Below are 72,089 nucleotides of genomic sequence, written 5' to 3' on the forward strand. Positions count from 1 at the left end.
TGGCAAATATGCTGAAATGTGGGTTTATGAGAAGGCGACATGTATCCTATGATGTAAAGTTGTCCAGATGTGGGTTTCTTCTCTAGTCTATCCATTCTATCAGGATTAAGTATCTAGTGTGCTAGTCTATTACCTAAGCTGTATAAAGGAGATTTACTGAGGAATGCACATGTTGTCGTAAAAGCTAAGCAACAGAAATGCGTTTAGAAGTAGTTTCTACAAATACAGAGGGCTTGCAGGCAGTCAAAAGCTGTAATATTTAAACAAGGACACTATCTCATAGAACATCTCATTTCTTAGCTGGATGGAAAACAGATCCCATCGTACTATTTCAAAAAAAAGCAAGATAAGTTCTGTCCAGTGACAAAGGCAATATTTCATGTAAACTTTTTCAAACTCAACACTTATTAAAAAGTGTCCATTGCATGTTTTGGGAACCTTGCTGTGTGTAAATTAGATGATGCAATTCCCCTAGTATTGCTGTGACAGCACTTCTAAAGTATATCACTTAGATATGAGGTGTTTTTGAGATAGTTATTATCACAATTTCATGCAATGTAAATGGAATGTCATGAAATTAAAATTATTGGACAATGCATTTTCTTTGCAATCAATTTACATTTTTCCCTCAATTCTAATTCATAATACTAAATGTTTGAATTATTACATATTCATAAATGCAAGTTAGTTCTTTAATATAATTTGGTAGTTTCATTAAATTGTCCTACTTGGAAATTGAGCAAAAGCCACTGAACTGAGGAAACACTGAAAATTGCAACTGGCAACCAAAACAGGTATAAAACCTTGGTGAGATTCAACATGAGCAAGCCAGATCAAACACAGCAAGTTGATTTTATTTTCCAGAAGCTAAACCATATTGCACTCCACATCTAAAAGTAGTTTTGATCGTGTCTGGTATCTTGAATTTCAAACAGGTTTCGGCACAGCACAGAAATACAACAAAGTCTTGAGTTAGCGTGGATAGATTTTATTTCTTTTTAAAAATATGTATCATTACATGGATAAATCAGCACCTTTTCTCAGACAAACCCGTTTAGTTTTATGTTGAAGTAGGGAAAACAAATTCTCAAACACTAAAATACAATTTAATCGGGTACATGGCTGTACTTATCTGTTGTGAAAAATGTAAGTATGAGATACAAAATTTGTACTAACTTCTCTTTCTAACAAAAAACTGAGAATTTACAGCATGCAGTATACAAGATCAGGCATTGAAAAAGATGACATTTTGAGGACTGCGTTATGAAGTTTCAGTGCTGTAATTAGGACTGGGGTGTCAATTTGTAACTAACACTGAAGGAGAGGCAAAGCCCTATCAGGTGATTTACATGGACTCCACTTAGATCAGAGAACACAAAAAATGCCTTCAATATATGTGACAATGGACCATTTTCGTTTATCATAAAAGAGGCTTTTATGTTAACTACCCATTTAAGGTAAACATGTTTGCATAATTCATTTTTTTCTGTCTACTTTCTGAAAATTCTATTTGATAAAAGATGTTACTATAAATGTGGGATCAATGTCCACTAAACAGACAGTTTAATTGCTTGACTAAATTTTCTTAAAAAATAAATGAATTCTCCAAATTATCATTATATTTTGTTTCAAGCATTCAAGTCCACAAATATTAGAGTACTAGATGTAGCTTTGCTCAAAAGCCAAGTTACACAGTACACAGCTGCAGACTAATCTCTACAGGAACTCACACTCAGCAATGCTGCACCAGAACACTTCTTCATAAATAAATGTTTTACTTCAGACATAAACTCACAACTTTTTAAGTTAAAAAAAGGCCCTTTTTATACAGGAAGATCATTTGTCTTTTGTTAGAGAATATAATTTTCTACAAAATATCCAATGATCAACCCTCCTAAATGAGGGTCAATGTATAAATAAAGCAAAAATACACAGACACAATTGGAAAGAAGTTAAAATCTCACTCAAATGTTTGTTAATTTATTTTTTTTTACAAGCTTGCTATATATTACAGACCGGAATGATAAAGTTGACATTCTTTTAATTCAGTTGCCATAAATATTTAAAATCTAATTATCTTACATTCCATGGAAATTTCCTATAACAGCATCTGCTGTCTGTGAATCGAAGTGGGGTCTTGCCTTCCAAGGTCATGCAGCATCAATGAGGACGCTGCACTGGCCATTGGCAGAGTGAACAGCACGAGATACTTGCTGTGTCCAGCATTGTACAGTTACTGCATGTGCCAACGCTCACCTGAATGTCTGTGACACACCCAAAGCCATAAACGGGTGGCGAGCTTGATGGTTAATCTAAGAAGAAGATGTTGCTAAACTGCGTTGCACAAAGTTTCTTAACTTCCTCTGGAGGGAGAGACATGGGCAGAAAAAGAGCAGGGTAAATATTCAAATAAAACAAAGGACTGTGGATGTGAGACTGAAACAAACAAAAACAGAAATCGCTGGAGAACTGAGCAGGCCCTGGCAGCATGTGGAGAGAGAACGAGAGTTAACGTTTTGAGCCCAGTGAGCCTTCTTCTGAACAGACAGCAGTTAGAAACATGTGGTATTTATACTGGGGGGGAGGAAAGTTGGTGGTAGCGTGTGGTGAGCAGGTAGGTGGTTTACTATCAAAATCCCTGCACCTACCTTGTTTCCCCCTTTCTCTTGGCTCTGTGTCCACCTATCTGTTCATCTCATCCCCATTACCAACATAAATACCACCTTTTCTCAAGGGAAATATTAGGTTTGTTTGGCCTGATCATCAATATCCCTTCACTCATAATTAGAACCACCCAGCACCCCACTTAGAAGGGTGCAGGAATAAGCTATTTAGCTCTTTGATTATCCAACTGTTCTCACTTTCTCCCCAACTCTTGGATCCCCTTAGCCCTAATAACTATACTCCCTGGAAACATACAATGTTTTGGCCTCAACCAGTCTCTCTTCATATATCAGTCCTGCGTCCCAAAAATCAGTCTTGTAAACCTTTGTTGCACTCCCTCCATAGTCAGAACATCCCTCCTCAGATAAGATGTCCAAAACTATACACAAAACTCCAGGAATGGTCTCAGCAAGGCCCTGTATAATCCCTGCCCCTCTACTCAAATCCTCTCACTATGAAGGAAACATATAATTTGCTTTATTCATACCTGCTGTCCTGCATGCTCAATTTCAGCAACTGGTGTACAAGGACACTCAGGCTTTGCTACATCTTCCCCATTGCTAATCTACTGCCAAATAATAATCCGCCTTCTTGTTTTTGCTACCAAAGTGAATAACCTCACATTTATCCACATTGTACTTCATCTGCCATACATTTGTCCACTCAGTCAACTTGTCCAAATCACACTAAAGCATTCCTACATCCTCCTCATAGTTCACCCTCCCATTCAGCTTCATGTCATCTGCAAACTTGGGAGATTTCAAATTTAGGTCCTTCATCAAAATCATTTTTATATATTGAGAATAGATCAAAAAACTGAGTACCCCTACTAGTCACTGCCTTCCACTCAGAAACAGATCTGTTTATTCCCAGGCTCTGCTGACAGCATGTAAATACACTACCCTCAATCCTATACACTAATTTTACATGTTAGTCTCTGATCAAAAGCCTTCTGAAAGCTGCTTCCACTTGCTACCCCATAACAACTCTACCAGTTACATCTTCAAAGAATTCCAGAAGATGTCAAACATGTTTCCCTTTTGCAAATTCACACTTTGTCTGATTCAGCCACTGTTTTCCAATTGCTCTGCTATTAAATCTTTTACAATGGACTTTAGCATTTTTCCCCACTACTGATGTTCGACTGACTGGTATATAATTCTATGTTTTATTTCTACCTCCTTTTTTAAAGAGTTGGATTACATTAGCTACATTCCAATCATAGAAACTGTTCCAGGGTCTATAAAATTTTGAAAAATGACCACCAATGCATCCACCATTTCTCGAGCAATTTCTTAGGTATTCTAGGATGTCGGTCACCAGGTTTGTTAATCCCATTAATTTTCCCAACACCACTTTTTAAAAATACTGATTTTCTGCAGTTCCTCCCTCTGACTAGACCTTGCATTCCCCAACCTTTTTAAGAAAGTATTTGTGTCCTCCTCTGTGAAGACAAAACCAAAGGATGTATTTATTGGTCTGCCATCTCTTTGTTCCCCTTTATAACTTCCTCGGTTTTTGACTGTAAGGACCTTTATTTGTCTGCACTATATTTTTGTCCCTTCACATACCTACAGAATCTTTAGCAATCAGTTTGTATGTTCCTCACAAGCTTACTCTGACACAATTTTGCCCCTCTTAAATCAATCCTTTTGTCATCATTAGCTGAAATCTGAACTGCTTTTAACTCTCAGGTCTGCTGCTTTTTTGGTTAATTTGTATGTCTCTTCACTTGATGTAATACTATCCCTATTTTCCTTGGTTAGTCATGATCAGCCGACTTTCCCATTTTGTTTTATTGTTAGGAAGGAATGAACAACTGTTGCAGTTCCTCCAAGTGCCCTTTAAATGTTTGCCATTGCCTATTAACTATTATCCCTTTAAGTAACATTCCCCAATTTATCACAGCCAGCTTGTGCCTCATACTATTGTGGTTCCCTTCATTTAGATTCAATGATGGCATTCTCCATCTGAATGAAGGATTCTGTGTCTCCCTCCTATTAGAAGGATGTCGTGAAACTTGAAAGGGTTCAGAAAAGATTTATAAAGATGTTGCCAGGGTCGGAGGGTTTGAGCTTTAGGGAGAGGCTGAATAGGCTGAAGCTGTTTTCCCTCAGTGGCTGAGGGACAACCTGATAGAGGATGATAAAATCATGAGGGGCATGGATTGGAATAAACAGACAACGTCTTTTCCCTGGAGAGTGGCGGGGGTCATAGGTTTAGGGCAAAAGGGGAAAAATTTTAAAGGGACTGAAGGGGCAACTTTTTCATGCAGAGGGTGTTATGTGTATGGAATGAGCTGCCAGAGGAAGTGGCGGAGGCTGGTACAATTATAACATAACAGGCATATGAATGGGTATATGAATAGGAAGGGTTTAGAGGGATTGGACTAGATTAATTTAGGATATCTGGTCGGCATGGACGAGTTGGACCAAAGGGTCTGTTTCTGTGCTGTACCTCTCTATGTCTCTATGATTGAATCATAATATGGTCCCTCTTTCTCAAGGGGTCTTGCACAAGTATTATCTTCTCATTACACAAAACCCAGTTTAGGATAGTCTATTCTCCAGTTAGTTTCTCAGTGTATTGATCCAGAAATCTATCCTGTACACACTCCAGGAAATCCTCCACCAGGGTATAATTACTGATATGATTTGCCCAATCTGTGCACAGATTAAAATCATCCAGAGTTACATCTGTACCTTCACCACTTGTCTCTCCAATTTCCTGTTTAAAACCTTCCCCAACATTACATTATAGCTTGAGGGGGTTTATGTACAATCCCCACTATCATTTTCTGCCCCTTGGTGTTTCTAAGCTCTTCCTACACAGATTCTTGTTCACCAAAGCCAATATCCTTCCTCACTATTGTATTAATTTTACTCTTTAACCAGCAATACTACACTATCTCCTTTTTTTTTGTTAGCCCTTCCTTAAAGGTGAATTCCCATGATTCAGTTCCCATTCCTGGTCACTCCGCAACCGTGTCTCCATAATCCTCACTATATCATATCTGGTTATGTTTATTTGCACGACTATTTAATCTGCTTTATTGCAAACACTCTGTGCATTAAAGTCTTAAGGCTTATCTTTTTGAGATTCTTGGTCTTGTTCATAATATTTTGCACCATGGCCCTGTTTGATTCTTTATATGACACTATCACCGTGCTAAATGGAACTGAACAGATATAGCAAATCAAGATTGAGCATCTATGAGATGCTGTGGTTCATCAACAGCAATAGAATCATACTCCAACACAATCTGCAATCTCATGGCTCAGCATATCCCCCACTCTACCATTACCACCAAGCTAAGGGTTCAAAGCTGTCTCAATGAAAGGTGCAGGATGGCATGCTAGGAGCAGTACCAGGCATACCTAAAATAAAGAGGTATCAACATGATGAAACTACAAAACTTTTATGCTGAACAGCATAAGCAACAAATGAGAGATAAACAATCCTACAATAATCTATCAGATTTAAGCTCTGCAGTCTTTCCACATTCAGTTGTGAATGGTGGTGGACAATCAAACAACTCGCTGAAGGTGACTGCACAAAAATCCCCATATTCAATAAAGCAAGAGCCCAGCACCTAAGTATAAAATTTACAGCCGAGAAAATGACTAACCAAAGCCTGTCCACCATCTATAAGTACAAGTCAGGAGTGTCATGGAATCCACCTGCCTGGACGAGAGTGAATCCAACAATACTCAAGAAGCTTGATAACATCCAGGACAAATCAGCCAGCTTGCTTGGCATCCCATCCTCAAACTTGCAGTAACTTTATCACCAATGCTCAGTAGCAGCAATGTGGACCATCTACAAGATGCACTGCAGAAATTCTCCAAATTCCTCTGACAGCATCTTGCAAATCCAGCACTTCCATCTCAAAGGATAAAGCCAACAGATACTGGGAACATCATGAGCTGCAAATTCTCCTCCAGGCCGCATATCACCTTCATTAGGCAATATACTGTCCTTTCTTCACTGCCAATAGGTCAAAGTTCTGGAATTCACTTCCTAAGAGCATTGTGTGTCCACCTACGGTACATGCACTACAGCAGCTCACCACCACCTTCTCAAGGGTAATTAGGAACAGGCAATAAATGCTGGCCCAGTCAGCAATGTTCACTTCCCATGAATCATTTTTAAATAAATCTGCATTCCCACCCATATCCCCAGAAACGTCTACTTCCCTAACCATCGAATCTCCTGTCACTGCTGCCCTTCCAGTCAGTGTATCCTCTACATAGCTGAGTCACCCGTGGTGCCATGGACCTGGCTCTGGCTGCACTTACTCTCCAGATGACCCACTGGAACACTGGTTAGAGAGTGAAGTGCATTTAGGGGATTCTGCCTGTATCTTCTTGACTGCCGGTGGCCCTCTCTCTCTCCCCCTTTCTGCACATCCCAACCCCGGGGGCCCCACATTTGTAAATACACTCTCTTCTATTATTTAGCTAAACCACAGCTGATCTAATCTAGATTTCTTGATTTGAACTTTGCTGGACTTTGTAACCACTGCCACACCCACAACTGAACATTTCATGAAACAGAAGCAAAGAACAAAAAAAGACGACAGCACAGTGAAGGACCTTCAGACCTCCAAGCCTGCGCTGATACATTTTGCCCTTTCACACTTAAAACTGTCATCGCTTAAAAAATCCCTTGCTATTCATGTATTTGCCCAGGTGCTTCTTGAATGTTGCCATTGTGTCTGCTTCCACCATCTCCTCTGGCAGCACATTTCAGGCATTCACCACCCTTTGTGTTAAAACCTTGCCTCACACATCTCTTTTAAACTTCCCCCCCACGCACCTTGAACCTATGTCCCCCTAGTAATTGACTCCTCCAACCTGTGAAAAGCTTCATACTTTCCATTCTATCAGGTCACCTCTCAACCTCCTGAGTTCCAGTGAAAACAAACCCAATCTATCCAACCTTTCCTCATAGCTAAGATCCTCCATACCAGGCAACATCCTGATGAACCTTTTCTGTACCTTCTCCAAAGCATCCACATCCTTCTGGTAACTTGGGATGTACAGAAATTAATGGGAACTGGGGTGAGAATGTTAACCTGTGGCCTTTCAGTTTCTCCAGTCTGTTCCATGCTTTAATTAGGTCATGGCTGTTCCCACCTATCCTCAGTACTGTTATCCTGAATACCCACGTCAAACATTAACTGATCAACCTCAGTTTTCAAATTCTCATCTGAAACATAGCCTCAACAGCAGTTTTTTTAGGGGGGTGGTGGGGGTAAGAGGAGGAGGAAGAGGAACAGTTCCACACTTCCACTGTTGTTTGTGTGATGAAGTGCTTCGTGACTTTGTCCCGGAGTGTTGTAGGTCCAATTTGAAGGTTATAAGAGAAAGTGAGGACTGCAGACGCTGGAGATCAGAGCTGAAAATGTGTTGCTGGAAAGCACAGCAGGTCAGGCAGCATCCAAGGAGCAGGAGAATCGACGTTTTGGGCATGAGCCCCTCTTCAGGAATGAGGAGAGTGTGCCAAGCAGGCTAAGATAAAAGGTAGGGAGGAGGGACTTGGGGGAGGGGCGGTGGAAATGCGATAGGTGGAAGGAGGTTAAGGTGAGGGTGATAGGCCGGAGTGGGGGTGGGGGCGGAGAGGTCAGGAAGAAGATTGCAGGTTAGGAAGGCGGTGCTGAGTTCGAGGGATTTGACTGAGACAAGGTGGGGGGAGGGGAAATGAGGAAACTGGAGAAATCTGAGTTCATCCCTTGTGGTTGGTGGGTTCCTAGGCGGAAGATGAGGCGCTCTTCCTCCAGCCGTCGTGTTGCTATGGTCTGGCGATGGAGGAGTCCAAGGACCTACGTGTCCTTGGTGGAGTGGGAGGGGGAGTTGAAGTGTTGAGCCTCGGGGTGGTTGGGTTGGTTGGTCCGGGTGTCCCAGAGGTGTTCACTGAAACGTTCCGCAAGTAGACGGCCTGTCTCCCCAATATAGAGGAGGCCACAGCGGGTGCAGTAAATGATGTGTGTGGCGGTGCAGGTGAATTTGTGGCGGATATGGAAGGATCCCTTGGGGCCTTGGAGGGAAGTAAGGGGGGAGGTGTGGACGCAAGTTTTGCATTTCTTGCAGTTGCAGGGGAAGGTGCCGGGGGTGGAGGTTGGGTTGGTGGGGGGTGTGGATCTGACAAGGGAGTCACGGAGGGAGTGGTCTTTTCAGAACGCTGATGGGGAGGGGAGGGAAATATATCCCTGGTGGTGGGGTCTATTTGGAGGTGGCGGAAATGACGGCGGATGATACAATGTGTATGGAGGTTGGTGCGGTGGTAGGTGAGGACCAGTGGGGTTCTATCCTGGTGGCGATTGGAGGGGCGGAGCTAAAGGGCGGAGGAGCGGGAAGTGGAGGAGATGAGGTGGAGAGCATCGGCGATCACGTCTGGGGGGAAATTGCAGTCTTTGAAGAAGGAGGCCATCTGGGTTGTTCAGTGTTCGTCCTCCTAGGAGCAGATGCGGCCGAGACAAAGGAATTGGGAATATGGGATGGCGTTTTTACAGGGGGCAGGGTGGGAGGAGGTGTTCTAGGTAGCTGTGGGAGTCGGTCGGTTTATAGTAAGTGCCTGTGTGGATTCGGTCGTCCGAGATAGAAATGGAGAAGTCTAGGAAGGGGAGGGAGGAGTCTGAGACGGTCCAGGTAAATTTGAGGTCGGGGTGGAAGGTGTTGGTAAAGTGGATGAACTGTTCAATCTCCTTGTGGGAGCATGAGGCAGCGCCGATACAGTCATCGATGTAGCAGAGGAAAAGGTGGGGGGTGGTGCCAGTGTAGCTGCGGAAGATGAACTGTTCCACATATCCTACGAAGAGGCAGGCATAGCTGGGGCCCATGCGGGTGCCGATGGCTACTCCTTTGGTTTGGAGGAAGTGGGAGGATTGGAAAGAGAAATTGTTCAGAGTGAGGACCAGTTCAGTCATCGAAGGAGGGTGCCAGTGGAAGGTTACTGGTTGGTACGGCGGGAAAGGAAGAAGCGGAGGGCTTTGAGTCCTTCGTGATGGGGGATGGAGGTGTACAGGGACAGGATGTCCATGGTGAAGATAAGGCGTTGGGGGCCGGGGAAGCGAAAATCATGGAGGTGGAGGGCGTGGGTGGTGTCCCGAACGTAGGTGGGGAGTTCCTGGACTAAGAGGGACAGGACCGTGTCGAGGTATGCAGAGATGAGTTTGGTAAGGCTGGAGCAGGCTGAGACAATGAGTCAGCCGGGGCAGTCAGGTTTGTGGATTTTGGGCAGGAGGTAGAAACGGGCGGTGCGGGGTTGTGGGACTATGAGGTTGGAGGTGAATGGGAGATCCCCTGAGGTGATGAGGTTATGGATGGTCTGGGAGATGATGGTTTGGTGGTGGGAGGTGGGGTCATGGTCAAGGAGGCAGTAGGAGGAGGTGTCTGCAAGCTGGCGTTTAGCCTCAGCAGTATAAAGGTCGGTGCGCCAAACTACTACCATGCCTCCCTTGTCTGCCGGTTTGATAGTGAGGTTGGGGTTGGAACGGAGGGAGTGGAGGGCTGCACGTTCCGAGGGTGAGAGGTTGGAGTGGGTGAGAGGGGTGGAGAGGTTGAGGCGGTTAATATCATGGCGGCAGTTGGCTATGAAGAGATCGAGGGCAGGTAAGAGGCCAGCACGGGGTGTCCAGGTGGATGGGGTGTGTTGGAGGCGGGAGAAGGGGTCGTCAGAGGGTGGACGACCTGGTGAAGAAGTAGGCGTGGAGGCGAAGGCGGCGGAAGAATTGTTCGATGTCTCGCCGCATTGAACTCGTGTTGAACTCGTTAATCCGAGAGTGTAGGGGAATGAAGGTGAGGCCTCTGCCAAGGACTGATCTTTCATCCTCAGAGAGGGGTAGTTCTGGAGGGATGGTGAAAACACGGCAGGGCTGGGAACTAGGACCTGGTGTGGGGCTGGAGCTGGGAGTGGGGGCAGGGTTAGGCATGGGGGCAGGAATGGGGTTCGGCGTGGGGGCGGGGTTAGGCATGCGAACAGAGATCAGCGTGGGGACGGGGATCGGCATGGCGGCGGGGTTAGGCGTGGTGACGGAGATCGGCATGGCGGCGGGGTTAGGCGTGGTGACAGAGATCGGCGTAGGAGCAGGGTTAGGCGTGGTGACAGAGATCGGCGTAGGAGCAGGGTTAGGCGTGGTGACGGAGTTCTGCGTCGGGGCGGAGACGCATGTGGCGTGGTCGTTGTGCAGGTGAGTGACGTCACTGGGGGCGGTAGTGGCTGCGGCGATGGCAGAAATGGTTTGAAGGTTATGCCTCATGTTGTTCTGAACCTGCCTCACCAGAGAAAATAGTTCATCTCTATCTAATCTTCTAATCATCTCAAACACCACAATTGGATCATCCTTTAATCTGTGCCTCAACAATCCAACTTTTCATCATAAAATCAAGTGTTGGCCTGGGTACTGATCCTGCTTATAAATGGAATATACGGAATCTTCTGCTCCTGCTGCACCTGCAGCACACTGATTGCAGAAGATGGAGGAGAATGAAGTGGAGAGACCTGCCCACCTTCCCTATTATAAGTGTAATAGTTATGAGGTTGTCCCTGTCTGAATTTCCACTATCCCCCATACAAATGACAACCAGCTGTATTTATACAAGACTTTTAACACACTTTTTAAAAATCCTAAAGCATTTCATAGGAGCCTCCTGAAATAAAATTGGATACTGAGCTCTGTGAGATGTCTGAACAGGTGACGTAAAGCATGATCAAAAAGCAAGGTATCGAAGAACATCTTAAAAGGGGAAAAGAGTAAGAAAATGAGTCAGAGGGCATTGCAGGGGTTAAATCCAACTTCATTATGGGATATCTCAGAATAAAAATGGCAACATTTTGTTTTAAAAAAACACATCATGAGGCATGAATGTCAGGCTGTGAGGAGATGTGGTGTTTAAGACAGAAACCAAAACCAGGAAGTAATATGATCTTAGAATGCATGCATAGTTAATGCATGAGTCTGCCACTTCACTTAGTCCTTGTTACATGAAACCTACCTTGCATGTAAATAACAAACACAATCCGCACATACCAAAAGAGAGTTGATTTCCTCTTAAGTGATTGACTTGGGCCAAATGCCACTCACTCATCACCCCGTGCACCTTGATTTCCAGCCCAAGGAAAGTCTCAAATTTTAAATTTTCACCCTTATTTTCAAACCCTTCTATGGCCCTTATTCCCAATCTCTGTAATCTCCTCCAAAGCATTTGGTTTCTTCTGCATCCCTCATTTAAATCACTCCACCGTTGGCAGATGACCCTACTGTTTTCTGGACCCTTACCTCTGGAATTCCTTCTATCTCTTGACCTCTCTTCTACCTCTTCCTGTCCAAATATTTTCTTAGGTGGCTTGATGCCAAATTTTGCTCAGGGATGTTTTGGCATGTTAACAGAACTTATACGGAATCTCATTTCCATTTAAATGTAATTTCACCTCAGGCAAAGTAAAGTTAATCCTTTACGATAAATCCAGGATTAGAAGTTCAGCCTGTGTTTAAACATAATTTTAATATTGTTCTTATATGGGTTGAAATGTTTTTATATACAGGACAACCATAAGTACCATTGACTATGATGAGATCAGATGGAATGATAGAAATGTACAAAAACAGATACTCACTCATGCCAACCAGATATCTTAATCTAGACACATTTGCCAGCATTTGACCCATATCCCTCTAAACCCTTCCTATTCAAATACCCATTTTGTATGCCTTTTGTATGTTGTAATTGTACCAGCCTCCATCACTTCCTCTGGCAGCTCATTCCTCACATGCACCCCCATTTTGTGTGAAAAATTGCCCCTCAGGTCCTTTTTAAAATCTTTCCCCTCTCATCTTAAATCTATGTCCTCTATTTGTGGACTCCCCTATTCCTGTTCATCCTATAAATGTCCCTCATGATTTTATATACCCCTTTAAGGTCATCACTCAGCCTCCGATGCTCCAAGGAAAACAGTCACAGCCTATTTAGCCTCTCTCTATAGCTCAAACCCTCCAAACATTGCAATATCCCTGTAAATTTTATTTTAACCCTTTCAAGCTTAATAACATCTTTTCTATAACAGTGAGACCAGAATTAAATGTGGTATTCCAAAAGTAGCCTATACAGCCACAACATGACCTCTTAACCCCGAAAGGAAAGCATACCGAATGCCTTTTTCACTATTCTATCTAGCTGCAACTGCAGTTTCAAAAGAAGCATGAACCTACACTCTGAAGTCCCTGTATTCAGCAACACTTCCCAGGATGGTACCATTACATTTGTAAGACTTGCCCTACCAAAATGTAGCACCTCACGTTTATCTAAATAGACTCCACCCATCAGTCCACACACCATCTGATCAAGGTCCTGTTGTACATTGAAGCAACCTTCTTCACTGTCCACTAAACAACCAATTTTGCTGTTATCTACGAACCTACTAACCATACCTCCTATATTCACATCCAAATCATTCATATGGATTTATGGGCAGAGCAACCGAACACTGAATGGAATAAGACCTAACATCTGGTTCTCCTCAAAGTCTCTGTAACTATGTCGATCACATCAATGTAACCTATAATCAGTTACTTTCACACATAGCTCATTAACTACTCAAATGAGAGCACAATACCGTGAATGCTGGAAAGCTGAAATAAAAATAGAAAATGCTGGAGAAACTCAGCAAGTCTGGCAGCATCTTTGGAGAGAAAAACCGAGTCAATGCTTTGTGTCTGATATCGCGCTTCTTCAGAAGACATCAGTGAAATCAAATCATTAACTCGCTGCTTCACTCTCCACAGATGTTGCCAGACTTTGAGTTGCTCCAGCATTTTCTGTTTTTATTTCTTATTAGCTACAAATAGACTCTTCTAGTTCAGAAGAGGTTTTGGTATCCCACACGAGACAAAGTGAGCCCTAAGTCTCCGTCACTTAAAGAGGATGGTGAATCAACATTCATCCTGAGTCCCAGTTCATACAGTGCACTGAGTTGATATGCCCTACAACAAAAATCTCTGTTGTTGGTGTGTAGAAAATAAAATCTAAAGCAGGCTATACTTGAACCACTCAGCCTTTTGTGCTTCTAAATCTAATCTATAAACATCAAAACGTGCACTTTAGTCAACAGCTCTTTGATTCTACTACCTGCTTGGCTATGCCCCATTGCAGTTGGTTTATAACCACTGCCTATAATGTCATCTTTTACAATATGTCACATAAAAGTGACAGCACTTAAACAGGTCATTCAGTTATGTAATCTTTCACCCACCCCCCCCTTCATCTGACTGTGAACATATCCCTCTATTAATTTCCCCTTCATTCAGCTTCCCCTTAAAGACACCTCAACCAGTCTTTGTGATAGAAAATGCAAAGTTCCTATTTTAAGCATTTATTCATAAGATGTGATCATCATTGGGAAGCTTGTACACATTGCGAATTGCCTTTCAGAAGGTGGTGATGTTCTCCACTGCATTCCATGTGGATTAGGTACATCTACAGTGGTGCTAAGGGAGTCTGAGGACATTTTCCCCCGTTGACAGGGAAAGAATGATGACATGTAATATGCTGTTTGATGGTATTTCCATGCCTCGACTACCCTTCTCCTTCCTGTGGGGTTTGTGGTGTCCTTGAATGAGACTGGATAAGTTACAGCAAGTGCATCTTGTCGACATTACACACTGCTCTGAAGGAGTGATTGTTTAAGGTTCTGGATATTCTGATCAATGGGCTGCTTTTTCCCAAATGGTGCTGAGCTTCTTCAGAGTTGCTGGGGTTGTATCCATTCAGGGAAGTGGAAATTATTCCATCACATTCCTGACTTGTGGATACATATCGGGGAGTTAAGAACTGAATTGCTCACTGCAGAATTTCCACCCATTTAACTTAACTCTTGTAGTCATAGTATTTCCCTATTTTTCCATGTATGTCCTGCATTCCCTATTGAATTCTTAATGATGATATTCTGCTTTTGCCCTAATCATCAGCTCACCCACAAGATGAAATATCCTCTCTACAATCTTGAAGACCTCAATCAAGCCAGCATTCTCCTTTCTACATCAATGTTCCCAGCCCGAGAATCTTTCTGAAACATTATAAAATCTTGTTTCTGGTATTATTTTTGTAAATCTAGGGAAGATTAGAAGATTCAATTGAAGGAACTCCAAAACACTCACCATTAACTTCAATCAGATTTGCATTCTTCTGGCTCAAGATTACGTAAAGTTCCCGCTGGTCAGACTTTTTGCCAACCACCCAGTAATCGGTCATTGCCTTTACGATGATTTCTTCATCCTCATCAGCTCTGTGCAAATCACAACAAGCAAATCAAGCAAAACGAAATAAAGCTCACTAACTAATCACTCATCATGAAAAAATCTAACTCTTTCAACATCAAGACAGTACCTTGAGAAATCACTATTAATGTCCCCCAGGATCTTCATTAGGTCAGCGTGGACTGAGGTTAGGGACATGCTGGCTGTTTTCCGCATATGGATGGTTGTTTTCTCAGCCAGATTCATGTGATTGAAGTAAATAAACTTGAATTGAGGTTCCTTTTCAGGTCTGAAAGAGAGGGAAACATACCAAAGTTGAATTAATGCGAATTTAAGTGTAGCTCTCATGTTTCCCTAACATTATTCGACAGCAATTCCAAAAATACCATACATTTTTAACAACATGAATATGTAGTTTTATGTTTTCATTTCCAAGATGGAGGAGGAACTAGGAGGTGGTCTTCAAAAATGTTTCACAGAGCTACCTAATGAAAAGAGGTGACAAACTTATCGTGATAATTGACAAAGGAAAATTGAATAGGGAACGGTGACAAAAAATTTACATCGGTGAGAGAAAAATGCCAGCACAAATTGTGACATTGTAAGTACAACTTACAGCAAAGCTCTGAAGTAAGTTGATTAAATATTAATTTCATATCCTGTTGTTCAAGTCTATGCTCTCTATTCCCCAATTCATAACTTCCTTTAATTATATTGTGCAACATCTGTACCCGCTTCTGAAATGGCTACCAATTGCTGATCTCTTTGGTGGAAGGAACGCTTTTCTGTACATCCCTGGCATTTTGCAGCCTATGGGGTACTAACACAGAACAACAATGGGAACTGATTATCAGTTTGCTAACTCACTTAGAGGTCAGTGGAAATAAATGAGATGCAGCAACACCAACAACATGCAGTCATGTTATATCACTTATGGGACATCCCTTATATTGCACTGTAATGTAGGGGTGGTGAGAATATGATGAGATGAGAATCCCCTACTCAAGGGAATGTTTAGCAGATATGTGTGCGTGTCAAGGCAACACTATTATTCTTTAATGGTGTTACAGAAGGATAGTGTGTTACTTTTTTAAAAAAAACTTAGTGAGGGATCAGCGAGCCATATCAATGCATTAAAGGCAACTACATCAAATAAGTAGAAGCAAGTTACTGCAGGTACTGGAATCTGTACTGAAAAAAGTCATCTAGACTTGAAACACTAGTTTGCTTTCCGTCTATTGATGCTACCTGACTAACTGCAATCTCCAGCATTTTTTTGTTTTCAGTACATCAGGTAAGTGCTCTAACCTACTGAAGGACACATTAAAATTGTGCATTGCATTGAAGTATTAGACTCAGCAGATATAGCTTGATGTAATCATCAAAAGTAAATTGGCATCCGTTTCATACTCAGTTGCACCACAGTTAAAAATTAATTAACAATATGGCTGATCTTGGATATCGAGTAACAAGAAGCGCATCTTATTAAATTAATTGTTTTGACGATCAACTGTTCACAGACTGAACCGGAAGGTCCGTGTCCTGTGATATGTTGCTGGTTTGTACTGTCAATTCTTACTCGCACTAATACAAGTATTTTATCGTATTGAGCTTCACCAGGAGCCATTAAACTTTAATCAGTAAGAAGGACCTCTGGGTTTCCTAACATGACTTCTTGAAAATCTGATGAAACAGGATTTAATGGTGACAGACTATGCAAAAAGCCTTAAACTGATACATCACACAATGAACCTCAAAGCCCCATCTACAAATCTCTATTCTGATGAGCAAACTGCATGCATTTAATATTCATTAATTTTAAAAAGAAATTCTGGCCACATGTAATCCAGCTATCTACACACAACACCCATGTTTAGGGATAACAAATGGTATTGATTCATCTATAATACTTAAAATTTCTTACAGCTTACAGAAGTCTTTAAAAAAAAATACTGTTTTCCATGATGGGTCACTGGGTGCAAACGGCCGATCTCAACTCAGTGTCACAATTATATAGAACTACATATCACAACAGGGAAACGAATCAAAGCAGCCACATTGGCCTTTACATTAGCAGTAACTCCTAATCGCGTGGAGAAGGCAAAAGAGAATTTAGCTAACAAATTAGATGAAAAGGATGGGAGGTGCTCGTGTGCAGTATAAACATCACCATGGACTGACTGAACTGGATGTCCTGTTTCTGTGCTGTAAATGCTATGGAGATCTACAGCTAAAGTACTGCATGTCATTTTCAGGTCTGCACAGTAGCAGGATGTTGATGCAGTAGAGAAGGCTATGTGCAGATTCATGAGGAAGCTGGTTGGTGTGAGGAAATACAAATTTGATGAACAAGTAGATTAAGGATGGGCTTGGGGCTTTGAAAGCAACGTTTAACATTATGATAGGATAGAAAGTTTTTTTAAAAAAACTTGCGTTCAAAATGTGTTCTCCATCACCAGGAGATTTCATAGCAATTTACAGCCAATATCTTGAAACACAGCTGCTGTTCTAATGTAGATATTGATATTTCAAAACAGTATTGGATGGGTTTAGAAGGTAATCAAAATGTTTACATCAATATGTAAATGTCAGGAGATTTAAGCCAGAGAGGAGGAGAAAGTTCTTTGATACTGAGGGCTAGAAGGCTGGAAAATACTTTCCTAAAATGAGTGACTAAAACAGAAATCAAGTCAACTTCTAAAAATAGTTTAGGGAGGCAACTGAAGCAAAAGAATGAATAAAGGAATATGGGAACAAGGCAGAAAGAGCTCATATTTATATAGCACTTTTCATGACCTTGGAACATCCCAAAGTGCTCCACAGCTGGTTAAGTATTTTTTATGAAATGTGGTCGAAATTAGAAAGTAGGAAATGCTGCAACCAATTTGTGCATAGCAAGCTCCCACAAGCAGTAATGTGATAATGACCAGATAGTGTTTTACTGATATTGGTTAAGGAATAAATATTGGCCAGGACATCCAGTGCTCTGTTTTACCAACAGAGGTCTGTTTATACTCACGCTGACAGCCTCTTGTTTGTATTAAACTGTTCACAGATGTCCGACGCCAAGAGAGTGAGCTGAGGTCCTACAAGGTTATCTAGTCTCTGGCAAAATTCTCGAGTCAGCTCCACTGAGGCTAAGGAGAAACATAAACTGTTAATATTAACATCTCCGTTGCACTTGCTAAAGAGTCAGGAACCAAAGGAAGTGAGTGTTGCACAATTGGTGGGAGATAAATATCTCAGAGGATCGTACAGCTAGGATGAAGCTACAGAGATGGGAGGGGAGGGAAGCCATAACAGGATTTAAACAAGAATAAGAATGTTTACTTATGAGACATAAATGGACTAGAAGCCAGAAGAAGTCTGTGACCAACGGGTGTGACTGGAGAGCAAGATGATTCTTATTTGATTTCTCAACAAATTCATCTTAGAATGACACTAGTTAAGATCTGAAATTACTCCACAAAGGCCGGTATCCCATTACCAAATCACCCCTTATTTACATACAGAGCCCTTGACACTGATCCAGCCCCCTCAGAGCCAGCTCTCAGAGTGAACAGGAGGTCTAACACTCCTGTATTCATCTGTCAGCTCCCTGATTGGACCAGATTAACAGCCTTATTCTGGGAATTCATTCTATGAGGTCCACCTGGCTGACCTCATTGCAATCATTACATCAATCCCCTTCCGAGTCAGAGGACATAGGCCAGTTTTTTTTTGGTAGCTCCTCCAAGGCTGTTTTAACACTAGGTCAGGTTCCTCGAACTCTGCCTCTGACACGGGTGGTGTGTTAATGAACAGTTGTTTGCCTTTTGCACCTGGAGCATCTTGAAAGAAATTCATTCACCTCTTCAGATGGTAAAGACATAGAAGCAATGATATCTGCTGTGTCCATCTCAGATTCTAAGGAATGTTCAACGCTTGACAAAGAGGGAGATCCAGTGGGTTCTGGAGCAGTCAGATACGCAGTCAAGGAGCTGGGAACATTTTGCTCTCAGACCATTTGCGAGTTTTCAGCATGTATATGGTCTACATCCTTATTCAGGACTGCCACACCTACCCAAACTTTATACATCAACGGACCTGATCTCATGTTGTCTATGCCTCTTGCAGGGCCATTCCGGTGGTTCCTCCGCCACACCTTGTTCACTGAAGTAAACTCACTCTCTTGCTTAGCGGAGTTGTGTCCAGAACTGGTATTTCTGATGTTGTTTCACCCCTCCCTTCCCTGGGAGAAAATTTGACTGGTAGAAAGAACTGCTCTTTCTACTAGTGGGAGGTGGCTCAATGCATCCACATTTGCTACAAGACCTTCGGGACAGTGTTCCAACTTGTAATTATACGCACTTAGTATACGAGCCCATCACCAAATTCAGTCTGAAGCTAGGGGCAGCACTGCCTTGTCCTCTTTAAGTAGATCTAGCAGGGGCTTGTGATCTGTTATTACTACAAATTTACATGTGTAAAGGTATTGATAGAATTTCCTGACTCCAAATATGACTGCCAAACCTTCCTTCTCTATCTAGGTGTACTTACGCTCTGCATTAGCCAAAGGCCTGGATGTTTCTCTCCGTTAACCCACCTATGAGCTAATACTACCCCAGCGCCACACGGAGAGGGCATCACATGTCAATACCAGATCTTGCCTAGGATCATAATGTGCCAACACCTTAGGAGGATGATAGCTGTTTCTTCACTTGCCTGAACTCTATGGCTTAGCTACATGACCATTTCCAAAGCTGACACTTTAAGCGTTGACACAAAGAGGCCAGGTTATATATGAACTTTTCATGATAATCCACCAGCCCAAGCAAAGACCTAAATTCTGGTACAGATGTGAGAGTCGGCACCTTTGATTTCCTTCACTTTATCTTCCAACGGGTATAAACCGATCTCGTTGACCCTGCTGCCCAAGTAGTTCACTTGCTGTGCCTGGAATACACATTGGAATGCAACTTATTCCAATAACCCTGCAACTCATATGCTCCACTTGCTGCATTTTCCAATGACAATGACAATGGAAAATTTGAAGATGTAACTCTGAAGATGGATGAGGGAGATCCAGTAGATGTAGTGTACCTGGACTTTCAGAAAGCTTTTGATAAAGTCCCACATAGGAGGTTAGTGAGCAAAATTAGGGCGCATGGTATTGGGGGCAAAGTACTAACTTGGATTGAAAGTTGGTTGGCTGATAGGAAACAAAGAGTAGTGATAAACGGCTCCATTTCGGAATGGCAGGCAGTGACCAGTGGGGTACCGCAGGAATCAGTACTGGGACCGCAGCTTTTTACAATATATGTTAATGATGTAGAAGATGGTATTAGCAATAACATTAGCAAATTTGCTGATGATACTAAGCTGGGTGGCAGGGTGAAATGTGATGAGGATGTTAGGAGATTACAGGGTGACCTGGACAAGTTAGGTGAGTAGTCAGATGCAGTTTAATGTGGATAAATGTATGGTTATCCACTTTGGTGGCAAGAACAGGAAGGCAGATTACTACCTAAATGGAATCAATTTAGGTAAAGGGGCAGTACAAAGAGATCTGGGTGTTCTTGTACACCAGTCAATGAAGGTAAGCATGCAGGTACAGCAGGTAGTGAAGAAGGCTAATAGTATGCTGGCCTTCATAATAAGAGGGATTGAGTATAGAAGCAAAGAGGTTCTTCTGCAGCTGTACAGGGCCCTGGCGAGACCACACCTGGAGTACTGTGTGCAGTTCTGGTCTCCAAATTTGAGGAAAGATATTCTGTCTATTGAGGGAGTGCAGTGTAGGTTCACGAGGTCAATTCCTGGAATGGCGGGATTACCTTACACTGAAAGACTGGAGCGACTGGGCTTGTATACCCTTGAGTTTAGAAGACTGAGAGGGGATCTGATTGAGACATATACGATTATTAAAGGATTGGACACTCTGGAGGCAGGAAACATATTTCCGCTGATGGGTGAGTGCCGAACCAGAGGACACAGCTTAAAAAATACGGGGTAGACCATTTAGGACAGAGATGAGGAGAAACTTCTTCACCCAGAGAGTGGTGGCTGTGTGGAATTCTCTGCCCCAGAGGGCAGTGAAGGGCCAGTCTCTGGATTCATTTAAGAAAGAGTTGGATAGAGCTCTCAAGGATACTAAAATCAAGGGACAGGATACTGATTAAGGATGATCAGCCATGATCATATTGAATGGTGGTGCAGGCTCGAAGGGCAGATCGGCCTACTCCTGCACCTATTGTCTAAAGCCAGTTGTAGTGTCTGTTTCAAATCCAGTTGGGCATCAGCTAGTCGGCAGTTTTGCATGATTACATCATTAATCTCATGCACAAAACTGTCTCTCAGCAGCACATTAGAGGGTGAAACCAAAGTCACATGCCTCTGCCAATTGTCTTAACCTAATCAAAAATCTTGATACAGACTCCCCAGTTCTCAAATTGCAGAGTAAAACCAATAGCATCTCAGAATTAGAGGCAGCTTGGGGCTGTAAGGAGAGTCAATAGATGTCACCTACCTGGACTTCAAGAAGACCTTTGACAAGGTGCCACACAGGAGGCTACTTTGTAAGATAAGAGCCCATGGTGTTACAGGCAAGGTTCTAGCATGGATAGAAACTTGAAAGCTGAAAGTGGGGATGAAAGGGTCCTTCTCAGGATGGCAGCCAGTGACAAGTGATGTTCCACAAAGCTCAGTGTTGGAACCACAACGTTTCACTTTATACAATAACAATCTAGATGAAGGAACTGAGGGCATTCTGACTAAGTTTGCAGATGATACAAAGATAGGAAGAGGAACAGGTAGCATTGACACAGCGGGAAGGCTGTAGACAGATTTGGACAGGTTAGAGAGTGGGCAAAGAAGTGGCAGATGGATTACAACATGGGCAAGTGTGAGGTCATGCACTTTAGTAGGAAGAATAAAGGCATGGACTATATTCTAAATGGGGAGAAAATTCAGAAGTCTTGGGAGTTCTAGTCCAGGATTCTCTCAAGGTAAACTTGCAGGTTAAGTTAGTAGTTAGGAAGGCAAATGCAATGATGGCATTTATTTTGAGAAGACTTGAACATAAAAGCAGGGATGTACTGCTGAGGCTGTATAAGGGTCTGGTCAAACCACATTTGGAGTGTTGTACACAATATTGGGCCCCATATCTCAGGAAGGATGTACTGGCCCTGGAGTGTGTTCAGTGGAGATTCATAAGAATGGTCCCAGGAATGAAAAGCTTAACATGTGAGGAACACTTGAGGACTCTGGGTTTATACTCGATGGAGTTTAGTAAGATGAGGGGGATCTAATTGAAACTTACAGAATACTGAATGGCTTTGACAGAGTAGATGTCGGGACGATCTTTCCATTGGTAGGAGAGACTCAGACTCAAAGGCATAGCCATAGAGTAAAGGGGAGACCTTCTACAACAGAGATAAGGAGACACTTCTTCAGCCAGAGAACGGTGAATCTATGGAATTCATTGCCACAGAAGGCTGCAGAGGCCAGGTCACTGAGGATATTTAAGACTAAGATAGATAGGTTCTTGAGTATCAAGGGGATCAAGGGTTACGGGTAGAAAGTGGGAGAACGCGGTTGAGAAACTTATCAGCCGTGACTGAATGATGGAGCAGAATGATGGGCTGAATGGCCTAATTTCTGCTCCTATGTCTTATGGTAATATTCCTCAACGAAATCCATCAACTCTTGCAAGGTTTTAGTACCTGGTGCCTCAGGGAAAGTTTGGCTCCTAATAACCAAAAAGGATGCGGGTACACAAACAGTCAGCAGAATTACTTATTGCCCCCAAGATCACTTGCCTGGAAAATATAATGCATTCTTTCCAGATACTGGGCCCAGTGTTCGACGACACAGTCAAACAAGTCAAGCTTCCCGAATAACTGCACGATACAAACAATGCTTACTCCAAATCAAAGATGACTGTTCCTTCAGGACATGCTTTACTCTCATCGCCACTGAAATAACTCCACAGAGGTTGGTTGAGTCACTCCTTATTTACATTGGCATTGATCCAGCTTCCTCAGAGCCAGCTCTCAGAATGAACAGAACCTCTGACACTCATGTTTATCAGCCAGGGCTCCCTGATTGGACCAGATTAACAGCCCCAATCAGGGAACTCATATTCTATGATGTACACCTGGCTGACCTTGTTCCAATCACTGCAAGTTCCACTGACGAAACTTAGAGAAGTGGCTTTAAAAAAAAGTGTGACCAACGTGCAAATGGAAATTTGGCTAGAATAGAGGCAGAATTCCTGGAAACATTGAAAAAAAATTACTAAAATGCTGCAATGGGTGAAGAGGTGACTAATTGAATAAATTAACTACATTCATATTTATCTTGGCATCTTCAACAGGAATGGTTATTTACATTGCAAATTCAAACAAATATCAACATTCAAATAAAGAAACTCACCATTAATCAGAAAACAAACCACTGCACTCATAGCCTGGAAACATAAACAGAGCATATAAGCATAGGAATCCTAAAAGCTGACACAAAGTCTTGTATATATTATGTGCCTATGATCATGTACAATATGCAAACAAAATGGTAGATCCTCAAATTAATGGTATTTTAAATTAAAACAGAAGTTGCACAGACCTGCAATTCAATACATGCTGAATGCAATAACTTGCATTATCATATCCAAGTCAGAATCATCCTCTACCCTTCCTTTATAAACAAAAACTCTGCTTGTGATGAGCTTTGCAATGCATTGAACTGACGAATGGATGCAGGAAAGTTTGACAAATTTACCAAGGGATATTCAGAAAAAACTCTGAGATACAGTGAAGAACTTAGGGTTACACATGGGGTTAGGCAGTGAAAATTTTGATGAATGCTATGTCAAGTAATCAGTGGGACCACATGTCCTGAACTTGTACATGTAGAGTATTAGTCAGTCATCTGCGAGATAATTAAGTTTGTGAAATTTGGTTGAAGCCAGTTAGGTCTCACCTTGTAGACAATCAAATGTAATTCTTCATAGGTGGTGTCAGTATTTACAAAGATCCTGGGAAACCGCACTACAAGATCAGGATTGTTGATATCATAAGGGCCAGTGAGAAACCTGAGGAAAAAAACAAACAAACAAGCTCTTTTACAAGCATTATGTCTGCAACAGAATGGTTGAGGGCTGGAGTAGCAAGGCTGCTGTCCCTACACATCCTGTGTTGCAGTGTGACTCAGTGGTTAGCACCTCAGCAGTAAAGTTCTCCTTGCCATGCAACATTAACACTCATAGATCAGCCTCATACCCAAATAAATTCAGCAGCAAGCACCCAGAAACCCAGCTTTTACTTCCTCTGAAACATATGCTTAAAACTGGAAATAACAACAACAAATGCTGGTAAACACTTCAGAGTCATAGAGATGTACAGCATGGAAACAGACCCTTTGGTCCAACCCGTCCATGCCGACCAGATATCCCAATCCAATCTAGTCCCACCTGCCAGCACCTGGCCCATACCCCTCCAAACCCTTCCTATTCATACACCCATCCAGATGTCTTTTAAATGTTGCAATTGTACCAGCCTTCACCACTTCCTCTGGCAGCTCATTCCATACACGTACCACCCTCTGTGTGAAAAGGTTGCCCCTTAGGTCTCTTTTATATCTTTCCCCTCCCACCCTAAACCTATGCCCTCTAGTTCTGGACTCCCCGACCCCAGGGAAAAGCCTTTGTCTATTTACCCTATCCATGCCCCTCATAAATTTCTAGAAGGTCACCGCTCAACCTCCAACACTCCAGGGAAAACAGCCCCAGCCTGTTCAGCCTCTCCCTGTAGCTCAAACCCTCCAACTCTGGCAACATCCTTGTAAATCTTTTCTGAACCCTTTCAAGTTGCACAACATCTTTCCAAACTTAGTAGGCCTTAAACAAAAAAATCCAAAATGATAACTCAATTTCACTTTCAATTAATAGCACTGTACTGAATGTGAAATACTGAAACCAGATTTACCCAACAGTCAGAAGAATAGTCAGGCACAAAGTGTTCGATGTTAATAATATCTAGCCCAGCTTCTTGCATCTTACAAATAGATGATTTCTCAAATGAATGCAGCAGTCCCAAGCCATTCATTGAAAGGTACTTAGCACCGTGATGAAAAATGAAATATATTCAATTTAACTTGATTGCAGTGAGTAAAACACTTGATTCTTTGCTACATCTTCCTTAACACTTACATTCCCACAGTTAAGGGGAGTCAATCATTGGAAGGTTCTCCCCTGAGCCAAGATGCAGATTATTACTCTCAACCTTACTGCTCGTCACAGGATCCTGCAATGCACAAAACGTCTCCTCCAAAACGAAAACTCTGTCCTCCCCACCTTGCCTCCGGCTCAGTCTTCCCTGAATAATAGCCTTGGGTTGCGGGGCATGCACCCTTTTCGAAGGCCACATCCCCATTCTAAATCAAGACAGTGACAGAGCTGAGCAAACTAAAGGGTCTTCAGGCAATAAGTTTCAAGGCTGGCTCTCTGCTGTTAGACATGTAGCACACTCTTGTCTAGATTTTTAAGATAATTCAAGCTGACTTCAGAGTCAATTGTCAGAGGACTGACCCAATCTGGGAATGGATCACATGTTCATTCTCAAGATGGATGTGGGTGTCACTGGTTGGGTCAACAACCATTACTCAGCTGTAATTGCCCTTGAGAAGGTGGTGGTGAGCTGTGTTCTTTAAAATGCTGCAGTCCTTGGGGAGTACAGGCACCAACAGTGCTGTGAGAGAGGGATTTCCAGGATGTTGACACAGCAACAAGGAAAGAATGAGGATATCGTTCCAAATCGGAATGGTGCATGGCCTGGGAGGATGGAAACTTGCAGGTGATGACATTCCCCATGCATATGCTCTCCTAACCCTTTCTGCATGACAGAGATCATGTCTGGGAGGTAACGCAAAAGGAACCTTCCCCTCCATTCACACCACAGGAATCTGATACCAACACCAAGGCTTATTTTGCTGATTCAGAAAAGCAGATTTGTGAAAATGCAGAGGAGGACAGTGTAGAAATTCAATAGGACATAGACAGTTGGTGCAGTAGGCATGCAGAAACAGATGGAAGTTCAATGTGAGGTGTGAGGGTATTAATTTTGGTAGGAAGAACACAGTGACAAAAAGTAGGTGACTACTCTAAAAGGTGTGCAGAAGCAGAAAGATGTGTGTACACTCAACGGCAGGGCGGGGGGGGTGAAGAAGTCAGTTAATAAAGCACACAGTACCTGAGGCTATATGAATAGAAGCACAGAATACAAGAATATGGAGATAAAAACGAAATACTGCAGGTGCTGGAAATCTGAAATAACAACAGAAAATGCTGTAGAAACTCAGCAGGTCAGATATTTTTGTGGAGCTGGAAACAAAGTTAATGCTTTGAGTCTGGTATGATTCTTGTTCACAAGTGAAGTTCTCCCATAGTCCCACAGAGAGCAAGAGGGTGAAAGAGAAAAGAGAGAGAGAGAGAGAGAGAGAGAGAGAGATAGAAGAGAGAGAGAGAGAGAGAGAGAGAAAGGACTGGTGGTGGTTTAACCAGAGCGTCACCACACCTCAGGGATGGGGAGAGGGGTTGAGAAGGAGGCTCCATCATGGTTACTTCAGCCATCACTCTGTATCACAAACCATCTATCCAGTCAACTGAGCTAACCAACCCCGATAACCTTAGTTAAAGCAACATCTTAAAAAGAGGAAGATGAGGTGGAGAGGGTGGAGGTTAAGGGTCACAAGTCCAGAGTTAGCTTCTGAAGACATGGCCACCAATATAGTTTAAAAAAAAATCAGGGTGTGCAAGTGGCCAGAGTTGAAGGAACACAGGGATCTGGGAGTGTTATGGAGATGGAGGAGGTTAGAGATGGGGAAGGGGTTTGGCCAGGAGGATTAATTTGAGAATTAAATGAATGATAGTGATCAGCAAAGAAGGTTTAAGTAGTGGGGTCTGCAGATTACCATTAAAATGTTCCTCTCTGGGGAAACTGTGAATGCACAGCTTCAAGGAAAAAAAAACACGAACTGCTTCACAAAATTCCTGACATAACAGAGGTCAACAACTTCTGTGGAAAGCCATACCTGCCATAATGGTTGAGGTTCACAGTTATTCCCCCTCGTCCAGGGGAATCACGACCAATTAGCTATGAGCAAAAGGAGAAAACAAGTTCAATACCATCTGAGTTATTAACAGAAAACATCTCCAATACTATCAGTCATTTACAAATTTGTAAAATTATACCCATTGTGAACTAGAATTGCAGGACTGGAAGGTTCTGGTTAATAAATTGTTCTTTCACCTCTGGGCTCAGAGTTCAATCCTCAGACTGAAGATGGCACAGGAGATGGCCATTTGGCCACTCACGCTTGTGCTCGCTCTTTCAAAAGGTGAGCCAATGAGTTCCACAGTTGCCCTGCCATGGCCCCAATCTACCTCCATAATCCTGCAAATCTTTCCCTTCTAAGCGTATTGTTCTGACTCCCTGCTGAAAGTCACTATTGAATCTGCTTTCACTGCCCTTTCTAGCAACACAGTCAGAAACACAGCGAAGCAAGTTCTTATTGTACGCCTTGATCTTTCACTACTTACCTTCAGTCTGTGATGTGTGGTTACCAATACTCCTGCAGTGGAGCATTTTTTCAGTTACTCAGTCATAGCCCTGATGGGATTGAGGTCTCTTTAACAACCAGATATGGTCCATGTCATCTTAATCCAGGGCCCCTTGGCTGGGCCTGAGGGGACTGATGTGGGGGTAGGGATTACCGCACTCAAGTGCTCCAACCGAAGGATATGACCCACTCCAGGGGTTATCATGACAACCGGCACAAGAAATACAAATCTGTGTGTCAATGAGCTGGAGCTCTAGTGTAATTGTGGTATCTGGGGCCCTCACTCAACACTTAAAGATGGCAAAGTAATCCATTCCCCAGCATCTAAAATTTCCCATTGAAACGAGTACAAAAATTCACAAGTTTCAAAAAGAAACCATGCCATAAGTTACCTGTTAATAAAAGATGAAACAGAATGCTGCCTCTTACAACTCAGTACCACAAACCCCCACCCACCATACAATTAGATCACAGCCAATCTGAATTTCAATCCCCATTTGCTCATCCTTAAATTAATAACTAACCTAACAAACATCTAATTATTGATATTCTTAATTGAACTCTTCAGCAAAGAGTTCCAGATTTCCACTTCATGTGCAGAAGTGCTTCCTGATTTCACCTTGAAAGGCCTGGCTCTAATTTTCAGGTTCTGCCCCTACTTCGAGGACAGAAACTTATTAGAGACATTGAGAATACCTCTGGCTCCAGATGCCTTGGGAAGAGTGACGTTGTGAGGTACTTGTACAGGATTCTCATATCATCCTGCTCCAACCCACTCCTGAAAGCAAGCAGGAAGAACATGCATTTAGTTAGTGCTTTTCACAAGCTCAGGTCAATATATTTAACAGGCAATGAATGACTTCTGAGGAAGGGTCGCTTGACCTGAAATGTTCACTCTCATTTCTCTCCACAGATGCTGCCAGACTTGAGCTTTTTCAGCAATTTTTATTTTTAATCAATGAACGACTTAAGTGTAGTTGCTGTTGTAAAATGGTAGCCAATTTGCATGCAAACATGGTCCCACAAACCACAGTGTGATAATGACCTGAGAATCTGTTAAAGAAATGTTCATTGAATAAGTATTTGCCAAAACAACACGAATACCTCCCCTGTTCTTCTTCAGAAGTGTTGTGGGATCTTTTATGCCCAGCCACGTGTACAGACAGGGCCTCAAGTTTACGTCTCATCCAAAAGACAGCACCTCTGACAGTGCAGCACTTCCTCAGTCGATGCACTGAGAGGGTCAGCTAGACAGAGGCCCATTACCCAGCTCAGCACTACATACAGCAGCAATGACCATTGCTCCCATCCATGGCGTTGTTCTGCTGCCCAATTCCCCTCACCTGGATATCCAATGCGTAAATAATGGAAAAAGTGCCACATTCCATTTGATCAATACCCCATGGATCTTATTGTCTGCCTCTAATCCCTACCCAGGACTAGCAGATCCAAAGATGCAACATTGATGAAGTCATGATCTCACAATGTATATGTCACTGTTGATTCATTTGCCTGTTTTGATGTTACTATTTAAAAAATAATGAAAGTGCGCACACAGGAATGGAAAAACATGTCATGGACATCCATAAGATTGTAAGGTGTAGGGACAGGGAGCAGAAGTAGGACATTTGGGCAACTGAGTCTACTCTGCCATTCAATGTGATCATGACTAATCTGATCATTTTTAACACCACTTTCCTGCCTCATCCCCTTACTGATTAAAAATCATTTTCTCTCAGTCTATACACTTAATGACTCAACCTCTACACTATCCGTGGTAATGAATTCCACACATTAACTATCTTTCGAGAAACAAATCCTCCTCAGCTCAGTCTTAAGTGTGTGACCCATTGAGATTATGCCATTTGATCCTAGGCTTCTCCACAAGGGGAAACAATATCTCTGCATCTACCAAGGCAATCCCCTTAAGAATCTCATTCTTCTAAATACGAGTCCAAACTGCTCAGTTTCTTCTTATAAACAAACTTTCTCCATACCTAGAATCAACCCAAAGAACCTTCTCTGGACTTTATCCCACGCAAGTATATTGTCCCTTAGACAGGTGTACCAAAACTGTTCAGAGAATTCCAGCTGTGGCCTTGTTCAGTTTTGGTATGATCTCCCTACATTGATACTCCATTACCTTTGAAATAAAGGCCAACAGTCCAGTTGCCTTCCCTAGATTCCAAAGAACTTAAACATTAGACTTTGTGATTCATGCACGAAGACCCCCCACCTTTTTCTGCAGTCCTTCTCCTTCAAAGCAATATTCTGTTATTCATTATTTCCACTACACTGCATAGCGGCACATTTTCCCTTATCGCATGCCACATGCTAACTTGTAGACTCTTTATGTCAGATTCATTACGTCAGACTCCAGCTCATTGACTCAGCTCCTGCCCTCTGCAACTGGATCCTCAGCTTCCTGACCCATACACCACAATCAACGGAGATGGACAACTGCACTTCCTCAGTGATAACACTCATCGCCCCCCAAGAATGCATTCTCAGCCCCTAGTGTACTCCCTGTACACCCACGAATGTTGCCAAATTCCAAACAAATGCTATCTACAAGTTTGCTGATGACACCACCATGGTAGGACCGATATCAAACAACAATGAGTCAGAATATAGACAGGAGAAAGAGGACTTGGTGACGTGGTGCAATAATAACAACCTCTCTCTCAACGTTGGCAAAACTAATTGACTTCAGAAAGAAAGGAGGAGAACACACTCCCATCTTCATCAATAGAGCGGAGATGGAGAGGGTTGAGACTGTCAAGTTGGTGAGAAAGATGATACTCGACAATCTGTCCTGGATTTCCCACATAGATAAGATGGTTATGAAGGCACAACAACGCCTCCTCTTCCTCAGGCGGCTCAGCAAATATGGCATGTCCACGAGGTCCCTCGCCAACTTTTATGGATGCATCATAGAAAGCATATTGTCCTGGTGCATAACAGCCTGATATGCAACTGCCGTGCCCAGGACAGTAAGACACTACAGAAGGGTGCGTGTATTATCCAGACCATCATGGAAGCAAACCTCCCATTCACTGACACCATTTACACTTCTCGTTGCTGTGGAAAGGCGGACAGCATCATCAAAGACCCATCCCATCCTGGTAATGCTCTCCTACAATCTTCTGTCACAGCAATAGTACACTCACTTCTGTCATCAGAGTCATCAATATATATTGTAGTTAATTTTGGCCCCAGCACCGACCTCTATGGCATTCCACTAGTTGCAGACTGTCATCTTGAAATGCCCCCTTTATCCAACTCCCAATCTTCTATTAGTTAGCCAATCCTCTATCCATGCTAATATACTACCTCCAATACTATGGCACCCTATCTTAGTAAGTAGCAATAATGGGTGGCACCTTCTCAAAATGTCTTTTGGAAATCCAAGTCTATTACATCTCTAGTTCCCTTTTACCTATTCTGCTTATTACCTGCTCAATGAACTTTAATAAATTTGTCAGACATGATTTGTCTTTCCTGACACCATGCTGAGACAGCATAAGTATATTATGTATTTTGAAATGCTTTATAGATTCAAAATCTTCCTGATCACAGATGCTAAGCTTATCATCCCAGACATACTCTTAGGGTTTGAAAGTAAAATCTCAAGAAATACATAAAAACCTAATTGAAATGTATAATATTCTTAGCGGTTGAACAGGGTTAATGTTATAGAGGACGTTTCCACTAGCTGAACATAGCCCAGGGTTTGGGCTCACTCTCAGCTTAAGGGGTTGATCATTTAGGACTGAAATAAGGAGAAATTCTCTAGGCTGTGGATGGCCAGTTATTGACTATATCCAGAACAAAGATTGATAAACGTTTGGGTAGGAAAAGAATTAAGGGAATGGGGATCACACAGAAAAATGGAGTTCAATTAGAAGGTCAGCCATGATTTTAATGAAAAGTGGAGCTATCTCGAAGGATTGTGGACTAGTCCAGTTCCTATTGCTTATGTTCTAAAGAGAGCAGCCCTCTGAACATTTCAAATACACTCTTGTTCAGCAATGGGGAACACTCTTTCCTCCAAGTCAAAAGTTTTTTGTTCAAGTACCACTCCAGAAACTTCAGCACAAAGTTCCAGCTGTGATTCTCAGTGGAATAACGAGTTGTTGTAGAGGCTGCTTTTTGAATCAGGCATTAAACAAGATCCCCGGATGTCCTCTCAGATATCTGGGCTGTTGGCATGTAACTTCTGTATTACCAGGTGGCACCAGTCAAATCAAACTCTAGTATCAGGTAACATGGACTTACCAGATGAGTTGTTCATTGTACAGGAATGCTGTGTACTTAACGAGATCTAGGCTTTCCTCCATTCTGTTGACAAATGACTGAATCTTCAGGTAAGTCATTTTATCCAGAGGGAAGAAGCTGATTCCGCCAAACACATCCAGTAGGTCACATGACTGTAAGTGCAACGTTTGCAAGTACTGTTGGGAGGAAGGATATCAAGAAAAAATTCTTTATCTCTACTTTTGAATGTCCTCTAGAAAAATAATCTATCTCCCTGATTCAAACACTGGGACAGGAGAAGCCCCTTGAACCTGTTAATTAGTAGGTCATTCACTGCAGTAGCTGTTCAATTTATAAAAATTCAGCAACACTGGACAACTCCCACACACAACTTTATTTTTACAAATGATGTTGCTCAGGGGACACTGGGTAGAATGCCTCTGCCCTTCTTTGAAATAGTGCTATGGGATCTTTTCCATCCAAGTGAGGGGACAGATATTAAACCTAAATGTTTCATCTGAAAGATGGCATCTCTGGCAGTGCAGCACTTCCACAGTACTGCATTGGAATATAACCACTTTCACGAAGAGATATGTTACCCTCAGACTGTGTTTATTAATGCAGTCAGTAACTGTTGAGGTTTTACATTCCCAGCAGACACTGACCTAATTGGCAAAAACCTCAGCATACACTCAATGAAAAATAAATAAGGGATTGTCTCATACATAACCAGGCTCAATTTTCTGAATGGTAAAATTTCAAAGCTACTGCTAGAAAGTGATCAAAAATTTAAAAGAGTCAAAATAAGCCCATTATTGACTAGATTTTATATTGATATGTACATGGGGTTTAAAAAAAAAGTTAGGAAATCATTTTAAATTACCTTGCTGTCACTTTGAATTAATTATTTAACTGCAACATTATACAAGCTTCATTAGAAGTTTGTTGTCAATGGCAGCTGTCACAGAGCCCAGTTATCCCACCACATAGCATCTATCAAACAGTTGTACAACACTGGGGTTCAGTTTAGAATATATAGGAACTAGGCATATAATAAAATTTCAAATACATTTCGAAAGATACTTGTAAAATTATTCGACATAATTTCGTGCCAAACTGGCCATTAAATTACTTAGCAATGGGATTAGGTCACAGCGACATTTAGCCAATACCGAGCTCCATGATTAAACCAATCCACCATGTATTATTCAAGTTAAGACAATCATGAAGCATAACGAGATTAGGGACAAGGAGTGGGTATGTGGAAAAGTAATCACACTCACGACAGCTTAGTTGTACTTGAGCGCAAGTTGCTGCAAAAACTATTGTGTTATATGGGTTGGCAGCAGATCTTTGTTGCTTGGAAGACTTCATAAATTGCTGATCACAATATTCTGGGGTGGGGAGTTGCTTTTGTCTGAAAGACATCAAAGCTGTCTCAGATACAGTACGTAGAGCTTTCCTACAAAGCTTCAGGACCAGATCGTGCCTGCAGATGGTCAGGAGTTGTACTAGATAGGGTCACAGTCCTAGATTCTCAGAGAAGGCCTCCTAGTTGGTGATCACTACACTTGTTTTCAGAGTTTTAACAACAATGGGTAGACACCTCCCTTCCTCCTGAATCATCAGAAAATCAGCAGCTCAAGAACCTCCAGAGACCCGCTGGGAAGAGAGGGAGATCAGAGAGCTCAGGCAGGTCTGAAAGCACAAGGGTGCCTCAACACAGAAGCACTCTCGAGGGGGTTTAAAAATAATTCTCTACTGGACAGAGAGTGCAAGAGCGGGAGAATGCCATGCCTATTTCTTGGGTCATTGAGGCCACATGGGTGGCCCGCTGATGGCTCCTTTCTGAGGGAATGCTGCTTCCACTTGGACAGTATTCCCCTCCACCAACCGGAGAGTGACTGTGGCAAGAGACTGTGGTATGGGGGCGGAGAGTGATCGCTCTACAGTTGCAAAATGCCAGCTCTGCTGCCCCAAACCCAGACCTTGAAACCCATTTAAAGTGTTTAACCACCTGTGTGCTACAGTCAGCCAATCTCCTTTCCTTAGTCACACACAGTGAAACACCTCAGGTGGCAAGAACATACCAGGGAGCTGTCGCAATGTGGTTTCCCCCACCATTCTCCCAGCGCTACCCAGCATCATATGTGTTTTGTATTTTTATTCTTCCTTTCAATGGGATGCAGTTGCCACTGGCTTAGCCAGCATGTATTGTCCATTCCCAATTGACCTGGAGAAAGTGTTGGTGAGCTGTTGTCTTGAACTACTTTAGTTCTTGAGGTGTGGGCATTCCAGTGCTGCTAGGGAGGGAGTTGTAGACTTTGACACACCACCAGTGAGGGGAACAATATATTTCCAGGTCAGGATGGTGCGTGGCTTGGAAGGAACTCGAAGGTGGTTGTGTTCCTATGTATCTGCTTGACCTTCCAGGTGGTAGATGCTGCTGGTTTCGAAGGTGCTGTTGAAGGAGAGTTGTAAAGTTACTGCAAAGCAACTTGTGGACTGTACACCATGCACTGTGGTGAAGGGAGTGAGTGTTCAAGGTGATGGATGTGGTGTCAATCAAGCAGGCTGCTTTGTCCAGGATGGTGTCAAGATTGAGTGTTGTTGGACCTGCACTCAGCCAGGTAAAGGGAAAGTATTCCATCACACTCCGGACTTATACTTTATAGATACAGGATAGCGTTTGGAGAAGTTAGGAAGGAAGTTATCTGCCGCATAATTCCCAGCTTTTGTGCATCTAGGGACGGGCAACAAGTGCCTATGCAAACTGTATTGATAATTTAATTCTTTCAGCTTTGGATCAATTTGCTGCTTACGCCCATCTTCAGCATTCTGTCATGAGGTGATGCTTGAAAAGAAGCCCAGGAAGAAGTGTGGTGAAACCCCAAGTCAAACAGCCTGCATGGCTCCTGCCCACCACAGGGCCAGTTACAGGAACAATATTATTAAGCTGGTGTGGGTTCAGAAGAGATTTACTGGGATGTTGCCTGGTTTGGAAGGTTTGTGCTATGAAGAAAGGTTGGATAGGCTGGGACTTTTTCACTCGAACACAGGATGTTGAGAGGCGACCTTATACAAGTTTATAAAATCATGCAGGGTACAAATAGGGTTAATTGTAGTTGTCTTTGTCCTAGGATGGAGGATTTCAAGACTAAGGGGCATATTTTTAAGGTGAGAGGAGAGAGATTTAAAAAAAGACATGAGAGGCAATTTTTTTTTTTTTTTTTTACACACCCAGTGTGTTGTTTGTGGGTGGAATGAATTTCCTGAGGAAGTGGTGGATGTGGGCACAATCACAACATTTAAAAGACATTTGGATAGGCACATGAATAGGAGAGGTTTGGAAAGATATGGGCCAGGAGCAGGCAGGTGGGACTAGTTTAGTTTGGGATTACGTTTGGCATGGACTGGTTGCACTGAAGGGTCTGTTTCCGCGCCGTATGAGTCTACGGCATGAGGCAGGTAGTCAATGCCAATGGAACACAAGGCCATAAAGTACCAGCGCCTTCAGGGAAGGAAGACATAGAAGGGTCATTTGTGACCTCTGTTTAACAATTCTCCTTGTCTACTTTATCAAAACATTCTCATAATATTGAGTGTCTCTATCAAATCTCCTTCTTTAGGAGATTAGCAGCAACTTCTCCAGTCTCTCCACATAATTGAAGTCCCTCAAGCCTAGTACCATTCCAGTAAATCTCCTCTGCTACCTCTCTGAGGCCCTCACATCCCTCCCAGAATTGAGCACAATACTTCACCCAACATCTCATCAGTGATCAATACATTTAAGGCTCCTACCCTGTAGAAAAATTTCTGGACTCTCTGTTGCAGAAGTTCAACGCCGCCAGCCTCCAAGGATTTTGCAAAGGTGCCATTGAAGAGCTGAACATGAGGGAAGACCAGAAACAAACGTTAAGCTGGGAAAATCTGACAGTAAAGAAAACAAGTAGCAGAAAGTAAGCAGAAAGCAACCAATCCACATCACCTTGTACATACAATAGCACTGCTGGATCACTGCCCCATACACTGTATCCTGAAATAGAAACAAAAGGTTTACTTTACAAAAGGGCAGAGCCAGGAGAATTAGACAAAATGTTTTAGTATGGAAACAAGCCTTTTATCCCTTACTAGTCTAAGCCAGTGTTTACATTTCATATGATTCTGCTCTTAACTCTCTTCATCTCATCCTACCCACATACCCTCCTATTCCTTTCTCCATACATGTTTATCCATCTTCCCCTTAAATGCATCTAAGCTATTTGCCTAAACCATTGCTTGTAGTAACAGGGTCCACATTCTCGTATCTCTCCAGGTCAAGACGTTTCTCCTGAATTTCCTTCTAGTTTTATTTGCGATAGTCTTAGTGATAGTGGAGGCGCTAGAACTGATCTTCCCACAAGTGAAAATTTCTACCATCTCAAAACGTTTCACGCCTAAGATGACGTCTATCAGGACCCCACATCGTTTTCTCTTGTCTGGGGGAAAATAAAAGAATTTTCACAGCCTTGCCATGTTTACAATGATTTAGTGGCAGAGGAGGAGGAGGCTATTCAACCCTTTGAGGCAATTACATTACTCAGCTCCCCATCATGGCTGATTGGTTTCTCTTGTAAAAACAGCTTTCACTACAAGCTTAGCTGAAATTTGTAATAGAGAATTGATTGACAACAAACGTCCATAGTACCACAGAGGAGGCCATCCAGGTCACTGTGGCTGTACCATCCCTGCAAATTTCCTTTCATCTCTTAAGGTTCAGGGAGGCAGTGGAGTAGTGGTAGAACCTCAGGCTAATGTTCTGGTAGATGGTAAAATTTGAATCTAATAAAATAAAACCTGGAATTTTTTTAAAAAATTGTCCTAATGGCAACTGAGACTATTGTCATAGTCATAGAAACCCATTTGATTCAGTGATGCCCTTTAGGGAAGGAAGTCTGCTGTCCTTACCTGGTCTGGTCTACAGGTGACTCCAGGCCTGGCAATGTGGTTGACTCTTAGTTGACTCACTGGGCTACTTCAGTGAGCAATCAGTTCAGGAGCATTTAGGGATGAGCAACAAATGCCAGCCTTGCCAGTGATGCCCATATCCCACACAAGAACAAAAAAACTATAATGTTGGGATTTCTGAAATGAGGATTTTTCTCCCTACAACCTTTGCTATCACCTCCAATATCCATGAGGTCTCCTTGTTATTTTGTTTAACAGATATTGAGATACTCAGTAAAAGATGTTATAATGCAATCTAACTCTCTAGCTGAAGTAGACCACGAGCAGACTCCGACTAACCAGTAACTCATCTTCCTGGTATTCCGGAACACGGGTTCCATCCTTGTTCAGCTTTTCAATCATGGGATTTGACACCACCTGGGCTCAACAACAGAAAGAGGAAAACAGTAAATAAAGTGATGCCAAGCTGTGTCAACACATGAACTTTATGCACCAATAGCTTACAGCCAGCAGGTGAAATGTGCTCTGAACAAGAGTGCATCTGCATCATGAGTGAGGGCGGCACTTACACAAGTAGATAGTTCTTTGAAAAATACGTCTCAGGTCAACAGGGTGAAGAAAGCTTTTAGCACACTTGCCTTCCCTGTTGACACCTTTCAGTATAGCAGTTGGGATGTCATGTTGAGGTTGTACAGGACGTTGGTGACGCCACCTTTGGAGTACCGTGTACAGTTCTGCTATAGGAATGATATTATTATTTCTTAATTCTCTCCAGTTTAATGTTGCCAGGATTGGAAGGATTAGTTATAGGGAGAGGGTGGGACATTTTTCACTGGCATGTAGAAGGTGGAGGGATGACCTTGTAGAGTTTTTATAAAATCATGAGGGACATAGATTAAGAGAATAGCAAAGCTCTTTTTCCTAAGGTAGGTGATTTCAAAATTTTGGGTTAATTTTTAATTTGTGAGAGGAGAAAGATTTAAAAGGGGCCTGAGGGGCAACTTCTTCACACAGAAGGTGGTTAGTCTACGGAATGAACTGCCAGAGGGAGTGGTATATGCAGGCACAGTAACAACATTTAAACAACGTTTGGATAGGTACATGAATAGGAAAGGTTCAGAGGGATATGGGCCAAACGCAGGCAGTTAGGACTAGAGTCATAGAGATGTGCAGCATGGAAACAGACCCTTCGGTCCAACCCGTCCATGCCGACCAGATATCCCAACTCAATCTAGTCCCACCTGCCAGCACCCTGCCCATATCCCTCCAAACCCTTCCTATTCAAATACCCATCCAAATGTCTCTTAAATGTTGCAATTGTACCAGCCTCCACCACATCCTCTGGCAGCTCATTCCATACACATACCACCCTCTGCATGAAAAAGTTGCCCCTTAGGTCTCTTTTACATCTTTCTCCTCTCACCCTAAACCTATGCCCTCTAGTTCTGGACTCCCTGATCCCAGGGAAAAGACTTTGTCTATTTATCCTATCCATGCCCCTCATAATTTTGTAAACCTCTATAAGATCACCCCTCAGCCTCCGACACTCCAGGGAAAACAGCCCCAGCCTGTTCAGCCTCTCCCTATAGCTTAAATCCTCTAACCCTGGCAACATCCTTGTAAATCTTTTCTGAACCCTTTCAAGTTTCACAACATCCTTCCGATAGGAAGGAGACCAGAATTGCACACAATATTCCAACAGTAGTCTAACCAATGTCCTGCACAACCACAACATGATCTCCCAACGCCTGTACTCAATACTCTGACCAATAAAGGAAAGCATACCAAACACCTCCTTCACTATCCTATCTACCTGCAACTCCACTTTCAAGGAGCTATGAACCTGCACTCCAAGGTCCCTTTGTTCAGCAACACTCCCTAGGACCTTACCATTAAGTGTATAAGTCCTGTTAAGATTTGCTTTCCCAAAATGCAGCACCTCAAATTTATCTGAATTAAACTCCATCTGCCACTTCTCAGCCCATTGGCCAGATCCTGGTGTAATCGGAGGTAACCCTCTTCGCTGTCCACTAGACCTCCAATTTTGGTGTCATCTGCAAACTTACTAACTCTACCTCTTATGCTCGCATCCAAATCATTTATGTAAATGACAAAAAGTAGAGGGCCCAGCACCGATCCTTGTGGCACTCCACTGGTCACAGGCCTCCAGTCTGAAAAACAACCCTCCACCACCACCCTCTGTCTTCTACCTTCAAGCCAGTTCTGGATCCAAATGGCTAGTTCTCCCTGTATTCCATGAGATCTAACCTTGATAATCAGTCTCCCATTGGGAACCTTGTCGAACGCTTACTGAAGTCCATATAGATCACATCTACTGCTCTGCCCTCATCAATCTTCTTTGTTACTTCTTCAAAAAATTCAATCAAGCTTGTGAGACATGATTTCCCACGCACAAAGACATGTTGACTATCCCTAATCAGTCCTTGCCTTTCCAAATACATGTACATCCCGTCCCTCAGGATTCCCTCCAACAACTTGCCCAACCACTGAGGTCAGGCTCACTGGTCTATAGTTCCCTGGCTTGTCTTTCCCATCCTTCTTAAACAGTGGCACCATGTTTGCCAAACTCCAGTCTTCCAGCACCTCACCTGTGACTATTGATGATATAAATATCTCAGCAAGAGGCCCAGCAATCACTTCTCTAGCTTCCCACAGAGCTCTCGGGTACACCTGATCAGGTCCTGGGGATTTATCCACCTTTAACCGTTTCAAGACATCCAGCACTTCCTCCTCTGTAGTCTGGACATTTTGCAAGATGTCACCACCTATTTCCCTACAGTCTATATCTTCCATATCCTTTTCCATGGACTAGTTTAGTTTTGGAAGCTTGGTCAGCATGGACAAGTTGGACCGAAGGGTCTGTTTCTGTGCTCTTTGACTCTGTGCACAGCAAGCATTGACAATTACTGAAATAAATGACCAGATAATCTGTTTTATTGCTTTTCATTGTCCTGACCTATCTCTCATTGAGAAGAACTTCCAGCTCTTCCTCAAATAATGGCTATGGAAATATTTCATGTCTACCTAAAAATCGTAGACAGGGTGCTCAGTTTAATTTCTCATCTGAAATATAGCACCTCCAACAGAACAGTACTCCCTCAGTATCAGTGTCAGCCTGGATTATGGGTTCAGGTCTCAGAAGTGGAGTTTGAACCATGACCTCCTGTGCCAGTGCAGAGATTCCACATTCACCCAACCTTTGGAGCAGCCAATTTGGGCTTAACAGCCTGAAACAGGTACTTGTAAAAATGCAGCAACCACAGCTCAGCCCTGGTTACAGTCAGCTTAAACAAAACAGTTCTAAGTGACACACACCAAACACTGCACAATCTATAAACCTTTCCGGTAATATGTACCATAACCATCCAGAAATTCTCCTCTGCTTCGTGAAAGAACTGCCTGTTCTTTTGTGTATGCAAAGACTTTGCAGGCTTGGTGGGACAGAAGGTCCTGTAAATGCAGAGAAGGAACAGGTTAGTCAGAGTCTATTTCTGTAAATCTGAGAGCTAACACACTGAAGTACTTACAGTTGGCAAGTAACACGTGATTATTCTCAATCGAGAACAGCTTACAACACTTACAATCATCAGGACAAATGAGAAGATTAAGCCACTGAACAAACTTGTACTCCTACAGTGATTTTCACAAAATTGGGACAGACCAAAGCTCTTTCTAGCTAATGAACAACCATTTGACATATATCATTGCTCTAATGTATGAAACACAGCAGCCAAATTAAGTACAGCAAGCTCCCATGATAGCAATAAGATCATGATCAGGTCATTTATATTTCAATAACGTTGGTTAGGAGATAAGTATTGGCCAGAACCCCAGTCAAAATCTTCCAACTGTTCTCTGGTAGTTTCATGGGATCTTTTACATTCACTCAAGCTGCCAGATGTGGTCCAAGGTTTTACATCCTATCCATCTCTGACAGTGCAACCCCCCCCCTCTCAATACTGGGGTAGTCAACCTGAATTACGTCATCTAATGTTTGGGGTGGGGATTTGAACCCACAAGATTCTAATTTCAAGGGTGCTACCACTAAGTCATAAAATGCATAGAGTCATACAGCAGGGAAACAGACCCTGTTCAGTCCATACCGCCCATAATTCCAAACTAAATTAGTCCCATCTGCTTGCGCTTGGCTCATATCCCACCAAACCTTTCCTATTCATTATCTTATCCAAATGTCTTTTAAACTTATATCTGCATCCACCACTTCCTCTGGCAGTTCAGTCTACAAAAATTGCCCCTTATGTGTTTTTTAAAAATCTTTCTCCCCTCACCTTAAAAATATGGCTCTCTAGTCTTGAAATTCCCCCACCCCAGGGAAAAGACATCTGCGTTTCACCTTATCTACACTTATTATTTTATAAACCTCTATAAGGTCACCCCTCAATCTCCTACCCTCCAGTGAAAAAACTCCCATCCTATCCAGCCTCTCCTTATAACTCAAATCTTCCATTCCCAGTAACATTCTGGTAAATCTTTTCTGAACCTTTTCCAGCTCAATAATATCCTCCTGCCCACAGGGAGACCAGAATTAGACACAGCAGCGAGCACCAATAGGAGAAAGTGTGGAGTAAAAACCCATTTAGCTTGGGAGGCTATGTATACATGACTCCATTGCCTAGCTAATGCTCAGAGAGAACACCCTATATTAATTCTCCCTCATGCCCAGATCAAATTGGAATAGCTTCTCAACGCCACCTTTTCTTGCACTTCCAAAATCACTACCTTCCAAAGTGAACCCTCCCTCCCTGAGATCTCATGTGACACTCAAACATTTAAAATCTACATTTATATAATTTCTGGTCCCATTCCCAACCAGATACAACTCATACAGCCAAATACCAGGAGACATTTATTCCATTATAGCAACAGGAAATCACACACTCCAAGTGAAAATATTTCACCAAGAAAGCATTGTTGCTTTGTTAAAACAAAGCTGCTTTAAGGTCCTTACCTTGTAAACTGCACAATCGCCTCACATAATCCAACATTCCTAATCTTTTCATTCTTATCAACCTCACTAGGATGATAAAACAGAATCTTCTTTTCTTCCTAGGAGAGAAGTTGCAAGTTTGTTAATGAATCACAATTGGACATCTCATCTATAAGCAATAATGACTTGGTTCTATATCGCACCTGTAATGTAGCAAAAGGTCCCAAGGCATTTTACAGGAGTTATCAAACCAAGCCACATGGGGAGATATTAAGATAGGTGATCAGAGCTTGGTCAAAAGGGCTAGATGATGAGAATTGGCTTTATGGAGGAAAAGGAGGGAGAGACAGAGAGGTGCAGCGTGGGCATTCACAGCTAAGAGTCTTGGCTGAAGTCGCATTCACCAGTGGTGGAGTAATTAATATTGGAACTTCTCAAAGGGCCAGAATTAGAGGAATGAATAGCACTTAGAGCGTATTATGGCTGGATGAGCTTACAGAGAGAAGATGAGACCATGAAAGAATTTGAAAACAAGAATAAGAATTTTTAAATGACAGCATGCTTAACCAGGACCCAATGTAGATCAGTGATCATCCTAGGGGTTTGGGTGTAGAGGACTTGGTGCAAGTTGGGACACTAGCAGTGGAGTCAGTCTTCTCATTTTTATAGGTTTTTGCAAAAGCAAGCACTAAAGGTAGGGATTCTTAACATAAGCCAACTATTAAATCAGCCTCAAAACAGGAACTGACAAACCACAGCAGAGCTTCAGCAAAAAGTATTAATTATATGCGTTTTGCTGTTCACCTACCTCACCTTCTCTTGGTCCAAACTTTGGATTGTAAATGAAAAAGCTAAGCAGTGATGGGGGATATTGTTTTTCTTGCGCTGTTGTCATCCTGGGGCTAAACAGACAAAACGGAAAGGACAATAGGATATAAAGATTCTGCTCACCCAAAACTCTGCTTTCAATTCAATCTGATATAAAGTTACATTGATGTGCACAAGCATAGAAATATTCCAGACTTATAGTGAGGCACTTGCACTAGCATTGTTACATCATTGAGAACAACTGGTGCATAAACCTTCCAATCACATTTAAAAGTGCTGACAGGGTGCTCTAATGATATTCTTAATCACGCACTTCAAACTCTACCCACCATCAGTGATAGATCCAGTAACTAACAATTTATTGATGTACAACTGATTGCTTTAAGTCCATTGCTCAAACTCTACAAACCAACTATCACTCCGTGACAATAGATCATAAAAGTCAGAGCAATGCCATAATTAGTGGAGAACTGAGAAGTAGAGAAGTTATATGGAGTATGAAGAACACTTTGGTTAGACCACAGTTAGAGCTACTGCGCTCAGTTTTGGATTCCACATTGTGACACTGGGGAAGGTGCCAAACAGATTCAATGGAATGATACAGAACTGGAAGATTAGACCTTTCAGGAAAGATTAAGCAGACTGGGGAAACTATCTCTACAAAATAATAGAGTAAGGGCAATTACAATTATAAGTGGGTTTTCAAAGTTTGTGCGAAGATTTGTAGCTCGGGTGCTCATTGTTGTGGTTCTGTTCGCCGAGCTGGGAATTTGTGTTGCAGACGTTTTGTCCCCTGTCAAGGTGACATCCTCAGTGCTTGGTAGCCTCCTGTGAAGTGCTTCTGTGATCTTTCCTCCGGCATTTGTAGTGGTTTGAATCTGTCGCTTCCGGTTGTCAGTTCCAGCTGTCCGTTGCAGTGGTCGGTATATTGGGTCCAGGTCGATGTGCTTATTGATTGAATCTGTGGATGAGTGCCATGCCTCTAGGAATTCCCTGACTGTTCTCTGTTTGGCTTATCCTATAATAGTAGCTTGTCCCAGTCAAACTCATGTTGCTTGTCATCTGCATGTGTGGCTACTAAGGATAGCTGGTCGTGTCGTTTTGTGGCTAGTTGGTGTTCATGGATGCTAATCGTTAGCTGTCTTCCTGTTTGTCCTATGTAGTGTTTTGTGCAGTCCTTGCATGGGATTTTGTATACTACGTTGGTTTTGCTCATGCTGGGTATCGGGTCCTTTGTCCTGGTGAGTTGTTGTCTGAGAGTGGCTGTTGCTTTGTGTGCTGTTATGAGTCCTAGTGGTTGTAGTAGTCTGGCTGTCAGTTCAGAAATGTTCTTGATGTATGGTAGTGTGGCTAGTCCTTTGGGTTGTGGCATGTCCTCAATCCGTAGCCTTTCCCTTCGGTATCTGTTTTTGGTGAATACATTGTAGAGGTGTTCTTCTAGACAGGGGACGAAAAGTCTGCAACACAAGTTCCCAGCTCGGCGAACAGAACCACAACAATAAGTGGGTTTGACAGGCTAGGTGTAGAGAAGATCTTTCCACTTATGGGGCAGATTAGAACTCAACACCATAAATATAAAGCAATCATCAAAAAAATTGGTTAGGAAATTCAGGAGAAGCTTCTTTAACCAAAAAGTGGAGCTCTGGAAACAGGAAATGGTGGAAATAAATAGAACTGATGCATATTAGAGGGATCTAGATAAACACACATGGGACAAAGGAAGGAGTAGGGTAAGATGAAGTGCAGGAAAAGGTGCTGTGCAGCATAAACACCATTAAGTATAAACATCTTCTCTATACAGCTCCTCAATCAGAAGCAATCATTTTATAGACTTTGAATATCTTTTGTACAGAAGAGGTCCAGCCTGACCAGTTTCTTGATAGTTACAACCACTAAATACTGATGGCATATTGTAAACCTTTCTTGGCCTCCACATTGAAATTATGAGCCAGAAATCGAATACCCCGTAACTCTGGTTGTGGTGAAGTTGTGTCAGCCATTCCCATTGAATGAATAGTAAATCCAGTAGGAAGGATTCCTGTGATAATGCAAAGTTCTGGACTGATAACTCCTGATTAACCAAACTTGTCATTGACGCACAACAAACCATCAGAGCAGGGTGAGACCTCTCGGCGAGTCAGCATCATTCTACATTGAGAAGTCTCCAGAAAAAGTTGCTCAAACCCTGAAAGAATGGCTGAAGGTACAAGAAAGTGAAACATGCTGTCAATCGAAAACAAAAGTGAAGAGGATACAGCAAGTGGAAAACTGAGTGGGTAATTTCACCACAGTCCTGACAAAGAGATTGGTCACAAGGAGTTCACCTGCAGCCGTTCCAGATCGGGCGGAACATTGTCTCCCACACTGCAAACAGCGGGGATGCACAATGACAGCAGCAATGGCAGGTGACTGCTTGCAAAATTACCTTGCTCACATCCTGAACGCGTATGCATCAAGAGACCTTTTAAATGCAGATAAAACAGACTGTTTTATCATTTATCAGATCACTTTTTAATGTTCAAATATGCAACATGTAACGTTAGGGAAAGTGAAGCAAGAAACTGTTCACTGCTGTGCTCTGCACCAATGGGGTTCACAATGAAAAGCTGCCATTTCTTGCGATCGGAATGTCCATAAGGCCTCGTCGTTTTGGAAACATCAAGTTGACACCAACATAGTATGAGGATAACAAAACAGTCATTTTCAAGATATAGCTCAAGAAGGTGGGCAAGATGCACCAATGGAAGGAAGGAAGTCCCGATTGCCAACTGTTTTTGCAACACTGGGTTCAAATAAGATAGAACTGCGCAGGACACTAAGAAAGAGAAGCTAGGTCAGATCAACCAACCCAAATTTGAGCCTCCTTCTTCAACAAGGAGCCTGAAGAGTCTGACAAATGCCCACCCTCTTGTTTCCCTCACTGAAGCTGCAAAGGCTGTAGAGATTCTCCAGAAGTTTCTACTGCGGCATGGAAACATAGAAAACCTATTTGACTGCACTGAGGGCCTGTCTCACACTCCCTGATAACAACACACTAAACAGAAAATGATTACCCAGTTTTTCCAGAGCTAGCTCTCAACATTTGTCAATGCCTTTTTATTGTACAAGCTTGGTTAGAGACAAAAAGACTGCACCTGGTGGAATCCAAGGTAGACAAGCAGGAGGCTGGAAAAACACAGCAAGCCAGGCAGCATCAGGAGGAGCATCAGTTCTGAAGAAGGGTTACACCCAAAATATTGACTTCTCCACATCCTGATGCTTGCTGTGTTTTTCCAGCCTCCTGCTGGTCTACCTTTTATTGTACAAGATCAGTCTATGGTAATGCGTGATCAAACTGAAAAATAAAGACATTCCATCACATACTTACTGTGTCACCATTTTTTCATTTTATGTTCTTTAGACATAAAGCATATCTGTAGGCAAGTGAAGTTCCATCACTTCCTCAGCTATCATGAGGATCCCATTAACATGATTTTGTGGTGTGTCTCCTGCAATTTGACTCATCATGATTTTGTTCCTTTTGTAATTTAGAAACCAGGGCTGCACACAAGTGTGATCAAACCAAGGCTCAATACAAGTTTAACTTGACTTTCCTGCTTTTCAATTTTGTACTTCTACAAATGAGCCCCAAGGCATGCTTTGCCTTTTTATTGAATGTCCTTATGATTTTTAATTGCTCCACCATTGGTGACTATGTCATCAGTACCTGGGCCCAAAGTTATGGAATATCCTGCCTAAATCTCTCCACCTCTCTCTTTTCCCTTAAGATATTCCTTTAAGCATCTCTCTTTGGGCAAGCATTAGTCTTCAGACCTAATATTTCATGGTGCAACACTTTGTTTTGTGAAGTTCTCGCGATGTTTTATGACATTAAAGACCAGTATAATTTATTGTTGAATCGTGACTTTCAGTGAAAAGTATTTCTGTACACACAGATCCTATACCCCATTCAGACAGATATGTTCTCCACAAAATATGTGGCCTCCTTATTCTTAAAAAAAACAATTATATTCTTTGCTCTTTATTAAATGAATTTGCCTGTTCTTGTACAATTTAATCTCCTGCTCTTGTACTGTCCTATACGAATGAGCAGAACACACTTAAAGACTTGCTGCTTTATCTATTATTAATTGTGTGAAATTATCATCAATTTCACTGACAATCACCTTAGACATTTATAGGTTTACAAACCTTAATGCTACATGCATCCAGTTTCCCAGTTTTATTAAGACTGAGGGAAAAGATCCAGAAATGAAAGTGCATCAACAAATCCCAGCTCTTAGAGAACTGATCACATTGCACCTAGTATCAACTTAAACTAAGGATCTAAACTTCAAATTCAAAATATTAAAATCAACAAAGAACTGAAGCTGCTGGAAAAACTCAGCAATTCTGGCACCATTTTTGGCGAGAAAGTGGAGTTAATCTTTCAAATCCAGAGAGCCTATATCAGTTCTGAAATGTTAAGATGTTGACAGACCTGTTGAGGTCTCCAGCAATTTCTGGTTTTTATTTTGAAATATTTATGGTTTTAAAGATATTTTTCTACCCATTTCTCCCCAACTAACATTTATCAAGGATAGAGCTAGAATTTACTTTTCCTCCTCATATCCTGGTCCCATCCTCTCATTATCTCCGTAAAATCCTCCAGCTCCATAACTCATAAGTGATAATGGTTTCTAGAATTTTGGCTTCTTATGCACCCTGACTTTAATCACTTCATCTGCCAAGGTCTTAAATTCTGCAACTTCCACCTAAATCTCTCCACCTTTAAGATAATCTTAAAATTAGGCTGATTGTGTTTTGTAAATCATTTTACAATGTTGACGGAGTATGTAAATACACATTTTGTTATATTTATGGATTGAGCCAGCGTGGCCTCCCTTTGCCACTGTATTTTAATTGAGGTCATTATATGCTCATTGGTGTGTACACAGACTAACTGACTTCTACAATTACCTTGTCATCAACATTAGCGTTGGTTTGATTCAAGCAGTTTCTCTGTCTTGCTGCCAAAGTACATTATGCAAAGTCTCAGAAAGGCATCTGCCGATAAAAGAGAGAAATTTCAGAACAACAGTTCTATTTTCCCAACACTGTTTAGCCTCAAAGTTTTGGTTGGTTTCAGCACTCAGTTTACAAGGTTTTTAACTACCGGTGACTTTGGAAAGGTTCAGTTTCGACAGAAGAGCAACAGCACAATCGAAAGGAGGTGGAGAGAGGGGAGGAAAGATCGGACAGAGTGATAATACTTCAACCCCAGGGCATCAATGTGGACTTCAGCAGTTTCCTCATTTCCCCTTCCCCCATCTTACCTCAGTTCCAACCTTCCATCTCAGCACTGTCCTCATGACCTGTCCTACCTGCCAATCTCCCTTCCCACCTATCCGCTCCACCCTCCTCTCTGACCTATCACCTCCATCCCCATTCGCCTATTGTACTCTTTGCTACCTTCTCCCACCCTCCTCTCTGACCTATCACCTCCATCCCCACCCCCATTCACCTATTGTACTCTTTGCTACCTTCTCCCCAGCCCCACCAATTTCCCCCCCCCACCTCCCCCCTCCATTTATCTCTCCACCCTGGAGGCTTCCTGCCCCTATTCCTGATGAAGGGCTTTTGCCCGAAACGTTGAATTTCCCTGCTCCTCGGATGCTGCCTGACTTGCTGTGCTTTTCCAGCACCACTTTGATCTAAACTCTGGTTTCCAGCATCTACAGTTCTCACTTCTGCCTGGGTGATAATAACCAAGAGAGTGGTGCTGAAAAAGCACAGCTGGTCAGGGAGCATCCAAAGAGCAGGAGAGATGACATTTTGAGCATAAGCTCTTCATCAGGAACATACGCTTGAAACGTCGATTCTCCTGTTCCTCAGATACTGCCTGTACAGCTGTGCTTTTCCAGCACCACACTTTTTGACTCTGATCTCCAGCATCTGCAGTCCTCACTTTCTCCAGATAGTAACCAAAGCATTCTGACAATGTGGAGCAGGTATCAGCCATGGATCTATAGGTAGGCCTTGTAAATTGGACTCAAAGGGTCATGAGTTCAAAACCTACTCCAGAGACATGAGCATGCTGGCCCTCTGATGCAGTTGTTGACGGAGTGCTGTATTGTTGGAGATGCCATCTTATAGATGAGCCACTGATTTGAGGCTCCGTTGACGTTTTCCTGTAGATGTAAACATTCCTGCTTCAGAGCTTTGCAGTTATTCTTGGTGCCCTGGCCAATATTCATTTGCTCATTCAAAATCAAAGCTTTTCCTCATCATTATCTCATTACTGTTTATGGGAACTTGCTGTGTGCATTTTTCTAGATGACGAGTGACTACAGTTCAAAATTAGCTAAGAAGCAGAGCGCACTGAAGGGTGCTATAGAAACGCATGTCTTTCTTTTGGTTTTCATTTCTGCAACTATAGCATTAAAGAAAGCAAATACACTTAATCACACATGCTGATGTTAACACAAATTGCTGTAGACTCTGCAGTGGATTATGCATCATCTTTTAGAGACATCAAGAGAAAATGGAAACCAAGCAGGCTGATTGGGTTCTGATTATATTCTCTGTGGGTTATTGTTAATAAAATTTAACACAAGAAAGGGAGCCAAAGATGGTTTGCCTCAGATTTAAACCAATGGGTTTTTAATCAATGTTTCAAATTCTCGACTGAATAATTAGAAAGGTTAAATGCAGGAAGTGGATTTCTTAAAAGCCCTGCAGCAGCTGGTGCTGAGGCATGGGTGGGATTTTAGTTCGTACTGTAGCAATGGAGAAAATAGAAGTAGGTTTGTCCAGGCAGTGTCTCAAGCCTGTCCAGTGATTTCTAATGCTGGAGGCAGTGGTTCAACAGACATGGAAGAAGCTAAGTATAGATAGTAACAAGGTCCTAAGAACTGATCTGCCCAAAACGCTGAGCTAAATATGTTTGTGAATAGGCACTTTGTAAATGATTTCTATGCCAATGGAAAATGGTTAGCAGCAATTCTCAGAATGTAAAGTTGATTAACTTTCGCAACGAGGTCTCCATTCTGCACTGGACAACATGAAAAACATCTAACATCAGGCAGGTAACAGGGGGTGAGGATGAATGTTTCGCTGCAACACATTTCGTATGTTGAAACCTTACATTTATAAATATCTCGGTCGCATACATTATGATACTGACTACACTTCAAAAATACTTCATTGGCTGTCAAGCATTTCAGTCATTCTGAGGTTGTGAACGATACTACAGACATACAAGTCTTCCATTAAATCCCTCTCTACCTATGTAATCTCCTCCAGCACTAAGCCTTTCCAAGATCCCTCTGGTCCTCTAATTCTGACCTCTGCACATGCCTAATTTAAATTTATTTGACTACTGGCAGCAGCTTTTTCAGCTACCTCAGTCGTAAACTCTGGGATCCCCTTCCCACCTCCTTTAAGACACTCCTTAACATCAATCTTTTTTACTGAGGTTTTGATCACCTAATCTAATTTCTTCTTTGTGAAACTCAATATCAAATTTCGTTTTATGATGCTTCTGTGAAGCATTTTGAAAACTTACTACAATTAGAGCTTACATAATGTAAATTGTTATTGTACCTCACCGCATCAAAACACACTACTGCTGGTTGGTAATGGTCAAAATGCAGCCAATTAGTACACAGCAAGGCCTCAGTGATAAATAGATAACTGAACAAACTTTATTTTTGTATTCATATTGGTTGAGAGCAGAATACCAACCTCCTCAAACCACTCCTCCATTCTTACTTAAAGTTGTAACTTTCTCTAATAAGGAAAGATTGAGTATGTCAGGCCTATACTCACTGGAATTTCAAAAAAAACGAGGGGTGATATATAAAAGAGTCTGAGAGGACTTGACAGAGTAGACACTGAGGTGACATCTGTCCTTATGGGGAATCTAGGACTAGGGAACATAGATTAAGAGTAAAGAATTTCCCATTTCAAGTGGAGATGAGGTGGGAGGTGGGATTCTTCTATCAGACGGCCATTAATCTTTGGAATTCTTTATTTCAGAGAAATGTTTCAGCTGTGTCATTGAACATAGTCATACAGCACGAAAACACACCCTTCAGTTCAACTCGTTCATGCTGACCAAGTTTCCCAAACAAAGCTAAGCCCACACCCCTCTAAATCTTTCCTATTCATGGTTAAAAATCACACAACACCAGGTTATTGTCCAACAGGTTTAATTGGAAGCACACTAGCTTTCGAAGCGTCGCTCCTTCATCAGGTGGTACCCCATCAGGTGGTACCATCTCTACCTCTGGCCCCATTTCTTAAGTTCATCCCCCCTCCCCCCCTGCTCCCCATCTCTCACATAAGTTCAAGGGAAAGAACCACCTGAACTACAAGACCAGGCCGCAGTTTAACATTTCATCTGAAAAGTGGCTACTCCAACAACGCTGTATGGGCGCACAAGCTATGGAGGATTCTAAGAAAGGGGAGGAGCCACAAAATTGAATTGCTGGGAAGAAGCTGGGCATTGAGGGAGAAAGGGAGAAGGTAATGTCTGTACAGGTTTTGGACTATGAGAACTCCGCAGCAGTCTTGTCTCAGTTAACAGCAAGTGAAAACTAGACATGAGGCTTCCAAAGAGGCTCTGTATCTGGACGTGGCAGAATCCCTTTGAACTGGACACAAATCCATGATATGGATTGTAACTACAGCTGGTTGAACTGAGAATTTCTAAGTTCTCAATCTGTGTAATGAAACTGACTCTAAACACAGACTGAATGGTATGGCTCTCGAAACTGCTTTGAATTAACAAACCAGGAGAACAGAAGAATTAGGAGCGCTCCATTGAGCCCTTCAAACGTGCTCCACCATTCAATAAGATCATAGACAATCTAATTATGGCCTCAACTCCACTTTCCTGTCTGCCTACATTGCCTTCGACCACTTTGCAGATCAAAATTCAGATCAACTCAACCTTGAATACAATTCATTGACTCAGCCTCTACCACTTTCTGGGAAGGTTATTCCACAGAAGATTGTTAGATTAGATCAGAGCCTACTTTAAAAGACTGCCGTCAAGATTAGTGTGGTGATGGAAACACACAGCAGGTCAGGCAGCATCCGAGGAGCTGGAAAATCGACGTTTCGGGCAAAAGCCCTTCATCAGGATTACAAGATTGCTGTTTACTTACAAGCAGAGTAATTGCAAACAGGCCACAGTAGGCCTGGAATATTGTTTTCAGAACCAGACCATACTAAATGCACTGCTAAACTGTTCAAATCAGGGTAAAACCAAATTTGAACCTCAGTATATGCTGAATTAAGTAGCCTTAGCCAAGGATAACAGTGTAAATGTTATGATTGGCTTCACTGTCACTGGTGTCAGGATAGAACAAACCCAGACTAAATGTTAAGCATGGTCCCCAACTAATAAGGAATAAAAAGGAAACACTTGTATTTTGACAGTACCTTTCACAACCTTAAAACATCCCTAAGAGTTCTGCAGTATGGAGTACTTTCCTGAAGTGTAGTCACTCCTGTTATACAGATACTGCAGCAATGTGCACTGTAAGATCCCACAAATCGCAATGTGATAACAACCAGATAATCTACTTTAGTGATGCTGGGTTGAGAGATAAATGTCAATTTAATAATGCCCCTGCTCTTCTTTGAAATAACAGCTGTAGGATCTTTCACTTTCAACACCAACAGAATATATGGGTCCTGGGTTTTCCTCCTCATCCAGTAGACTGCACTGGACTAGAACTGTCAGCTGGGATTTCTGTGCTTGGGTCTCTGAAGTGAGACTTAATCCCATAACTTTCTCACTCAGAGGGGAGAGTGTTATTGCCACCAATTCATGTCAGAGTCATACCTATCATGGAACAAGGAATAGAGCCAATATTACCTATTTCATTGCTGCAAATGTTTTAATTGAAACAGCAACTGCATTTCAAAATGCAAAAACACTGGCTGCAATCCACTTTGGAATATTGAACTTCAATTTAAATCTGAGCTCTTTCTTTCACACAAAAACTTCTAAAATGCCAAAAAGTATTTGGTACAGTTGGAAAATTAAAACAGATCCATTCGATTTAAAACAACTTGCATTAATACAGCACCATATATGTTCCCAGGCACTTCACAGCAACAATTATCTGACAAAAACATACACGATAAAACACTAATCATTCTGGGCCATAAAGTAACAAGTTCAAGATTAACCATTAAGGGGCATCATTAGCCATGTCCAAAAATACCAGTAACAAACCTAACACAATCCTAAAGTGTTAAGAATAAGCATAAAACACTGTACAAGTTCAGAAATGTTTCTTCTGAATTAGATTGTACATTTTCAGATATTAATTTACATACATATTTGGTAAAAACAAAAAGATTTTATTTAAATGAAGAATACTTTACAAAGTATCTTATAAAAGATGTTTCTACAGGTTGAGAGATTTTGGTTGTAGGCCTCACTTGGTATTAGGCAAAATTGGAAATTCACCTAAATGTGTAATGAGTCTTACTAGCCTTCAATTCAGTCCTAAGCTGAACACTTAAAATTCTGAACATATATAAATAAAACGGGATATCTTACTAACAAAACGAAAATAAAATTACGTTAGGCCCCAGGCTTCCAAGAGGTTAAATTTGATCAGTCCTCCAAGTGACAGCGGCTGTTGCTTGGGTCACGCCTCAGGATCAATCAGAAAACTGAGGCCTAGCACTGAACAAATCAGTCAGTACCCTTCCCATGGGTAAAGCACCAAGAACATATGATACTTTTCTTCAATATTTTGAAACATTTTTTTGAAAGAAATACCTTTTTGTTTGTCACTGGATTTCTACTTTGAATTCCTGCAGCATTGCTCTTCCCCGGGACTGGGAGTTGTTTCTGGTACTCAACAGCACCACGTACTGGTTAAGGGCACATTTTTTGTTTTTAGAAGACTTGTCCGTATATATTTTTTTAAAAACTGACTTCCTATTTGTTCGATTTTGGTTATCTGTTGTTTGAAAATTATACACAAACCGAAAGTTTCAGTTTCCCTTCAGATGGGCATTCATAAAATCTTGCTGCAAAGTATACAGCACAATTCAATGTCCCAAAGGAGCACAATTGCATTTTTCAAGCTTCCTACAGCATCTTTGATAACCTCAGACAGCCCAGTGCGCTCTGAAACCAATTCATCTGGAATTCATTGCTGTAATTTAGGAAACATAGCAGTCAATTTGTGCACAGCAAGCTCAATATAAGCAACAATTTGATAATGACATTTTTTTGTGAATTTGGTTGAGGAATAAAGGATACCAGGAAGAAATGCCTGCTCTTCTTTGAAATAGTGGCCATAGGATCTTTTACACGAGAAAGTCTAGATAGACCCGTGATTTAACTCCTAGTTAAAAGGTAGCATTTGCAGTACTCCTTTATGGCACTGATTACCAACCCCTGGGAGCAAGAATTGAATTTGTGATTTTCAGCTTAGAAAAGAGTTTTACCTAGTAAGCAGGTTAGACCTTTTGGTTCATAATTTGCAGTATTTTATATTATTATACCATCTCTTTGTTGTTCCTGAAAATTCTGAACTCAGTTTCCATGTTGTTCACTCAATTACTCTGCTTTGTGCTATAAGATTTTGCGATGACCCCGGACAGTTGGAGCTGATAAGTGAGAAGCTTTAAAATTAGAAGGTTGGGGAGAGCTGTAAAACTGGTTCCTATATTATCCTTCTCCTTCAAATATTTGAACAATATAAGCAAAACCAGATAAGGTGAGACCAAGTGCTGATCTAATGTGAAGTTTTACACTACTCTTAGCTGCTGCTATGGAAAGTATCTCTCAGGATATTTGATTGCAGAGGTCACCACTGTGCATTGTCCTCAGTTGATATCCATGAGAGTGAACATTACATGGATGGTGATCAGCCGTGGAAACTCTGATGGATTTCTTTACCATCTCGTTTCCTAACTCAAATCTGGAGATCAACAAAAGCTCCAAGCCTTCTATAGCATCCCTATCACTGCAAAGAAAATTATGAAATCGCAAAGAAGTTTTTTTTAAACTGGGCTCAAATAGGCCTCACATTGTCTGGTCTCGTCCAAGTCAGCTGCCCTTTCTTAACGTGCACACACAGAGGGTGGTACGTGTATGGAATGAGCTGCCAGAGGATTGGTGGAAGCTGGTACAACTGCAACATTTAAAAGGCATTTGGATGAGTATATGAATAGGAAAGGTTTGGAGGGATATGGGCCAGTGCTGGCAGGTGGGACTAGATTGGGTTGGGATATCTGATCGGCATGGATGGGTTGGACCGAAGGGTCTGTTTCCATGTTGTACATCTCTATGACTATATGACTATATGACTATAAGTTATGTTCACCCAGGGCCCCTCTCCTCATTCATTATCTCCCAGGTCCCATATGCCTCAAATTCAATCTCCTCAGTCTTGTGTTATAACCCATGCATGGTTTAGCTTCCCCTCCCAACTTCGAAATCTCATTCATCCATACAATCCTTCGAATTTGTTCATTCCTTCAATTCACACTTCTGATGTAACTCGCCCTGCTTGGTTTTGCTAATGTTGTTCACAACTCACATTCTTCACTCCACAATTGGTGGCTGTGACTTCAGCTGTCTTGGCACAAAACTTTGTAATTCCCTCTTGAGTTGTCTTTCACTCCTCCCTTAAGTTGCTCCTTAAAATCTACATTTCTGATCAAACTTTAGGTCATTTCTCCTAATGGCTTTCTGTTTGACTTGATGTCAATTATTTTGACTGAATACAGGCCCATGAAATGTAGGCAAATGTTGATTAGGAGACAAGATTGTTTACCAGAAATACTGCATTACTGGCGATGGCAAAATCTCAGGCTTTTGGCCAAAGATTTAAGTCTAAGACAACATAAGAAAATATGTAATGCAGCAACCTCATTATGCCCTCTGGATACACCAATTATAATATACCAAAACATGACTCTACCCAATGTAAATCTTTCCTGAGATGAGTGTCACAGGCAACCTTTGAACAAGGTAGCAAACTGTGAAATATTTCCCGAGGGAGCTCTAATTAAACTCCATACTGTCAATCTAAAACTATAAGCCACATTATTTAACTTTAATCAGCTGTCTAACACAAATAGCATTTTTCACCATTTCAACAGCATTTAGTCATCTGCATTTATCTAGTCTTCATTGTAGGGATAGTTAGCCCTACAGAGATGGAATTTCAACTTTGAACAATGCTTTCATTCGGTACGTGTGAGAGTAAAGATAAACTAATTACAGTGATTAAATATTAACACTGTTTTCTTCATAACATATATCTTTAATCAACAGGAGATGTTTAAAATGGCAGATATTGCCAGTTGACATCAAGCAGTGACAACTGTACAATACGTCTGTAACAAGGCAGAACAATAGCAGAGATGAAAAGCATTGAGTGAAACTGAAAAATTTGGCTAAAGGTAAATTCACTTAAAAGAGAAGATCTGATGAATAAAATTCCACTCTAATCCAACATTGCTTTTCAATGGAGACATTTCAGGTTCAGTTTTTTTCCAATACAGTAAATTATAATTGAGCAACACAACTTATATCTCTCTCTTGGTAATCCCTTTTAGAAAATGTTTTCTTAATTTAAATTTTGGTAAATATTCCTCAAACAGTGATCAGAAACTTGCTGAATAGCAAATTTGTCTCACAGTTATTCTTCTCTCTAACCCAAATTAGCTTCCTTAGAATTTCACAATCTGATTGATGTACTTCGAAAATATAAATTTGTTGATGTAACTGCCTGATGTAACTAGAAAGATCCCTAAGTTTAATTCCGAAATTGCAGTGAGTTTGCTGGTCCAGCTGGTAGCAGACATGCAAGTAGTCTCAAAAAGCTCAGACTAAGGAGAGGGAAGATCAATCTGATTGAAAACCAATGACTCTTGTTAGAGAACTTGATCATCTATGTTATTGATCTCAAGTAATACCAACCAAAGCTTTTGCTGAATATGATTAAATTTCTGGTGCCTGAAAAATAGCTACATTTTAATTAGACATTTGATACCTGACCTTGTAATTCAACTTAAGCTTCATCTTATCCAGGAAATGGACTCTTCCTCCAGTCTTGAACCCTGTTAGGCAATTCAATGTTTGGAGATAACATTGGAATTGTGTTTTGGCAAACTGATTACTGGATCATCTCAAACCTGCGAATGGCATTGAAACAAAAACAAAATATTGTTAATTACCCATTTATAAAGTGGTTGCAGCATAGAATAAGGCTACCTGTCCTTTGCTGACAATTTAATTAGGCCCTCTCCCCTGCCCTTTCCCTGAAGTCCTCCATATCCTTCTACTTTATCCAATTCCAGAGAAGGCCGGAAACCTGGGATAAAATCAGAAAAAGATGGAACCACTCAACAGTTCAGACATGATGAGAGAAACCAAGAGAACATTTCAGATCAATGGCTATTGGAAGTATTTGAACTGCAAAGTTAACCTTTTTCGGGTGTTCACTTCCTTATCCTTTCATGGTTTGATCTTCCCCATTTTGCAAAGTATATTTTGTTGTTAAGTCTTTGATTGAAATATGGTTCTGAGTGTCTAGTTGTTTGAATAGTGGATAACCTTCCTACTTTGAATTCATTTGATCCCTATCTCTTCGGACTGAAAGTTGGGATGCTGAAATAAGATAAGTACTTAATGCTCCAAGCTATTCATTCAGCCTGGCAATGGTACCAAACTATGTTGCTTGGTATTTCCTTCAAGTTATTAGAGAAAGACTATTTGAATGAGAGGCCCCAAATTGTTGCTGTTTACAGGGATCAAAACTTCAACCTCGAACATTAATTTGCTAGGATCTCTACATAATCATAGCATGCCTATCCCTATGCTAATATCAGGCAGTTCTATGCATTTTGAATGACACCTTTTCTTTGATTTGAAATGAATGTGTAGGTAAATGCAACTTGCATTTCCATGCCACATTTCATGACCTCAGAATGCAACAAAGTACTTTACAGGCAATGAATTACTTTCCAAGTGTATCAGCCAATTAACACAGTGACTTTCTATGTTCACTTGAGAAGGTGGTAAGTTAGCTTAGATGATTTTGGAATGTGGTGTGGAATGATGTAGGTTCAATCTAATATACCAACCATGCTTATTTGCAGTGATGATCCTCCTCACTTTGCCCCTTGCTTAATGTGAAATAGTGCCTTTCAAGTTATATAACCACTGTCCCTCTCTCTTTCTCTCTCTCTCTCTCTCTCTCTCTCTCTCTCTCTGTCTCTATGGGAGAGATGGTGTGGTCACTTGTGGACTATGGCTAATAACCTATCTTGATATACCTAACTGAGAGGTCAGTTGGGTTTAACATCTCAATGAAAAGACAGCATCTCTGACTGTATAGTACTTCCCCAGTACTGAGATTAAAAGCAACTGCAAAAGCAAAATTCAAAATGTCTATTTAGAATATTTTCCACAGATATTCAGGAAATGTTAAACAATAACAGCAGCTTTACGCAGAGGGTGGTGGGTGCCTGGAATGTGTTGCCAGTGGAAGTGGTAGAGGTGGACACAATAGCGTCACTTAAGATGTACCTAGACAGATACATGAATGGGCAGGGAGCAGAGGGATACAGATCCTTAAAAAATAGGTGACAGGTTTAGTTAGAGGATCTGGATCAGCGCAGCAAAGGGCCTGTTCCTGTGCTGTAATCTTCTTTGTTCTTTGTCACTAATTGATCAAAGAACAAGGTTCTCGGAGCAACTTAAAATAGCAAAGGAAGGCAGTGAGTCAGAGAGGTTTAGGGATGGAATCCCAAGCTTGGACAGTTGAGGGCATGGGAGCAAAGAAAATTAGGAATGTGCAAAAAACAGAAGTGGAGAAGACAGGGTGTAGTGAGACCAATAAGGAGAGCAAATGCAATGTAGAGAATTTTTAAATCTCATAAAGGTTCCCTGTTTGTGGTGTTCAGATATTATATAGCAAATATGAAGTAACTCCCTCATAACATGCCACAATTATATCTAAGAACATTATAACAACTTAGAGGACAGAATAAGGCCATCACCCCATCATGCATTTGCGTTCTCTTTTAAAGAATAATTCTGCTTTGTCCCACATCCTCATATTTTGTTGAAAAGTTTCCAGCCTCAAGTAGCCATCCAGCTCCCTAAAAAAAACTTTTTAAACCAGATGCCCCACGTTTCAGGTTGAGTTTTCCAGATCACAACACTCCTCAGACTGAAAATAATTTGCCTTGTTTCCCTTCTAGATTTCTTTAGAACAATTTGTAATCCCTGGACTCAAGTTGTTGGCTCACTCTCCAGAAGGAATATTTTTGCCTCTTTTCTGTATTAAAACCTATTAAATCCACAGTAAGTATTAGATAAAAATACAGCAATTTGACTGGACAAGCCAACTAAGCAATTACTTTACATGCTTCCCCGTTTGAGCAACATCTAACCAGAAATTTTACAGTTTATTTGCTATTAAATTTCAGACAAAGACTTCTCAAGGTGCCAAAGGAAATGGGGCACAGAAATGCAGCATTAGAATTGTTAAAACAAGCTATCAGTTCCCCCGTGGTTTCCTCTTTCACAAGAACATGGGATCATTGTGTCCTCACTCTCATATTTTGGATTATATCATTTTCACTTGTAATAAATCATTAAACATGGCGAAACCCACAGGTCAGCAGATTGTGTAGTGAAACAGTATCGCCTACGTAAACTTTTAAAGCCAGCAAAGCAGGTGAGAAACCAGTATTGTGGTTACTCATCCTCCCATCACTCTAATTGTTTGCAAGGCAACACCATGTATTGAAACAGGCTCAATGTTATTAGAGAGCATAGCATCAAATGTACCTCTACATGAAACCTAATAAGGAGGGTCGTTCTTCCATGTAAAGATTTTAATCCTGCATTTTGGAAGGTTATGAAAACTGTTAATACATATTTCTTGCACCTCTACTTTTTGACAAGAAGTCTTACTTTGATTTTCTTGCAGAAACAAAGAATATTTGCAATGACCTTGGAAGTGATGACATATGTCAGGGTGTTCCACGGTTTAATGCATACAAGGATTGCAGGACATTGTCAGTGTCTTGTCTTTCTGTTCCAAGTTTCAGAATTAACTAAGAATCCTGACAGTATGGATGTGATAGGGACTGTAGACAGTCCAATTGGAATACATAATGCTGTGATTAGGATTAATGCAGACATACAAAACTCATGGATGTCTTTAAAGTTTATAAGGGATTCTTCATTGTCTGTAAATTGTTGACATCAGAGAAGGGGGTGATTGAAGAAGAAAAAGCATACAGAAATCTGAATGAGTTTTTTTTTCAAAAGCTTACATTTTTGATTGCAAAGCCTGCAGCTCAACTCAAAATAGCACAAATTTTATTTTAATTAGAAATTAATTTAAACTGGGTTTAGCTATTCTAAATAATGAGGAGTCATATGATAATGCACCAAGTTCTATTCACACCTCATCCCCATGCTCACTGGCCTACATGGGTTTCCAGTCTGATAAGTTCTTGATTTTAAAGTTCTCGCTTTGTTTCAAATCCATCCAAAGCCCTCCCTCTCCCTCTCTCTAACTCTATAACCTCCTCCATATCCAAAATCCTCTGAGATCTCTGCGTTCCTCTAATTCTGGTCTCTCTCATATCCCCAGTTTCCTTCACTTCATCTTTGGCACTTGTGCCTTCAGCTGCCTGAATCCAAAACTCTCTGGATCTCTTCGACAGATAGAGAGAAGGATGACGCAACAGAAGCATTTGCAAACAAGCACATGAATTTTTAAATTTGACATATTGACCGATCAGAAGCAATGTCAGTCAGAAAGCATATGGGTGAAAGGGATTTGGTGCAATTTATTACATTGGCAGCAGTGTTTTAAATGGGATCAGGTTTAAGGTGAATGGAAAGTGAGAGACCAATCAGGAGAGCATTAGAATGTCAAGTCTCTAGGTAACTAAAACATGGATTGGGTTTTAGTAGCTGAAGAGCTGAAGGGCAGGAATGAAAGATAACTGTAACAGTTATTTAAAGATGGCACAACTTGAGGCAAATAAGTCTGACAACAGAAAATAGAAATGTTTTCTAATCAGCATTATTATAGAGTGTACAGCCAGTGAATAAACTAAGGAGAGATTAGATAACATGAAAACAAAATAGAAGATCTTAATATACAAAATGTATAGAAAAAGCATGTTTTATTCTTTTTTATTTTAGCTCTAATGAGTTTACAACAATTGCCCATGATTCCAAGCAATATTATTTTACAAATAATTGTCCATTGCTTTGGGTTAATTACCCTTTTCAAGATAATTAGGCAATAACATAGAGCAATCAATTTAGGATCGTCAGTCAGTCTTGCACTGTGATGGACTTGCATGGACTGGTAGCTACATATATTAATATACTAGGCCCCGTACTTTGCAGACGGAAATAATATTTACAGTCATTGCAAATACAATTTAAAACTTTATTGAAAATATTAATACGGTATAATAGAAATACAGAATTAAAAATGCAATTGGAAAAGGAAATATATTGTGCTATATGGTTTAGCAAGCAGTACAGTAATTCAACTAAAAACAACATGGATGAATGCACGAATACCTGCTCAAAGAACAGCAGACTTAAAGCAATATTAAAATAATACAGATTTAAAATACCATATCAGTAGTAATACTAATCAGCACATTGAGAAGAAATAGTAAATACTTCCTAGCAGATTTAAAGGATCAAAAAGAACACAAGATTGGATTTCATGGAGACAATGTTCGACAAGGTTCCCCATGGGATATTGGTTAACAAAGTTAAATCTCGTGGAATACAGGGAGAACTAGCCATTTGGAGACTGGCTCAAAGGTAGAAGACAGAGGGTAGTAGTGAAGGGTTGTTTTTCAGACTGGAGGGCTATGACCAGTGGAGTGCCACAAGGATCAGTGCAGGATCCGCTACTTTTTGACTTTTATATAAATTATTTGGATGTGAGCTTAAGAGGTGTCATTAGTAAGTTTGCAGATGACACCAAAATTGGAGGTGTAGTGGACAGCAAAGAAGGTTACCTCAGATTATAATGGGATCTTGATCAGATGGGCCAATGGGCTGAGGAGTGGCAGATGGAATTTAATTTAGAGAAATGCGAGGTGCTGCATTTTGGGAAAGCAAATCTTAGCAGGACTTATACACTTAGTGGTAAGGTCCTTGGGAGTGTTGCTAAACAAAGAGACCTTGGAGTGCAGGTTCATAGCTCCTTGAAAGTAGAGTTGCAGGTAGATAGGGTAATGAAGAAGGTGCTTGGTATGCTTTCCTTTATTAGTCAGAGCATTGAGTACAGGAGTTGGGAGGTCAGGTTGTGGCTGTACAGATCATTGGTTAGGCCACTTTTGGAGTATTGCATGCAATTCTTGTCTCCTTCCTATCGGAAGGATGTTGTGAAACTTAAAAGGATTCAGAAAAGATCTAGAAGGATGTTAGGAGAAAATGAGGACTGCAGATGCTGGGGATCAGAGCTTAAAAATGTGTTGCTGGAAAAGCGCAGCAGGTCAGACAGCATCAAAGGAGAAGGAGAATCAATGTTTCGGGCATAAACCTTTCTTCAGGAATGAGGAGGGTGTGCCAAGCAGGCTAAGATAAAAGGTAAGGAGGAGGGACTTGGGGGAGGGGCGTTGGGAATGCAATAGGTGAAAGGAGGTTAAGGTGAGGGTGATAGGCCGGAGAGGGGGTGCAGGCGGAGAGGTCGGGAAGAAGATTTCAGGTCAAGAAGGCTGAGAAAAGGTGGGGGGAGGGGAAATGATTTCTCCAGCTTCCTCATTTCCCCTCCCCCCACCTTTTCTCAGTCCCAACCCTCAGACTCAGCACCGCCTTCTTGACCTGCAATATTCTTCCCAACCTCTCCGCCCCCATCCCCTCTCCGGCCTATCACCCTCACCTTAACCTCCTTCCACCTATCGCATTCCCAACGCCCCTCCCCCAAGTCCCTCCTCCCTACCTTTTATCTTAGCCTGCTTGGCACACCCTCCTCATTCCTGAAGAAGGGCTTATGCCCGAAACGTTGATTCTCCTTCTCCTTTGATGCTGCCTGACCTGCTGCGCTTTTCCAGCAACACATTTAGAAGGATGTTGCCAGGGTTGCCAGGGTTGGAGGAATTGAGCTGGGGCTGTTTTCCCTGGGCCGTCAGAGGCTGAGGGGTGACCTTATAGGGCTTTATAAAATCATGAGGGGCATGGATAGGGTAAATAGGCAAAGTCTTTTCCCTGGGGTGAGGGTGTCCAGAACTAAAGGGTTTAGGGTGAGAGGAGAAAGATATAAAAGTGATCTAAGGGGCAACATTTTCACGCAGACGGTGGCACATGTATGGAATGAGCTGCCAGAGGAAGTGGCAGAGGCTAGTACAATTTCAACATTTAAAAGGCATCTGAATGGGTATATGAATAGGCAAGACTTACAGGGATATGGGCTGGGTGCTGGCAGTTGGGCTTAGATTGGGTTAGGATATCTGGTCGGCATGGATGAGTTGGACCAAAGGACCTGTTTATGAGCTGTACATCTCTATGACTCTATGACATTACTTAAGATACAACATTGCCTCAAAATTAAACACGAAGACTGAAGGTAAGTAAATGAATACATTATTAGTGTACTGAATCAAATTGTAGATGATGTCATTAATAGACTAAATATCAATGAGAAAACAAGCACATTTGAATATGTCCTGAAACATTTGCAGACTAGATAATACACAATGCAACTGTTTCAACACAATAGCTGACATCAACTTCCTTTTTCATGTTTCAGGGTGATGCTGTGACCAATCAGAGTCAATTTGCCTGGTTTAAAAATTTTAAAACCTGTCTGTTAACTGTCAACCAACCTTAATGGCTGCATTTTCCATGGCAACACATTTACCAATCATTCTTGCTTGGAAAGTTAAACATTTTGGTCTAGGCATTGAGAATCTCCTTGCTGGCCACCCCACATGATTTACCTAATTTTCTTGCCAATGTCCACATCACTGAGTGCCTGGAAAGATTCCACCCAATGTGTCATTTTGCAGCAATATTTAAACTCAGTTTCTTTCTCCATAGACGAGGAGGTGCAGTCTCAAATTGTCAAATTTAATGGCAGAAGATGATTTTTAGTGATGGCTTTAAGACAGAGGTATCAAAACCACATTGAACAGCCTATGTCCCTTCAAAGGACACTTACATTGGTCAACCTGACAATAGTTCATCCTGTAAGTTATATGCTTTAATTGCCAATTATCTCTTAATAAATAAAAGTGCAGCACTCCCTCTGCACTGCAGTGTAAGCTAGACTTCCTGAAGTGAAACTTAAATTATTGACAACTTACATTTCTTTAAAGCCTATAATGTAATAGACCGTCTAGGAACACTTCACCACTGTGTTAAGAATTTTGACACTGAGCCCTGTAAGGTGATACTGGGATGACTAAACGATTGATAAAAGAAGGAGATCTTAAAGAAACTCTAAAATGGGGCAGACATATAGTGAGGTTTGGGGCCTAAATAGTGAAGGGACAACCCTTAAAAGAGTCATAGACACATAGAGATGTACAGCATGGAAACAGACCCTTCGGTCCAACCTGTCCATGCCATCCAGATATCCCAACTCAATCTAGTCCCACCTGCCAGCACCCGGCTCATATCCCTCCAAACCCTTCCTATTCATATACCCATCCAAATGCCTCTTAAATGTTACAATTGTACCAGCCTCCACCACTTCCTGTGGCAGCTCCTTCCATACACGTACCACCTTCTGCATGAAAAAGTTGCCCCTTAGGTCTCTTTTTTATCTTTCCCTTCTCACCCGAAACCTATGCCCTCTAGTTCTGGACTCCCCGACTCCAGGGAAAAGACTTGCTTTTTTACCCTATCCATGCCCCTCATAATTTTGTAAACCTCTATAAGGTCACCCCTCAGCCTCTGATGCTCCAGGGAAAACAGCCCAGCCTGTTCAGCCTCTCCCTATAGCTCAAATCCTCCAACCTTGGCAACATCCTTGTAAATCCTTTCTGAACCCAGAGAGTGGTGGGTGTGTGGAATGCCCAGCCCCAGAACGCTGTGGAGGCCAAGTCTCTGGATACTTTCAAGAAAATGTTGGATAGAGCTCTTAAGGATAGTGGAATCAAGGGTTATGGGGATAAGGCAGGAACAGGATACTGATTGAGGATGATCAGCCATGATCATAATGAATGGTGGTGCTGGCTCGAAGGGTAGAATGGCCTACTCCTGCACCTATTGTCTATTGTCTATTGAACCCTTTCAAGTTTCACAATATCTTTCCAATAGGAAGGAGACCAGAATTGCACGCAATATTCGATCAGTGGCCTAACCAATGTCCTGTACAGCCTCAACATGACCTCCCAATGATGAAAAAAAAATATTTACAAAAGGTCAGAAATAGAGGAATGCATGGATCATAAAGGTTTATGGGGCTGAGAATATTACAGGGCAAGGGAACAGTGAAGCCACGGAAGGATTTGAAAATGAGAATGAGAATTATAAAATTGAGCCATTGCTTTAAAGGAATCAATGTAGATCCACAAACACAGGGGTGATTGTTATATGTTTGAATGCCAGTCAAGATGCGAACAGCCCGAGGTTTGGATAACTTCATGTTTACAGCCAGAATTGCATTGGAATAGTTAAATGTGAAGGTAACAAGAGCACAGAAGAGAGTTCCGGCAGCAGACGAAATGAGGTGAGACTATACCACTGTATAACGGTGCAATCTGAGAACCCTAATATTCACTGTCATACTGAGGCTGGTAATGTTATCAAACTAAACAAGAGGAAGTCAGTGTAGGAGATACATTGGCCAATAGGTGTCTAAAACCAGGAATTTTCCCAAAATAAGCTGAGATTTATTGGTCTGCAGGTCCTTTCAATTATTTTAATGAACCTCTTGAGGAAGGGGAATTACGATCACTCATTTGTAAATTATTCATTGGGTAAGGCCAAATTGTGTTCACCAAATTGTGTTCACCAAATTGTGTAACACCAAATTGTGTTCGATTTGGAGGTAGCTGAGCACTTTGGTGATAGTGGCCACAATTCGGTAATGATTATTTTAGTGATGGAAAGGGATAGGGTATCCACAGGGCAAGAGTTATTGCTGGGAGAAAGGCCATTATGATGCTATTCGGCAAGATTTAGGAGCATTAAATAGGGAAGGAAACTGCAGGGGACGAGCACAATATAGATGTGGAGCTTACTCAAGGAACAGCTACTGTCAGTTGTCAAGGAACAGTATCTGTCAGGCAGGGAGGAAGTGGTCAAGCAAGGGAGCTGTGGTTTATTAAAGAAGTTAAATCTCTTGTCAAGAGGAAGAAGAAGGCTTATGTTAGGATGAGATGTGAAGACTCAGTTAGGGTGCTTGAGAGTTACAAGCTAGCCAGGAAAGGCCTAGAGAGAGGGCTAAGAAAAGCCAGGAGGGGACATGAGAAGTCATTGGCAGATAGGATCAAGGAAAACCCCATGGCTTTTTATAGGTTTATCAGGAATAAAAGAATGACTGGAGAAAGTTTAGGGCAAATCAAGGATAGTAGTAGGAAGTTGCACATGGTGTCTGAGGAGATAGGAGAAGCACTTAATGAATATTTTTCATCAGTATTTACACTGGAAAAAGACAATGTTGTTGAAGTGGTTAGACGGGATTGAGGTTCACAAGGAGGAGTTGCTAGCAACTCTGGAAAGTGTGAAAATAGATAATTTCCCTGGGCCGGATCAGATTTATCCTAGGATTCTCTGGGAAGCTAGGGAGAAGATTGGCTTTGGCTTTGATCTTTATGTTGTCATTGTCTACAGGAATAGTGCCAGAAGACTGGAGGATAGTGAATGTTGTTTCCTTGTACATGAAGGAGAGTAGACCAGTGAGCCTTACTTCAGTTGTGGGTAAAGTGTTGAAAAAGGTTATAAGAGAGAGGATTTATAATCATCTAAAGAGGAAGAAGTTGATTAAGGATAGTCAACACCGTTTTGTGAAGGGTAGGTTGTGTCTCACAAACCTTCTTGAGTTCTTTGAGATGGTGGCCAAACATGTGGATGAGGGTAAAGCGATTGATGTGATGTATGTGGATTTCAGTAAGGCATTTGATAAGATTCCCCACAGTAGGCTATTGCATAAAATATGGAGGCAGGGGGTTGAGGGTGATTTAGTGGTTTGAATCAGAAATTGGCTAGCTGAAAGAAGACAGAGGATGGTGGTTGATGGGAACTGTTCATCCTGGAGTTCAGTTACTAGTGGTGTACTGCAAGGATCTGTTTTGGGGTCACTGCCATTTGTCATTTTTACAAATGACCTAGATGAGGGCATAGAAAAATGGGTTAGAAATTTGCAGATGACACTAAGGTTGGTGGAGTTGTGGATACTGCTGAAGGCTGTTGCAGGTTACAGAGGGACATAGATAAGCTGCAGAGCTGGGCTGAGAGGTGGCAAGTGGAGTTCAATGTGGAAAAGTATGAGGTGATTCACTTTGGAAGGAGTAACAGGAATAGAGAATACTGGGCTAATGGTAAGATTCTTGGTAGTCCAGATGAGCAGAGAGATCTCGGTGTCCACATATATATAGATCCTTGAAAGTTGCCACCCAGGTTGATAGGCTTGTTAAGGAGGTAAACGGTGTGTTAACTTTTATCCATAGAGGGATTGAGTTTCAGTGCCATGAGGTCATGCTGCAGCTGTACAAAACTCTGGTGCAGGTGCACTTGGAGTATTGCGTACAGTTCTGGTCACTGCATTATAGGAAGGTTGTGGAAGCTTTGGAAAGAGTTCAGAGGAGGTTTACTGGGATGTTGCCTGGTATGGAGGGAATGTCTTATGAGGAAAGGCTGAGGTACTTGAGGCTATTTTTGTTAGCGAGAAGAAGGTTGAGAGGTGACTTAATTGAGACTTATAAGATCATCAGAGGGTTAGATAGGGTGGACAGTGAAAGCCTTTTTCCTCAGACGATGATGGCTAGCACGTGAGGACATAGCTTTAAATTGAGCAGTGAAAGATATCAGACAGATGTCAGAGGTAGTTTCTTTACTCAGAGAGTAGTAGGGGCGTGGAATGCCCTCCCCGCAACAGTAGGAGACTTGCCAACTTTAAGGGCATTTAAATTTTCATTGGGTAAACATGGATGAAAATGGAATAGTGTAGGACTGATAGACTTCAGATTGATTCCACAGGTCGATGCAAAATCGAGGGCTGAAGGGCCTGTACAGCATTGTAATGTTCTATGTTCTATTTATATCTGATGGAACTAGCTGCCCCATCTAGATTAGCAAGTTACTTTGTTGAATTAAATAGAATAAGTATGTTCTCTTGGTGGTTGCGAATGTCTGCCTGATGACATTGAATAACAGTGCAGACTTGATGGCCTGCTTCTCCTCCTATATCTTATGGTCTTATGTCAAACAAGCTGTTGGTTATCAATTGCGATGAATTGCACAATTTGGTAAAAATCATTCCCATAATGGAAAGGATTTATCTCCCTCAAGGTTTTTATCAATTAATGTTCACTTTAGGATCAGTGGTCAGAAAATTGCCTGGATATAAAGATGAAGAAGTGTTAATACAAACGGAAAAATAAATAGTCAGTATGTTCACATGGAGAAAGCTTATGGTCTATTGAGGAAGACTGAGCATGAGGCCATAGTCTATGTCTTTACCTAGTAAACATACTACAGAATGTGTCTATACAAAAGATGGTTTGACCTCGTGCTGGTGACAGGAAACAGGAGCCAATACTGTATCTGAGTCTTGTACTTACGCATGGGGGGGAAACTTGTCACTGGTTGAGATTTTGACTGAATTTCTTTTTTAATTGGCACAGAGGCATGCTGTCTGTCAACTAAGGATGAGCTGAAAATGTGTTGCTGGAAAAGCGCAGCAGGTCAGGCAGCATCCAAGGAACAGGAGAATCGACGTTTCGGGCATAAGCCCTTCTTCAGGGCTTATGCTGAAGAAGGGCTTATGCCCGAAATGTCGATTCTCCTGTTCCTTGGATGCTGCCTGACCTGCTGCGCTTTTCCAGCAACACATTTTCAGCTCTGATCTCCAGCATCTGCAGTCCTCACTTTCTCCTGTCAACTAAGGATAGTGAGTGAGCTGCTGTAGCTAGAGGGTCAAACATAATCACTTCAGCTTGGGAGAAGCAGCAACCTGCTGTAAATGGTAAGTCACTGGGAGGCCTCTTCAATAGGAAGGTGTCTTCTCAGAAACTTATTTTTAAAAATGTAATTAAAAACCAGAAAGGTAGTCAGGCCATCACTATTTGGGAGCAGGTGACTTTGAACGATTGCTGTTGTGTGGTGAATCCCTCATCAAGGTGGCCTTTAACTGTGTTCCCACAGGCAGGCAAGGAGACCCTGTGGGCCCTGGCTTGGAGCACTAACACCACTGGTGCACTCCTGGATGTCTGCTTCCGTACATTAATTTGAACCATTTCCCCTCCACCCATTGCCTTGGGAAATGGAGGGTTGACGGGAAAATCTATTATCCGACCATAGCAAGTCTCTTAAAGAGCTGAATTTAATTACTCCTTCCCAGGAAAGAGCACTCTTCCGAGGCCCTGAAACGGTCAGACAAGATGGCTGACGTATTGGACAGGGTTGAAAAACCGACACACTGGCCAACCACGTAATTAGTGGGTTCCGACTTCCTCTTTTCCTAAACTCAACGCAGCCTGAAAATTCTGCAGTAAATCCGGGCTGTCTTGTAAGCACATAGAAATCAGAACACAATAAAATGGGCAATAATGAGAACGTGCCCAAGAAAATTGCTGGATTGACCTTGGACATGAGGATATGGGGGAAATTGTTGCTGTGAATGTCTGGGTAGAGTAGATCATTGTAGGGTAATTTAAAAAGTGTGTCACGGATAGAATGTGGAAAAGTACAAAGAAAGGGCAACTTGAGATGTAATTTCTCAGCTCAGCTAATATTTTCTGTCACTTATCAGCTGATCTTAATGTGGAAAAAAGACGTCATGGAAAGTCAAAAATGTCCCACGTCCTTTTTGCATCAGATTTTATCTTCCTCACTTGGCAACTCGTCAGGTGGTAATGTACCGATTACTGGAGGGTGTCAAATTATTGATTCAATGAAACATGAAATGTCTCCTGCAATACAATTGTTTATCTGTCTATCAAACTGTTGTAGCTTCACTGCTTTATCTAATAACCTGGAATAGAAAGAGCATTGGAGTTTAATCTGTCCAGATTTAACTCCTTTTTTTCTTGCTTGTTTTCTCTTCTTTCGCTCTCCGAAACAAGCAAAGACCGATGGGTAAAAATTGCCTACTCCATCAGATCTTGTTTATTTGTGTGCACAATGTCAAACTCACCCCACCCTGTCACACAATGTCCTGGGGCAGATGGGAAAAACCTGATCAGAAAAGGCAGATATACTCCAGTATAAAAGGAAGCAGCCAAGACTGTAATGCAAAGTCCATAATCAGATTAACCTGCAATTTCCTGTTTGCCATATGTTTCTGAAACAAGTTTGCTTCTTATATTAATTCCATTTCACAATACAGAGATCTCTCCAATTGTCTGTATCTTCAGATTCTCCATCTTTCCTTGAATATTTCCAATATCTCATCAACCATATCTCCACCACTGATGGATTCAAACCAGAGGAATCTGTTCACAACCCTTCATAAACATAAAGACCTCAGGCAATGTCCTTCTGATTCATATTTCTCCAGTGGAAATAGTCACAGTCTCTTCAAACTGTATTCATAACTCTCTGCTGTTTTAAAAAGAAATATTTGCATTTATAAAGCATCATCCATAACCAATTTGCCCTCAAAGAACTTTACAGTCAATAAAACACTAGTCACTAGTTGGGGTTTAGCTAGCCTGTTGGCTGGACAGTTAGTTCAAACTGTAGGGTGATGTCACCAGTCTGGGTTCACTTACTACACCAGTTAAGGTTAACATGAAGGCCCTGCCTTCTAACCTTACCACCAGTTATCTCTTGTGAGTGGGACTATGGCAATTTCTTTAGTTGCTAATGTAATGTCGGAAACATGGAAACCAATTTATATACAGCAAACTCCCACAAACAACAATATACAATATTTGTACAATCCGTTTCATCACATTGATTGTGGGAAAAGTATTGATTGAGGAGAATGCCAGAGACAACTCTACTATTCTTCAAAGTAGTCCCATGAGAGGTTTCACATCCCACTGAGAGTACAGAGAGGGTGGGCTGACTCTGTTTAAGTCTTATCTGAAAGACAGCACTCTGACAGTTCAGCTTTTCCTTAGGCCTGCACAGGATCACTGTCCTCAAGCCTTGAGAGTGATACAGAATCCACAACTTGCCTGATACAGAAGTAAGAGTGCTACCCACTGAGCCACAGTTGCCATAAAACATATAACTTCAGAAAAAGCATCCTGCAGTTTATTCACTGAGTAGCTAGGAACAACATTCACCTTAAGTTGCATGTACAGCTGTTCCAATGTTCTGTGCACACAATTCAGCATCGGCACATTGATCCCAGCATTGACTTCTGGTTCTGGAAGTCACTGCTGTCCATGGGACCTTAAGGGCTGTGTGGCCAGACAGAAAATTAGAGGGATTGCTGGATTAGAGAAGTTTGGAGTGGAAGCTGGAGGGAAGGGTGTCTCAAGTTCAACTCCTCGTCCAGAACTAAGTTAGCTGATTTCAAATGATGACAGTCTGGTTGGGGGCAATAGAAAGTCATCCTCAGAGAATCTTGAGTTGGACTGTGAGGTAAGGAGGTGGTGCTGTCAGGGTCATGTCACTGGACTAGTAATCCGGGGACCTTGCCTAATATTATTCAGAACTAGGCATCACAGAGTGCTGAGGGTTGTAAGTCTTTAGGATTCCCTTCCTCAAAAGGCAGTGCATGCAGAATATTGAAATATTCTTAAGACAGAGGTGGGTAGATTTTGGATTATCAAGGTGATAAAAGATTATCAGGTAGATGCAAGAATGTAGAGTTGAGGTTAGCTGTGATCTTATTAAACTGCCAAGCAGGCTTAAAGGGCAGAGTGGCCTACTCTTTCTCCTTGCTTGTGAGCTCACAGGTTATGTGGACATGGGTTTGACTGCCGCAATGGCAAACAGTGAAATTTGAATTCAATAAAATCTGGAATTAAAAACTAATCTAATGGTGTTGATTAAAATGCATCTGATTCACTCATGCCCATTAGGGAAGGGAATCTACGAACTTTAGCAGTCTGGCCTACATGTGACTCTAGGTCCACAGCAATATGTTTGACCCTTAACTACCTTCTGAAATGACCTACCAAGCCATTCAGTTCAAGGGCACTTGAGATGGACCTTGGCAATGATGCCCACATCTATCAAGGAATAAAAAAAAGTGGCCAGTCCACGAACAGCACTCGTTATAAAATTTATTTTCTGTGCTGCCATCAACATAGTGTCCATCATGCAAGTTCCCTTTGAGGGAGGACACAGAAAATATGTAACATATTTTTGCTCTTGTGTGTCAGCCGTGGCTTATTTAGTAGCAGAGTCTAGATTAGAGTGGTGCTGGAAAAGCACAGCAGGTCAGACAGCATCGAAGGAGCAGGAAAATTGACATTTCGGGG

The 72,089-nt window shown here is 41.7% G+C and overlaps 1 protein-coding gene across 2 annotated transcripts; it reads right to left on the bottom strand.

Annotated features, from left to right (window-relative positions):
- Window positions 1-980: 980 nt before the first annotated feature.
- Window positions 981-53,407, bottom strand: ccz1 (CCZ1 homolog, vacuolar protein trafficking and biogenesis associated). Of its 2 annotated transcripts, XM_072559813.1 has the most exons (17): window positions 53,299-53,407; window positions 47,472-47,558; window positions 42,493-42,586; window positions 41,706-41,803; window positions 40,093-40,186; window positions 37,055-37,132; window positions 35,757-35,804; window positions 35,570-35,653; window positions 31,790-31,965; window positions 28,208-28,289; window positions 26,984-27,045; window positions 23,876-23,987; window positions 23,330-23,363; window positions 17,937-18,054; window positions 15,048-15,206; window positions 14,819-14,946; window positions 981-2,363 (listed from the first exon to the last, which is right to left on the bottom strand). In XM_072559813.1, exons 2-17 carry the CDS (start codon window positions 47,483-47,485, stop codon window positions 2,308-2,310), a joined length of 1,437 nt encoding a protein of 478 aa, XP_072415914.1. In that variant the 5' UTR covers window positions 47,486-47,558; window positions 53,299-53,407; the 3' UTR covers window positions 981-2,307. The 2 variants fall into 2 exon arrangements, with proteins under 2 accessions (XP_072415914.1, XP_072415915.1); XM_072559814.1 differs by lacking the exon at window positions 47,472-47,558.
- Window positions 53,408-72,089: the final 18,682 nt, after the last annotated feature.

The sequence above is a fragment of the Chiloscyllium punctatum genome, chromosome 40 (genome assembly GCF_047496795.1).
Source record: "Chiloscyllium punctatum isolate Juve2018m chromosome 40, sChiPun1.3, whole genome shotgun sequence".
NCBI lineage: Eukaryota > Metazoa > Chordata > Chondrichthyes > Orectolobiformes > Hemiscylliidae > Chiloscyllium > Chiloscyllium punctatum.

Coding starts and splice junctions, on each gene's coding strand:
- ccz1 (XM_072559813.1), bottom strand. Junction 15,207..17,936: donor ACAAACAAGAGGCTGTCAGC/GTGAGTATAAAC, acceptor CCTCTCTTTCAG/ACCTGAAAAGGAACCTCAAT. Junction 14,947..15,047: donor ATTAATAGTGATTTCTCAAG/GTACTGTCTTGA, acceptor TGATTTGCACAG/AGCTGATGAGGATGAAGAAA.